Here is a 72,089-nt window from a genome sequence, read left to right as displayed (position 1 = left end):
TGCTTTGGACGTTAGTGGGTTACCATTCCAATTCCCAGGGCCTCAAATATTACCTCAAAGTTTTAATTCTAAGTCTTTGCCCAGTATTGCTATGTGAGGTTGATCTCCCACAGTTGCATCATTTGTTAGACAGTCCAGGAGTTCATTTCCTGGAACGCCTATATGGCCTGGTGTCTAGATGAAGGTCACTGTCTTGACAGACTCGTCAAGGTCAACCAGTGGGTCCTAGATGTTTGCGACTAAGAGAATTTTGTGATAGCACAGGCACATGCCTTTTAAGCCACTCACAAAATCGCTACCGATCAGGAAGTTCCTGGTGTCCATTCATTTCATGTACCGCAGAGTGTGAGATATGGGAACCAACTCTGCAGTGTGTACACCAACAGGCACTCTGCAGGGTGTGGTTCTCGTGTCCCCTTTAACAATACCACCGCTTGCAAAGTAGGTTAGAAATCAGATTAATAATGTTGCCCACGCAGCGTATGTTCAATTTATTGGGCAACAACAAAGTTATTGACTGTGGATGGTATCGTCAGAATGGAAATAAGGAAGTCGCTGTAAAAAGGTCATTAATTTTGGCACATCTTGAATGAATTCCCACGTAGATTTCTTCGAAGTTGTTATGGCTCATCTTGTAGATTCTAGAGTGATTCCACTGTGACTGCTAGAAGGTCCAGATCTGTATTTTAGCAATATTTGAAGACCTAACAAATGTGTTTTTCAGGAAATTCTTAATGATCAAACAATCCCAGATCAGAACAATGGTATGGTGGAAATAATTTGACTTGGTGTTCACAATCCACATTTTTATTAAGCTTCTTGTAAAGTCATATATACTTCTTAATTGTCACATCAAGAAAACAGTTTATCAATCTTCATATATTTAATTTCCATTTTAACCGAACAAGACTTGACTGTCCTTTTACAAAGAGAAATAACTTCTGCAAAGTGAGAAAGACTGCTCTGTGGGCATTCGCGCCAAAACAGTTACAAGTCAGTCAAAGATTATGACAGTCTTACAGAAATGCACACACACAAGAACCATATCACTGTAATATATCGATACATCGGAGTACCTATACATTAATAAAACCAAATGTGAATATTGTCACAAAAATATGTCTGTTACTTCGCAGAAAAGTAGTACGATTTTACTGGTATCGAGAACTGGGGTTGAGTGCCGTAATGGTCACGTAAATAAAGAACCATTACACCTTACATGTACAAAAGCGTAACAAATGCTATATTTGACGTTTAATCCGTCTTTGTAGATGCATATCGAACTAAAATTATCGTGGAGGGCCGAACGAAACAATCGCGGAAGAAGGGTAGGATCAGTGTACTCCTTGGGGGCCACAATAGAGGTCCATCTGTAACACACAACAGGGTACAGACCACAAGGTGTGCGTTCGTCAGTTTCAGTTCTTAAAACTCGTGTACATCACAGTGAGTTATTTAGTGTCCAAATTTGTATTAGAGAGACCACCCTACAAGCCATTGAAATCTCCAAACAATAGTCAAAATCACTCAGTTTAGTTACACCCTTCAAACTTGAATGAATCCTATGTTTGTCTTGTGTTACATTAGAATAAACCATTGTACATAATATATGAAGAAATACTTAATTGATGTCGATAATTGAGAAAGTTGAGTGCTAAAAGTTTTACGTCATTTCGTTTGAAATTATTGTACAATATTTCCAGGTATCATGCTTATTTTTACTAAGTATCCACTCAGCTCAAAATTTCCGAAGAGACGCAACTGCTAGGCCTGTGTTAAGGAACCCATCTTATGAGAGAGAACCTGCTGAATTGAGTAGCTGGACAACTGAAAAACATGAACAAGTGTGGAAAAATTTCTGTTCCTTGAGCTCGCCGTGAAACAGGTTTCACAATCCATGTTTGCACCTCGAAAAAACTGACCTTGTTTAGTTTTAGAATAGCTGTTCGCAGAATTTTCTTTTTGTGAAGTACGAAACAGATTGAGGTATGCAGATACTTTAACTTTCAAAGGATTCATCCGAACCGAACAGTTGCTTGTTTGGTCACCTGAAGTATGTCTGGAATGATTCTTCCAGTCTTAGACACTGCACATGTCTTTCGCCAATCAATATTCATTTTGGTGAAGAACTTTCTCTCAAATACACACCACAATGGAACTGAAAGGCTAACGGAACTATCCTTGCTTCCCCAGTAGTAGTTTGCCCCACTGTTCACCACCATATACTGCTCAGTATGGACAATTGTGGCCTCTCCCCCCTTACTGCATGCAAACCACACCTGCTTTCTATTTTGCACTCTTCATTTCGTGGACTGGTTCGATGCTCTTATCCACACTAGCTTATCCCGTGCAAGTCTTTCAGTTTCTGCATAACTGTTGCCACTTATGTCCATTTTAGTCTTCTTCCTGTACTTAACCTTATGTATCCCTCTACCATTTTTACTCCATACACATACCTCTTATCCCACTGACAGTTCCTAAACGCATCTGGATTGTCATGCCAACTGATCCCTCCTTCAGCGAAATTTTTTATAAATTCCTATTCTACATAGTTTCAGTATCTCATTATGAAGAAAGTCCACCCGTTTAATCTTAAGCATTCTCCTGTAGCACCACATTACAAAAGCTATTTTTTTGTTGTGTGAAATGTTTGTCATTCGCATTTGAATTTCATGCAACGCTACACTCCTGACAATTTTTTTTGAATACGCCCTAACATTTAAGTTTCTAACTGATCAACATGTTCGTCTTTTTCAGAAATACTTTTACGTGCTGTTGCCAGTTGTTACTTTACATCTTCTCTACTTTATCCACACTAAGCTATTTTCCAGAGCAAATGATAAAACTAACTACTTTTAGACTAATTCCCTGAACTAATTCCCTCATGCATTGCATGATCCATTCCCATTGGTTTCCTACACAGGTTGCTGAAGATACAAAGTAATGGGGGATAGGACACAAGCCTGTTTCAGTCGCTTCACAACTACCAATCCTTTCATGTTCCAGGAATCTTTCTTGTGCAGTTTTGGTTTTGTTCAAGTTGTCTGGTTCAGTATTCGTCCGTATCTGACAACGATCTTTCGGAAAGTCTTCTTCGAGAAGCTTTTCCATAAGTCTGCAAATAACTTGTCAGTAGCATGTGACAAGAGTTTTGCAACTGGTGGTGCGTTAATATACGCCCCTTCTTGGAAATTGGAATTAATACATCACTGAAGTCTGAGGGTATTTTGCTTGTTTCCTATACCTTTTATCCCAGGTGGAACAGTGTTATCATGGTACATGCTGCGAAGTATCTCAATAACCCGAGACAATTTCGTCTTCTGCAGTGTCAGTGCTCAACCAAGCTGTTGTCAGAGTATCTCTGTCCACCTCTCCCTTTAAACTTCATCTACTACTTCACCTATTTCCACAACAGTCTTCCTGTTCGATTTCCTTGTATGACAGTTTTACATAATCTTATTTATCAGCCTTTTTCCCGTTAACACACGCTTAATATTCATATTGGTACCCATTTTCACTCCCTAATTTTCCTATACGTGCCATCCATCTTTCCTATAGTCATGCACGCCTTTACAGGTTTCTGTTTTTGCTCTAGCCATTCCTACTTTGTCATTTTGCACTTTATGTCAAACTGATGATTTATACATCTTACTTGTCTTTTCCGTGCTTCATACCTTTCTTTAGTCAATAAAATCCAAAATTTTGTGTATAAAGTAAGCATTTCTACTATATCTTCCAGCTTTCCTTGTGATCCTCTGCTGTCTTCACTATTTCGTCTCAGGAAGCAACTTACCATTCGTTTTCTGTTAAATTCATCTCCCCTGTTTCAGTCATTGACCAATGCTGACTTCGAAACATTGAAAAACCTCTGGTTGGTTCAATTTATAAACGTCTTTTCTTGATTTCCTGATGTTCGCCATTTATTCAGTTTTAATTTCCAGTTCATTACGAATCAGTTACCGTTAAAATCGGTGTCTTACCCTGGAACTGTTTTGTTCTAGGCCAGAGAGACTAAAACTAATTAATGTATGGTTTCGCGGCCATTGGAAGGTTTAAGCGGACACGATGTGTGTATTTTGGAAGTACTATATTACAAAATACTTTATCGGAAGCATCCTAACACACCCATGTAATGCAGTATCGAGAAGCAGATGAGTGGCGAACCCACCAGCGTAGGAGGCACAGAGTATTTTGTTCTCAGTGGAGCAGCGGTTTGTTTTGTTTGTTTGGGTTTTAGGGCGCAAAACTGCTATGGTCATTAGCGCCCAGTCCGTGACTTAGGAAACAGTAAAAAAACCGAAAATGCAAACCAGCAGCAATGGGAACGAAAGTCATAAAATTGGAGAAACTAAAAGCAGAAGGAAGGCTGAAAAATCCACTACGGAAAGGGGTTGGTTGTCCCCAAAAAAAGCTTCAAATGACTGACGACATTTCACTGGCACTAAAAACTCGAGAACGCGATCGGCTGAGCGCGTGTCTTCTGCTAAAATCTACGATATATCAGGCGATAGCTGTAGACGGGAGCGTAACGGATTAAAATAGGGGCACTCAAAAGTGTCTTACCGTCCACAGCTGAGAGCAGTGGGGACAGAGTGGGGGAGGATCGCCGCTTAAAAGATGTCGATGGCTAAAAAGACAGTGTCCTATCCGGAGTCATGTGAAAATTACCTCCTCCCGACGACGCGTTCAGGAGGAAGAGGTCCAAGCACAAGGAAGAGCTTTCACGTCCCGCAATTTATTACACGGAAGCATCGACCAATGTGCGTGCCATAAATGAACAACACGACGACATAAAACGCTCCGTAGATCGGCGAAGGGAATCGATTGGATAGCTGGCCGAAGAGGGGAGACTGCAGCCTTGGCTGCAATATCGGCCGCCTCATTTCCACAGATACCAACGTGTCCCGGGAGCCAGAGGAACACCACCGAGACGCCCCTCAGGTGGAGCAAGCACAGACTGACCTGAATCCGGTGGACCAGAGGGTGCACAGGGTAAAGAGCTTGGAGATTGAGGAGAGAGCTGAGAGAATCTCAGCAGATAACGTACTGTATCCGCTGATGGCGGCGGATGTAGTGGACAGCCTGGAGAACAGCATAAAGCTCAGCAGTATAAACCGAACACTGGTCGGGAAGCCGAAAGTGATTTGGGGTGTCGCCAACAATATAGGCACTCCCTACACCTAACGATGTTTTCGAGCCGTCGGTGTAAATAAATGTGGCGTCCTTCATTTGTGCACATAGAGCAGCAAATGCCCGACGATAAACAAGTGAAGGGGTACCATCCTTGGGAAATCGACAAAGGTCACGGAGCAGGCAGATCCGGGGACGGAGCCAAGGCGATGCTGTACTCCAAGTTGTCAAGAAGGGTTTAGGAAAGCGGAAGGAAAGAGAATGGAGCAGTTGACAGAAGCGGACTCCCAGTGGTAGTAAGGAGGAGGGGCGGCCTGCATACCCTACATCAAAGGAGGGGTCGAAAAAATGTCATGGGCTGGATTAGCAGGCATGGAAGACAGATGGCTAGTATAACGACTTAGAAGGACTGCTCGCCGATTGGACAGCGGAGGTTCAGCAGTCTCAGCATAAAGGCTTTCCACAGGGCTGGTGTAAAAAGCTCCAGACACTAAACGTAATCCACGGTGGTGGATAGAGTCGAGACGCCGAGGAATAGACGGTCGAGCAGAGGAGTAGACTATGCTTCCATAGTCCAATTTCGAGCGCACTAAGGCGTGATAGAGGCGGAGAAGGACCACTCGGTCCGCTCCCTAGGAGGTACCATTCAGGACACGGAGGGTGTTGAGGGATCGCAGACAGCGAGTCGAAAGATAGGAAACGTGGGAGGACCAGCACAGTTTTCTGTCAAACATAAGACCCTAAAATTTAGCGACGTCTGAAAACGGAAGGTTGACAGGTCCTAGATGTAAGGAGGGTGGAAGAAACTTACGTCGCCAAACATTAACACACACGGTCTTACTGGGAGAAAAACGGAAGCCGGTTTCGATGCTCCAAGAGTGGAGGCGATCGAGACATCCTTGAAGACGTCGTTCAAGAAGGCTGGTCCGTTGAGAGCTGTAGTAGATCGCAAAATCGTCCACAAAGAGGAAGCCCGAGACATCAGGAAGGAGACAATCCATAATTGGATTTATGACGATGGCAAACATTACAACACTCAGCATAGAGCCCTGGGGTACCCCGTTTTCTTGGGAGAACGTACGGGAGAGTGTTCACCCGCACCCTAAATGTGCGCTCTGCCATAAATTCGCGAAGAAAAAGGGACAGCTGGCCTCGAAAGCCCCAAGAGAACAGTGTGCGGAGGATGCCTGTCCTCGAACAGGTATCGTATGCTCTCTCCAGATCAAAAACTATTGCTACCGTTTGGCGTTTCCGGAGAAAATTGTTGATATAAGTGGAAAGAGCAACAAGATGGTAAACTGCAGAACGATGCTTTCGGAATCCGCATTGGGCAGGTGTTAAAAGACTGGGGGATTCCAGCCACCAAGCTAAACGTTATTTCACCATACGCTCCAAAACCTTACAGGCACTACTCGTGAGAGAAATGGGGCGATAGCTAGAGGGGAGATGTTTGTCCTTTCCAGGTTTCGGAACAGGAACGACGATAGCTTCCCGCCATCGTCTGGAAAAAGTACTGTCGGTCCAAATTCGATTATAAAGGTGAAGGAGGTAACGAAGACTATGGGTTGATAAATACAGCAACATTTGGATGTGGACACCATCCGGTCCTGGGGCGGAGGAGCGAGAAGAAGAGAGTGCATGTTGGAGTTCCCGCATGGAGAAAACAGTATTGTAGCTTTCGCGATTTAGAGAGGAGAAAGCGAGATGTCGCACTTCCTCTGCACGTTTCTTCGGGAGAAACGCTGGCGGGTAATTTGAAGAGCTCGAAATCTCAGCAAAGTGCTGACCCAATGAGTTAGAAATTGAGACGGGGTCCACTAATGTATCATGCACGACAGTAAGCCCAGAGACCGGGGAGAAACTAGGCGCGTCTGAGAACCGTCGAAGCCGACTCCAAACTTCCGAGGACGGAGTGAAGGTGTTAAACGAGCTAATAAAGAATTTCCAGCTTGCCTTCTTGCCATCGCGATGACGCGACGGCATAGCACACGGAACTGCTTACAGCGGATACAGTTGGCCGAAGTAGGATGGTGGCATGCCTCATTCCACTAAGGAACTGGGGGGCGCCGGGGCAATTCAGAGGTGCGTGGTATTGGAAGTTCCGCAGCTGTAAGAATAACGTCGGTAATATGTGTGACCTCATCGTCGACGCTGGGAAAGCGACGGTCATCGAATGTCTCTAGAGACAAAAAAAGTGTCCAATCGGCTTGAGCAAACTTCCAGCGTCACGGGCGCATATATGGCAGTTGAGGCTGCAGTCTAAGGACACATGGAAAGTGGTCATTCGAGTATGTATCATCAAGGGCGAACCATTCGAAGCGCCGAGCTAGCGGATCAGTACCGACCGCAAGGTCCAAATGAGATAAATTTGTCGTGGAGGCAGACAAAAATGTGGGGACCCCAGTGTTGAGGCAAACTACATCCGCTTGGTGGAAGACGTCTAGCAATAGAGAGCCACGTGGACAATTATGTGGAGATCCCCAAAGCGGGTGGTGGGCATTGAAGTCCCCAACCAGCAAATAGGGGGGTGGAAGCTGACCAAGAAGATGAAGGAGACCAGCTTGTGCCATTGGTGTGGACGATGGAATGTATAGAGTACAAAGAGAGAACGTGTATCCAGAAAGGGAAAGACGGACGGCGACAGCTTGGAAGGAACTGTTTAAGGGGATTGGGTGATAATGGAGAGTATCATGGAGAAGAAACATGAGTCCTCCATGGGCTGGAGTGCCTTCAACAGAGCGGAGGTCATATCGGACGGACTGAAAATGAGGGAGAACAAAGCGGTCATGGGGACTCAGCTTTGTTTCCTGAAGACAGAAGATGACCGGAGAGTAGGATTGTAAGAGGATCGATAATTCTTCCCGATTGGCTCGAATGCCGCGGATATTCCAGTGGATAATGGACATAGGGTGAACAGAAAATGGAGATATGTGACCAAAGTTGCTGTCAACTCAACGACTGCTCAGAGCTTGCGACCGACAGCATGGAGTGGCATTCAGCCGAAGGCAGAAGATCCTGATCCATAGGTTGGTCAGGAGCAGCTCCTGCCACCAGCGATCGGCCGGTTGATCGGCCGCCAGCAGTGCGCCTCGGCAACACAGAAGACGGCCGAGGGCGATTTCTGCCAGGAGGTGCTGTAGATGGGACACGCCTTGGCAGAGAAGGAGAGGAACTGGTTTTCTTTGTAGCCTTGTTGGAATTATGATGTTTAGATGAAGGAGGAACAGATGGTTGTGAAATTGGGGTACGTAAAAAATCTTCACGAGTATGCTCTTTTTTCGAAATCTTTGTGTGACTTTTGGGCTCGATATTTAGCAGAACCCCATGAATGGTGAGCCATACAGTGGGCAGGCGAAAGTGGTGAGGTTGAACGGGCGATCTTTGCACTGGCCGATCTGACGACCGTGGCACTAAAGGTGAGGTCGCAAGTCTGCATGGCCGCCTCCTTTGTTGGCCGAGGAGAAGCAAGGACAGTGCTCTATTTTCCTGTCTGAGGCACGGTGGGCTGTCGACTGGCGAATAATTTTCGAGCAGCAAAGGTCGACACCTTTTCCTTCACTCTTATTTCCTGGATGAGCTTTTCGTCTTTAAAAACGGGACAATCGAGAGGAGGCAGCGTGGTCACCCATACAGTTGATGCAGCGTGGGGATGGAGGTGGACAAGCACTCTCATGGGCATCCTTGCCACATGTAACACATATGGCCGGATTGGAACAGGACTGGCTGGTATGATGGAACCGCTCACACCGATAGCAACGCGTAGGGTTTGGGACGTAAGGGCGAACGGAAATTATTTCATAGCCTGCTTTGATTTTCGATGGGAGTTGAACTTTGTCAAATGTCAAGAAGACAGTGCGTGTTGGAATGATGTTCGTGTCTACCCTTTTCATAACTATGAACAGCCGTTACGCCCTGGTCAGACAGGTAGTGCTGAATTTCTTCGTTAGACAATCCATCGAGGGAGCATGTATAAACGACTCCACGCGAGGAATTTAATGTGCGGTGCGCTTCAACCCAGACAGGGAAGGTGTGGAGCAGTGAAGTACGCAGCAATTTTTGTGCCTGGAGGGTACTGACTGTTTCTAACAACAAGGTGCCATTCCGTAATCTGGAACCATACTTTACAGGACCTGCAATTGCGTTGACACCTTTCTGAATAATGAAAGGGTTGACCGTGGAGAAGTCGTGACCTTCGTCAGACCGAGAAACAACAAGGAACTGTGGCAACGATGGAAGAACTGTCTGTGGCTGAGACTCAGTGAACTTACACTTGTGAGCACACATAGTGGAAGGGGAGGAAACCATTGCGGAAGAATCCCCCATGATTACCGGCATCTCCGATGGCGCGCTCCTCCCTTGTGGGGGCTCTCACTGAGGGCACTCCCGCCTTAGGTGATTGTTCACACCTCAGGTCACACCTCACGATAAACGGACTGAGGGACCAATCGGCACTTTCGGAAGGTATCAGCTCGGGTAATCACCCCTCCCTGGGCCTGGCTTTTACCAGGGGGTACGCACGTGTCCTACCTGTCTACCTGGGGCGGGGAATTACGCGTTACCCCGTCACTGGCTACGCACAGAAATGCGTGGGTCGGCCTTCAGATACGCACAGGGAAGAAGAAAGGGAAAGGGAAAACAAATAAAGGGACAGGAAAGAAGAGAGGTCTCAAACGCCGCAGCGGAGAAAGGGTAATGAAGAGGTAAGGAAAAGAGATGGACAAAGGATGGATGAAGACATACAAGCAGAGAAGGCGAAGAATGCGTTACATTTACAAGCATCCGTCCCCAGACGTAGGCACAAACCATACTCCCAGAGGGGGAGAAAGGGAAGGAAAGAGCAAGAGGTGAGGGGAGGGGGGCGAAGATGGGGGTAGGGAAGGATGCGGAAAAGTAAGGTATGCAGCCCGGAAAGGAAGTAGGGCCACATTAGCTCGGGGTCCCATGCTCGCTACGCACGTATCCACAAAAGAGTTGTGGACCCCCTGGGGGGGGGGGGGGAGCAGCAGTAACAGCATGTTTGTGCGCGTGCGTGTCAGGAGAGTCGAATGACGTCGATCGTCAGCTAGTCATTGAATGTCACCTGTGTAACAAATCGATTCCGAACTTTCACCCCATCTAAGGGTGTCCGTGTCAACTTTCGCTCATGCGATTGTGTAGTGGAGACACAAATTGACAATAGCTAAAAGAATACCAGACAGGCTTCATGTACTGATAGGAACCATCAAGCATTGTAGAGGGTGGTTATAAAAATCGCACGAGATTACTGGAAATGATTAATCTTGAGTTCGGCAGTGCTACCAGTAGTCCAGCTAGCACAGTGTGTTTAAGAAGTTACTAAGATTGGAGTACAATGGCGGAACAGGTGATCATAAGCCACCGACAGTGGATGACCAAAATCGAGTGATTTGGAATGACGAATCACGCTATACCCCGTGTCAACAAGATGGGAATGTTTGAGTGTCGCGAATGCCTGGAGATTATTACTTGTCCCCACTGTGCACTGTGTAACGCCAACAGTGAGGCACAGAAGAGGTAATGTTAGGCCATGGTCATATTTTTCGTGATTAAGGCATGATCCCTTATTGTGCTTGAGAAAAATGACTGCAGGACGATATGAACTTTGCTGACAGAGGAACATGCTGGGAGACTAAATTGTGTGCCGAACCGAGACTAACTCGGGACCTTTGCCTTTCACAGGCAAGTGTACTACGATCTGACGTACCCAAGCACAAATCACGACCCGTCCTCTCAGCTTCAGTTGCGCCAGTACCGCGTCTCCTACCTTCCCAATTTCACAGAAGCTCTCTTGCAGACCTTACAGTACCAGCTCGCCCGGAAGAAAGAACATTGCGGAGACATTGCTTAGCCACAGCCTGGGGGCATGTTTACAAAACGAAATGTTCACTCTGCGGGTAGGAGACGAGATACTGGCGGAATTAGAGCTGTGGGGACTGGTCATGCGTCGTGCTGGGTTAGGTCAGATGGCAGATCACTTGCTTACGAAAGGCAAAGGTCCGGAGTTAGAGTATCGGTGTGGCACACAGTTTTAATCTGTCACGAAGATTCGTATCAGCGCACACTCCGCTGCAGAGTGAAAATTTCTTTCTAGTACAGGAACAAGCCAGAGACTACGCCTGTTTGCATCAGCATGATAATGCATCATGTCAGAGCATTATCTGCGAGGCAGTGGTTTGTTAACACTAACTTTGCTGAAAGGGGTAGGCCAACCCAGAGTCCCAATGTGAACCCTTTGGAATGAGTAACCATCCTCTGACTTTGGCTGTTGAACAGTGGGATGGCATTCCCACCACAGAGATAAGATAGCTCCCTGTCAGTATTCCAAGCAGAGTTCGCTGCCATCATGAATGGGAATGGTACACACTCCGCATAAAGATTTACACAAGTAGATCTACGGATAGTTCTTATCAGAAAGTGTACATAGTGTCGCTAGAGGCGCGTCGTGGGGGCACTGCCTCACTGGAGTGTCAGCATTCTCCCTTGGGGTGGCCGAAGACACGTTCTTCTAAGCCATAGAAATTTCATATCGCTGACGATAGTTTCTGGCGACTATACTGGCTACACGAATTACACCAACATCGTCGGAAACATCAGTGTTTGCTGCAACACTACTGCAGGGCAAGTGTTCACAGGGGGCACACCGTGGCATTGAAACATAGGTGAGACAGTGGGAGTCAGTCTGTCGCTGCTGGAGTTTAGTTCCACTGGGACAAAAGGTAGCATGAAAGACGTTTACACAGCTTACTGTTTGCGTTCGTTTTATGCAAGGGAACTGTTGCAGAGACAACTCCTTAACCGACACTACACAGGCCAACATCACTTCCACAGAACGCTCGAACAGGATTTCTACATACCAATTAACAGTAATTTGTACGAAAACTGCTAAGACCAATAGCAATGTGTGACATTCCGTACCAGCTCCAACCATTCTGGTTGATCGGCTTCTTTTTGCTGCAGCTGTGTCGTACAGAAGCTTAACGGAACTCTACAAGCTGCATCTTCACAGCAGGCATTTGCAACACTTTGGTGGAAGTAGTCAAGATTGATTATAGTAGTTTGAAATAACTTTCAAATGTTTTTGTTGTGTTTGTGTGTTTCATCACTATGGGCATTTAACTATTAATCTCATAAATGGAAGAGTCTACAACCAGACTTCTGGGACGTGATAAGTAATGTACACACACGTTGCAGTTATGTGGAATGGAACTACAGCTCGCTCCTGCTGAGTTTTACTATGTCGATAGCATCTTCATATAAAAGGTGTCCCATTTATCTAGACCACGCTAAATAACTTTGTCCAGATGCCAATTAAAAAATTTCCCAAGAAATTGCCTTCGTTGTAGCTTTGTTTTTTACACAGATATGAAAAGCGGTATGACTAAATGGAACACTGAATTTTTTCTACAGTACTTCATTTCATCACGTAAAGACCTATTAAAAAATGCATCACAGTACCATTCACTGAAACAACGTTATTAATTACATAACAATGACGTTGACGCTCCCAATGCTTAGTGCAGGTACTCAGTAGTGGAGCACATCCACGTGCTGACGTTGACACAGCACAAATGTAAACATAAGTAGAATGCACACCTGTCATTCAGTCAACCATCGTCAGCTGAAGAGTTGTATGAGTAGAATGCACACCAACGAAGAGAAGGTAGAAACGCTATGGGGAATGTAAGTTATCAGAAGAGTAATTGCAATACTTTTTTGTTATTTATGGGTACATTTAGTATAGTAGTTTAGTCCTTTTAAATGCTGCATAGACATAAAGTTTCTTTTATTATTGGTTGGTTGGTTGATGTGGTTGAAGGGACCAAACAGCAAGGTCATCAGTCCCTTGTTTCAAATGTGGTCTATTCCGATAGTGTGACACCTCAGAAAAGTCAGAACGATAAAAGGGAAAAGGCTAAAAAATGTGAAAGGGCAGTCATGTTGTCAGTGGTAAAAACAAAATGAAGCAAGTCAACAGAGAAACGAACGCTATGCTAGAGGCAGGAAATATCCCACCTCAAGCAGCAGAGGCAAGACCACCTGCGACAAAGGCTAGAATGTAGAAGTGGGTATGGGAAAAGCAGACTAACCAATCCTAAAAACATGATAAAAACAGAGTAAAAAGGGAGAAAAGAGGATCTTGGTCAGGGAGGGGAGTCGGGAATCTCCAAACACTGCTTACAGTGGGAGATACCCCAACAATCACTGCCCTGCCTCATCAGCAAAGAGATTAAATACCTTAAAACTGAGAATAAAAACCACTTTCCTGGAGGAAACCGAGAATCAGGTCGACCATCCGGGACTCGTCAGCCAACATCAAAGGTACAGTGCAGGGGAGTCTGTACTTAGCACGCAGAGTCAAAAGAAGGGGGTATTCAACCAAAATGTGGGCTACAGACTGGAAGGCTCCACAACCACAAAGTGGGAGTGGCTCATCACGCAAAAGAAAACCATGGGTCAGCCTGGTATGGCCAATGTGGAGACGACACAGTGTGGTCGAGTCCTTTCAGGAGAGGCAAAAGGAAGAACGCCAAGGGCCTAGTGTCACCTTGATCACACAAAGTTTATTAGACAGGGAAGTAGCCTCCCAAGAGTTGGCCCATGACTGTGTGAAGTGGGATTTGATGTGAAGCCGTAAATCCGCTGTAGGAGGGGTTACAGAAAATGGGGGGGGGGTAAGTGACTGCTCCCCCAGACAAACGATCAGCGAGCTCATTACCCGGGATACCCACATGGCCAGGGACCCAAAGGAAGTCAACAGACCAAGCAGCACAGTGAATCTCAGCGAGATGATCATGGATGGTAGAGACCAAGGGATGGCGCAAAAAACACTAGTCAATAGCCAGAAGGCCACTCATTGAATCCGTACATAACAAAACACCGTTGTGTTGGAACTGTTTAATAAAGGTAACAGCCTGGGAAATGGCCATCAATTCTGCAGTAAACACCCCACATGTAGGTGGCAGCAGATGATTTTCTGTTCCAACAGAGGACGTGAAGGCATATCCCACATGAACAGCAGATTTAGAGCCAGCAGTGTAAAAAACAGCATCCCGAAACTCCCATAAAATTCGGCGGAAAAATGAACAGAACGCTATTGGGGGGATGGAATCTTTCGGACCTCTGCGGAGATCCGTCCGAATTCGAGGACAAGGAACTAACCAATGGGGGCGGAAGGGAGGGAGCGAGGAAGACAGGACAAAGAAGGAAGCTGAAAATCACAGCAAAGAGACGAAAGACGGAGCCCACACGGTAAACCCACCCAAAGGCGGTAATCAGGTGGGCGACGTCCATGGTCTTGGAACAGGAGAGGATAGGAAGGATGAGTGTGAGAGGAACGGATAGCGAGTGCATAAGATACCAGAAGCTGGGACTGCCGAACAGAAAGGGGGGGGGGGAATCCCAGCTTCAACCAGGAGACCATCAACAGGGCTAGTAGGGAAGGCACCAGTGGCCAAACGGATACCACAATGGTGGACTGGACCCAGCACGTACAGTGTGAAGGGAGCAGCCGAACCATAAATTTGACAACCATAGTCCAATCGAGACAGACCTAGAGCACAAAGACAGAAGACAGAATAAAGACAGAAGGAGGGAGCAGTCCACACCCCAAGAGGAGTGGGCAAGGAAGCGAAGGACACTGAGTTTACAGAAACATCCTACCCTCAGAAGTTTGATATGGGGCAGCCAAGTGAGCTTGTTTTTCGAAAAGAAAACCTAGGAAACGAAACTATGGGACCACAGGCAATCGTTGTGCATCGAGATAGAGCTCTGGATCAGGGCGGATCGTAGTACAGCGACAGAAGTGGACCACCCGCGATTTTAGAGGAGAGAATTGGAACCCATGTGAGAGTGTCCATGCAGAGGCACGCCGTATAGCTACCTGGAGCTGCCGCTCTGCAGATGCCATCGAAGAGGAACTAACCCAAATGCAGAAATCATCCACATACAGGGCAGGGGCGACCAAAGGACTGACAGAGGCCACTAGTCCATCGATAGCAACAAGGAAAAGAAGGACACTCAAGACAGAACCCTGTGGGATGCCCATCTCCTGGGTCCATGGAGAACTAAAAACAGTACCAACTCTAACTCTGAATAACGGATGGAACAGGAACTGGCGGATAAAAATCGGGAGTGGTCCCCGAAGACCCCACTGATGAAGGGTAAGTAAGAGGTGATGGCGCCAGGCCGTGTCATAGGCCTTGCAGAGGTCAAAAAACACTGCAACCAAATGGCGGCGCTGGGAAAAAGCCTGCCGAACTGCGGATTCCAAGTGAAGAAAAAAGATCGATTGGACATCGTCCCTCTCGAAAGCCACACTGGTATCCCAAGATTCGAGGACCCAATTGAGCTGATGGGCTACCATCCCTTCAAGTAACTTTCAAACAACATTGGTCAAACTAATTGGCCGATAGCTGTCAACAGATAGGGGGTTCTTACCAGGCTTAAGGACAGGAACCACGATGCTATCCCTCCACTGAGAAGGGAAGTCACCCTGGAGTCAGATCGGTTAAACACCCGAAGATGATGTTGCTGTTGTGGAGCACTGATATGTTGAAGCAGTTTGTTATGAATGGAATCTGGGCCGGGGGCTGTATCATGAGAAGAAGAAAGTGCAGAAAGAAATTCCCATTCAGTAAAAGGTTCGTTGTAAGATTCTGACTCACAAGGGGTAAAACAAAGTGGAAGCTTCAGCCCGCTGTTTCAGGTGAAGGAAAGCAGCTGGATAGGAGGCTGATGCTGAGGCCACTGCAAAATGGGTCGCAGGATGTTCTGCAAGAACTAATGGGTCCGTACAAAGGCCATCTGGGAGGTGAAGGCCTGGGAGAGTGGACAGCCGATGGCAACCTTGGAGAGAGCGAAGTGTAGCCCATACCCGTGACAGAGGGACAGTAGAACCAAGGGAAGGAACGAATCGCTCCCAACGTATCCGCTTCCTTTGATTAAATAACTGGCTTTAGCGTGGAGGCGTTTAAAGGTAGTAAGGCTGGCTATGGATGGGTGCCTCTTAAGGTGTTAAGCTCGGCAGTGATCATGGATGGCAATGGCCGTACTCCATGGGACTTGCCAGCGACGAAATGGTCCAGATGAGCGCGGTACAGCAAGGCTAGCAGCGCGAACAATCTCGTCAGGTGCGTCACGTAGGACGTCATCAATACAACCTGGCAAAGAGGGAGGAAACACGACCTGTGCACTGTACAGAGGCCAATCAGCGCATTGGAAAGACCAACGAGGTAACCTGTCAATCAGGGAGCGGGAAGGGGGGAGAGAGAATCAATGGGAAATGGTCACTATCACAAAGGTCGTCGTGTGGCGACCAGTGTAATGAAGGGAGGAGAGAGGGGGGAGAAAGAAAGATCAATGGCAGAAAAAGTACCATGATTGGCACAGAAATGAGTAGGGGAGCCATCATTAAGAAGGCACTAGTCGTGGTCTGCAATAAACTGGTCTATGAGAAGATGGAAAGGCACTGCCCCACAAGGGATGATTAGCATTAAAATCCCCAAGGAGTAGGAAGGGCAGTTAAGGCAGCAGGTGTAAGAGTCCTGTCAGGAGGGAGATAAAGATTGAAAACAATGACCTCAGGGTCTAGGTGGACCCTAACAGCAACCGCTTCCAATGTAGTTTGAAGAGGAATACACGTGCTAGCAATGTCTGTACGGACCAATGTACAAACGCCACCAGAAGCCCACAGGGGTCCGACGCGATTTCGACAGAAAAAACGGTACCCACAGGGGGTCGGTGAGTGAGCATCAGTAAAATGAGATTCTTATAGAACCACACAAGCTGCAGAGTAAGACGAAATAAGGGATTTCAGTTCCAGAAGGTGACAGTAGTATCTATTAGAACTCCATTGGATAACCAAAGAACGATGATTTGAATGGGGGCTGAACAGGCTAAGGCCAGTCATACCACCGGGTCACCACCCGTCACCAACAAGGAGGGGGCGACATCCATGAATGACAGGTTGGAATCTATTTGTGAAGCCGGGGATGGGACCTCTGGTGACAGCAGAGGCTCTTTGTCCTGGGACATATGTTTCTTTTCTGTTTGAGATCGAGGAGGGCTGTGTGGCATAAAGGAGCCAGCTGCAGCAATGGAAACTGAAAGATCAGGCGACCTGTGGGCCGACAGACCGTGGTTCTCGCGGTCGTCGCGTGGCAGCAGACCTTTGGCCTGGAAAGTGCTAGAAAGGGGCATCTCGGGAGGGGTGCCCTTGACCGGCAGATGCTGAAGGAGTGGGACACTTCTCCAGCTGGGGAGGGGGAGCAGCGCCCAGAGAAGGTATGGGAGCTGCAGGGGAGGAGGGGGTGAGGGGTCTGGGACTGGGGTACGGAAGGGGTGAAGATGTAACTACAGCATAACTAGACGTCATGGACACAGGGTGAAGACATGTATACTTCTTACGAGCCTATGTGTAGGTTAAACGATCAAGGGACGTGGAGAATGACTGCCATGACAATTTACACACACAGGAGGGGGAACACAGGGACTCCCCTCATGGAGTGGATGTCCACAGTCACCACAGAGAGGGGCCTGCGAACAGCGGGAAGACGCGTCCCAGACACAAGCACTTAAACACCTCATAGGAGGTGGGATGTACGGCTTCACATCCCATCAGGCACCAGTATCAATGCGATTGTCCTTAGGACCCTTCTGAACACGCCGAACAAAGTTTACACCTCGCCGTCCGAGATTGTCCTGCAGTTCCTCATCAGTTTGAAGGATGAATTCCCGGTGAAAAATTACACCTTGAAGCATATAGGGACACTGGTGGGGGAAATGGACACAGGAATTGTGCCAAGATGGGTACAGACACCAAGGGCCGCAGACTGGGCAGCTGAAGCAGTTTTGATCAGCAACGAACCTGACTGCATCTTGATCAGGGAGACCACTTCGCCAATCTTGTCTTCAACGTGTTCCACAAAGAATAAAGGTTTGGTATTCGTGAAAGTATCCTCATCAGTCCTGGTGCAAACCAGATAGCAGGGGAAAGGCTTCGCCCCTAGCCGACAGGCCTGAACCTCTTCCCAGGGGGCAGCCAGGTAAGGGAAGGGAAGGGAAGGGAAGGGCGAAGGGGCAGGAGAAGTAGCACTAGAAGAATCAGTTCCATGCAGAGAGACGGTCGCAGGAGAATGGCCAGAGTTCTGAACCCATATGCGTTTCATTTGCATAGCGTCCGCCCTGATACCACCCACTCCGATCAGGGGCTCTTGTCACGGGCACCACCCAGCCACAGCAAGGGCCGCCGGGCACGGCAGCCAATACCGGGAGTTGCGATGCTCCAGGATGACTAGCAACCACTCTGAGGCTTGCATGAGCTGGTCACAGCTCAGGTGTCAGAAGTGTGATCCCTGTATTTTTTTGTGGGGTTTAAGGACGCTCAACTACTGAGGTCATTAGCGCCCCGTCACTGTTGTTAGAGCACATGGAATCTAGTAAAATTCAAGGGGAGGGGGGACACCAGAAAATCCGTACAAATATGCAGATAGAATAAGTAAAAAAGTTAGATGTCTTTGGACAAGCCAGTCAAAGATATAAAATGCAGAACACGAGCAGCTGCTCGAGCGTCATCAGCTAAAATATCCGGTAAAGTAGATGGCAGGAACAGGACAACACGAGATTGACTAAAGCTGGGACACGACAATAAAACATGGCGCACTGTTAATGACTGTCCACAAGGGCACTGCGGGGCTGGGTCACCGGAGAGCAGGTAGCGGTGGTTGGTTGGTTGTTTGAGGTTTAAGGGACCAAACAGCAAGGTCATCAGTCCCTTGTTTCAAATATACTCCATTCTGCTAACGGGACATCTCAGAAAAGGCAGAACAATAAAACGGAAAAAGGGGAAAAACTTAAAAGGGCAGTCACGTGGTCATTGGTAAAAACAAATGAGGGAAGTCGGCAAGAGAACGAACCCAACACTATGCGGAAGCAGCATAGGCAAGACCACCTGTGACTTAAAAGGAACAACTGATAGAATGTAGAAAGTACATATGGGAATAAAAATGACGAACCAAGCCGTAAAAAAAAAAGGGTAAAAACAGAGTAAAAGGGGAAGAAAAGAGGATTCCGGTCAGGGAGGTGAATCAGGAATCTCTGAACACTGCCTACAGTGGGAGACACCCAAACACTCACCGCCCTGCCCCAACACCAGAGAAAGATTAAAAACCTTAAAACTGAGAATAAAAACCACTCTCCCGGAGGAAACCGAGAACCTGAGAGACCATCCGGGAATCGTCAGCCAACATCAAAGGTAAAGTGTGGGGGAGGCTGTACTTAGCACGCAGAGCCAAAAGAAGGGGGAATTCAACCAAAATGTGGGCCACTGACTGGAAGGCTCCACAACCACATAGCGGGGGCGGCTCATCACGCAAAAGAAAACCATGGGTCAGCCTGGTATGGCCAATGCGGAGACGACATAGTGTGGTCGAGTCCTTTCGGGAGAGGCGAAAGGAAGAACGCCATGGGCCTGGTGTCACCTTAATTGCACGAAGTTTCTTAGACAGTGAAGTAGCCTCCCAAGAATTGGCCCATGACTGTGCGAAGTGGAATTTGATGTGAAGCCGTAAATCCGCTGCAGGAGGGGTTACGGAAAAGGGGGGGCAAGTAACTGCTCCCCCAGCCAAACGATCAGCGAGCTCATTACTCGGGATACCCACATGGCCAGGGACCCATAGGAAGGCAATGGAAGAAGCAGCACGGTGAATATCAGCGAGATGGTCATGGATGGCAGAGACCAAGGGATGGCGCGAAAAACACCGGTCAACAGCAAGAAGGCCACTCATCGAGTCCGTACATAACAAAACGCGGTTGTGTTGTGATTCTTTAATAAAGGTGAGGGCCCGGGAAATTGCCATCAATTCCGCAGTAAACACCCCACATGGAGGTGGCAGCAGATGATTTTCCGTTCCAACAGAGGACGTGAAGGCATACCCAACATGATCAGCAGATTTAGAGCCATCAGTGTAAAAAACAACAGCATCCCGAAACTCCCATAAAATTTGGCGGAAAAAGGAACGGAACACCACCGGGGGGATGGAATCTTTCGGACCTCGGCGGAGATCCATCCGAATTCGAGGCCGAGGAACTAACCAAGGAGGGGTGGAGGGGAGGGAGCGAGGAAGACAGGACAAAGAAGGAAGCTGAAAATCACGGATAAGAGACGCAAGGCGCAGCCCAACCGGTAAACCCGCCCGAGGGCGGGAGTCGGGTGGGCGACGTCCTTGGTCTGGGAACAGGATAGAATAGGAAGGATGAGTGGGAGAAGAACGGATAGTGAGGGCATAAGACACCAGCAGCTGGGACCGCCGAACAGAAAGGGGGGGGATCCCAGCTTCAACCAGGAGACTATCAACAGGGCTAGTAGGGAAGGCACCGGTGGCCAAACGGATACCACGATGGTGGACTGGATCCAGCACGTGCAGTGTGGAGGGAGCAGCTGAACCATAAACTTGACAACCATAGTCCAACCGAGACAGAACGAGAGCACGGTAAAGACGGAGGAGGAGGGAACGGTCCGCACCCCAAGAGGAGTGGGCAAGGAAGCGAAGGACATTGAGTTTACGGAAACATCCTACCTTCAGGAGTCTGATATGGGGCAGCCAAGTGAGCTTGTTGTCGAAAAGAAGACCCAGGAAACGAAACTGTGGGACCACAGGCAATTGTTGGGCTGCGAGATAGAGCTCTGGATCAGGGTGGACCGTAGTACGGCGACAGAAGTGGACCACCCGCGATTTTAAAGGAGAGAATTGAAACCCATGTGAGAGGGTCCATGCAGAGGCACGCCGTATAGCCACCTGGAGCTGCCGTTCTGCAGATGCCATCGAGGAGGAACTAACCCAAATGCAGAAATCATCCACATACAGGGCAGGGGCGACCAAGGGACCTACAGAGGCCACAAGTCCATCGATAGCAATGAGGAAAAGAAGGACACTCAAGACAGAACCCTGTGGGATGCCCGTCTCCTGGGTCCGTGGAGAACTAAAAGCAGTACCAACTCTAACTCTGAATAACGGATGGAGCAGGAACTGGCGGATGAAAATCGGGAGTGGTCCCCGAAGACCCCACTGATGAAGGGTTAGTAAGATGTGATGGCGCCAGGCCGTGTCATAGGCCTTGCGAAGGTCAAAAAACACTGCAACCAAATGGCGGCGCTGGGAAAAAGCCTGCCGAACTGCGGATTCCAAGCGGAGTAAATGATCGATTGGAGTTCGTCCCTCTCGAAAGCCACACTGGTAAGGGGACAATAGATCCCGAGATTCGAGGACCCAAGTGAGCCGACGGGCTACCATCCGTTCAAGTAACTTACAAACAACATTGGTCAAACTAATTGGCCGATAGCTGTCAACAGATAGGGGGTTCTTACCAGGCTTAAGGACAGGAACCACAATGCTATCCCTCCACTGAGAAGGGAAGTCACCCTGGAGCCAGATACGGTTAAACACCCGAAGAAGATGTTGCCGTTGTGGAGCACTGAGATGTTGAAGCAGTTGGTTATGAATGGAATCTGGGCCAGGGGCCGTATCATGAGAAGAAGATAGAGCAGAAAGAAATTCCCATTCAGTAAAAGGTTCGTTGTAAGATTCTGACTCACAAGTGGTGAAACATAAGGTGACAGCTTCAGCCTGCTGTTTTTGATGAAGGAAAGCAGCTGGATAGGAGGCTGACGCTGATGCCACTGCAAAATGGGTCGCAAGATGTTCTGCGAGAACTAATGGGTCCGTACAAATGCCATCTGGGAGGTGAAGGCCTGGGAGGGTGGACTGTCGATGGCAACCTTGGAGAGAGCGAAGTGTAGCCCATACCCGTGACAGAGGGACAGTGGAACCAAGGGAAGAAACGAATCGTCCCAACATATCCGCTTGCTCTGTTTGATTAAATAACGGGCTTTAGCGCGAAGGCGTTTAAAGGTAGTAAGGCTGGCTACAGATGGGTGCCTCTTAAAGTGTTGCAAAGCTCGACGGCGATCACGGATGGCAATGGCAATGGCCGTACTCCACCATGGAACTCGCCGGTGACGAAATGGTCCAGATGAGCGCGGGACAGCAAGGTGAGCAGCGCGAACAATCGCGTCAGACACGTCACGTAGGACGTCATCAATACCGCCCGACAAAGAGGGAGAAAACTTGACCTGTGCAGTGTATAGAGGCCAATCGGCGCGGTGGAAAGACCAACGAGGTAACCTGTCCATCGGGGAGCGCGAAGGGAGCGTGATAATCAACGGGAAATGGTCACTATCACAAAGGTCGTCGTGTGGCGACCAGTGTAATGAAGGGAGGAGAGAGGGAGAAGAAAGAGAAAGATCAATGGCAGAAAAGGTACCTTGACCAGCACTGAAATGAGTAGGGGAGCCATCATTAAGAAGGCACAGGTCGTGGTCTGCAATAAATTGGTCTATAAGAAGACCTCGTCTAGATGGAAAGGCACTGCCCCACAAAGGATGATGAGCATTAAAATCCCCAAGGAGGAGGAAGGGAGGAGGAAGTTGCTGAAGAAGGGTGGTTAAGGCAGCAGGTGTAAGAGTCCTGTCAGGAGGGAGATAAAGATTGCAAACTGTGACTGCGGAGTCTAAGTGGACCCTAACAGCAACCGCTTCCAATGTAGTTTGGAGAGGAATCCACGTGCTAGCAATGTCGGTACGGACCAATGTACAAACGCCACCAGAAGCCCGCAAGGGTCCGACCCGATTTCGACAGAAAACACGGTACCCACGGAGGGTCGGTGAGTGAGCATCAGTAAAATGGGATTCCTGGAGAACCACACAAGCTGCAGAGTAGGACGAAAGAAGGGATTTCAATTCCGGAAGGTGTCGATAGTAGCCATTACAATTCCATTGGAGAACCACAGAACGATGGGTTAATTGAGGGCTGAACACGCTAAATCCAGTCATACTGCCGGGTCCCCACCCGTCACAGACAAGGAGGGGGCGACATCCATAAACGACAGGTCAGAATCCGGTTGTGAAGTCGGGGAAGGGACCTCTGGTGACACCACAGGCTCTTTGTCCCGGGACTTATGTTTCTTCTTCTTTTCAGGCTGAGATCGAGGAGGGCTGTGTGGCATAAAGGAGCCAGCTGCAGCAAGATCAGGAACAGAAAAAGACCGGGCGACCTGGGGGCCGACAGACCGCGGCTCTCGCGGTCGCCGCGCGGCAGCAGATCTTTGACCTGGAAGGTGCCGGGAAGGGGCATCCCGGGAGAGGCGCCCTTGACCGGCAGACGCCGAAGGAGTGGGACACTTCTCCGGCTGGGGAGGGGGAGCAGCACCCAGAGGAGAAGGTGTGGGAGCTGCAGGGGAGGGGGGGGGAGGAGTGGGGGCCGGGATGGGGGTAAGGAAGGAGGGGGAAGGGGTGAAGATGTAACCAAGGCGTAACTTGATGTCATGGACACAGGGTGCAGTCGTGCATATTTCTTACGGGCCTCTGTGTAGCTTAAACGATCGATGGACTTATACTCTTGTATCTTTTTTCCTTTCTTATATACTGGGCAATCTGGTGAACGTGGAGAATGACTACCATGACAGTTTACACATACAGGAGGGGGAACACAGGGACTCCCCTCATGGAGTGGACGTCCACAGTCACCACAGAGAGGGTCCTGGGAACAGCGAGAAGACATGTGGCCAAAACGCAAGCACTTAAAACACATCATAGGAGGTGGGATGTACGGCTTCACATCACAGCGATAGACCATAATCTTAACTTTCTCAGGAAGGGTATCCCCTTCAAAGGCCAGGATAAAGGCACCAGTATGAATACGGTTATCTTTAGGACCCTTCTGAACACGCCGAACAAAGTGAACACCCCGCCGTGCGAGATTGTCCCGAAGTTCCTCATCAGTTTGAAGGATGAGGTCCCTGTGGAAAATCACACCTTGTACGATATTTAGAGACTGGTGAGGGGTAATAGACACAGGAATTGTGCCAAGATGGGTACAGGCACGAAGGGCCGCAGATTGGGCAGCTGAAGTAGTTTTAATCAGCAACGAACCCGACCGCATCTTGCTCAGGGAGTCCACTTCGCCTAACTTGTCTTCAATATGTTCCACAAAGAATAAAGGTTTGACACTGGTGAAAGTATCTCCATCAGTCCTAGTGCAAACTAGATAACGGGGGAAAGGTTTTGCCCCTAGACGACGGGCCTGACCCTCTTCCCAGGGGGTAGCCATGGAAGGGAAGGCCGAAGGGGCAAGAGAAGCAGCACTTGAGGAATCAGTACCACGCAGAGAGACGGCCGCAGAACGGCCAGAGTTTTGGACCCGTATGCGTTTCATCTGCATAGCGTCCGCCCTGATACCACCCACTCCGATCAGGGGCTCTTCTCACGGGCGCCACCCAGCCACAGCAAGGGCCGTCTGGCACGGCGGCCATTGCCGGGAGTTCCGATGCTCCAGGAGGACGAGCAACCACTCCAAGGCATGCATGAGGAGGTCACAGCTCAGGTATCAGAAGTGTGATCCCTGTGTGTTCAGGGGGCTCAACCAAAAGGGTACATAGCGACCCCACCACACGGGCTGGCTACCGTGCTGGCTATGCACCCTAGCATCAGACAACGACGTGAAAGAAAAGGTGGAATGTACTAGGAGGGCGCACGTCGGAGACACTAGGTAAGGTGCTCTTCCCCAAATGGCTCACACTACGGAAGAGAAATTTTGGAATGGAGGTCAAACCCCAGAGGGGGACCAAGGAATACCAAAAGGAGGAGATAAGTACGCAACAAAGCCTGAGTGTAAAACCAACAGAACCAGGAGGATAGCGGGGCCAACATAAGCAAGGACACCAAGAGAGGGAGAGGAGAGGGCGAGGGGAAAGGAGCATGGAGGGGAAAGGAGCTTGGAGGGGATAGGAGGGGAAGGGAAAGGTAATGCAGCCCGGGAGAGAAAGAAGGCTGCAATGGCTCGGGGCCCCGTGCTCGCCACGCACGTATCCACAAAAGAGTTGTGGACCCCCTGGGGGGAGGTAGCGGTGGCTAAACCCGCAATGTCCAATCCGCAACCTGGTCAGAAGGACCTCCTCTCGCAGAGATGGTCGGGAGGAGGTTGTCCAAGCAGTTGGGAGCGGTTTTACTGCCCGGAGCTTGTTTCCTTGGAGGGATGACCAAGCATCCCACCACATCGACAAAAGCCTCTTACAAACATCCCCACAAACGTCAGATGACGGGACAATGGGAGGCTGGCCGAGGCAGGAGGACTGCAGCCTTGGCTGCAGCATCCGCAGCCTCATTCCCAGGCAATCCTACATGTCCGGGAACCCACAGAAAGCTGACAGGAGAACCATTATCAGCGAAAGAATGGAGAGACTGCTGTATCCGTTGCACCAAGGCATGGACCGGATAGGGAGCTCCAAGGCTCTGAAGAGCACTGAGTGAGAGCAGAGTACATACGATGAATGGCGGTGGCGGCGGGCATACGGAACGGCCTGATGGAGAGAAAAAAGCTCGGCCGTAAAGCTGGAACATTGGTCGAGGAGCCGGTATTTAAAGATGACAGCCCCGACGACAAAGGCACAGCCGACACCATCGTCAGTTTTGGAGCCATCGGTGTAAATAAATGTGCGACCGGCAAATCGAGCACGAAGTTCGACAAACCCTGAGCAATACACTGCAGCCAGAGTACCCTCCTTCGGGAGTGAGCTGAGGTCGAGATAAATATGAACCGGAGCCTGGAGCCAAGGTGGTGTCGGGCTCTCACCCTCTCTGAAGGTGGTAGGGAGGGCAAAATCCAATTGTCGAAGCAGGCGACAGATGCGGACTCCGGGCGGCAGCAGGGCAGACACATACAACCCATACTGACGGTCGAGAGAATTGGCGAAGAAGGACTGGTAAGAGGGGTGGTCGGGCATAGACAACAGCCGGCAGGCATACCGACACAGCAGTACGTCGCGCCGGTAGGTCAATGGTAATTCGGCAGCTTCAGCATAAAGACTCTCGACAGGACTAGTGTAGAAGGCTCCGGTCGCAAGACGTAACCACCGATGGTGGATGGAGTTGAGACGGCGTAAGAGGGATGGCCGAGCAGACGAGTAGACGAAGCTCCCATAATCCAGCTTCGATCGGACTATCGACCGATACAAGCGAAGCAGGATATGCGATCCGCTCCCCAAGATGAACCACTAAGAACTCTCAGAACATAAAGGGAACATGTACAACGGGCCGCCAAATAAGAGACATGCGGAGACCAACAGTTTCCTGTCCAACGTGAGCCCTAGAAATTTAGTTGTTTCCACGAACGGGAGAACAACGGGACCGAGATGTAAGGATGGCGGAAGGAACGCTTTATATCGCCAAAAGTTGATACAAACCGTCTGCTCTTCAGAGAACCGGAAGCCATTTGCCACGCTCCATGAGTATAGGCTGTCTAGACAACGCTGAAGGCAGCGCTCCAGGAGACATGTTCGCTGGGCACTGCAGTAGATCGCGAAGTCATCGACAAAGAGAGAGCCTGAGACATTAGGTGGAATGCAATCCATAATTGGACTGATCGCGATGGCAAAAAGGGCTACGCTCTAGACGGAGCCCTGAGGCACTCCGTTCTCCTGGAGGAAGACGTCGGTCAATACGGAACCCACACGTACCCTAAACTTTCGATCCGTTGAAAAGGAATCAATAAAAAGGGGCAGGCGACCGCGTAGGCCCCACCTGTGCATAGTGCGGAGGATACCTCCTCTCCAACAGGTATCATAAGCCTTCTCCAAATCGAAGAACACAGCTGCGGTTTGGCACCTTCGCAAAAAGTTGTTCATGATGAATGTCGACAAGGTCACAAGGTGGTCAACAGCGGAGCGGCGGCGACGAAAGCCGCATTGGACATTGGTAAGTAGCCGTAAAGATTCAAGAATCCAAACTAACCGAGCATGATCCATGCGCTCCATCACTTTACAGACGCAGCTTGTAAGAGAAATGGGGTGGTAACTAGAAGGAAGGTGTCTATCCTTCCCGGGTTTGGGTATAGGAACAACGACGGCGTCACGCCAACGCATGGGGACCTGACCTTCGGTCCAGACGCGATTGTAGGTACGAAGAAGGAAGCTTTTGCCCGCTGGAGAAAGGTGTGCCAGCATCTGAACGTGAATGGCATCTGGCCCCGGAGCAGAGGACTGGGACAGTGCAAGCGCACGTTCGAGTTCCCGCATAGTAAAGGGGGCATTATAAGTTTCCAGATTCAGCGAGTGGAAGGAAGGTCGCCGAGCCTCTTTTGCCTCTTTCCTGGGAAGGAAGGCAGGGTGGTAATGGGCGGAGCTTGAAACCTCCGCGAAAACCCGGCCGAAGGCGTTGGAGACAGCCACAGGATCAACGAGGACCTCATTACCTGAGGTTAGGCCAGGTACCGAGCAGTGGGCCTTAATGCCCGACAGCCAGCGCAGGCCACCCCATACGGCAGAAGAGAGTAAAACTGTTAAAGGAGCTGGTGAAGGAGGCCCAACAAGCTTTTTTGCTGTCCTTGATGGCTCTACGGCATTGCGCTCGGTGTCGTTTGTATCTAATACAATTCGCCAACGTAGAATGGCGGCGAAAGGTGCGTAAAGCACGTCGTCGAGCACGGATAGCGTCTCTACAAGCCCCGTTCCACCAGGGGACGGAAACGCGACATGAAGAAGAGGTAGTACGAGGAATGGAACTTTCGGCAGCATTGATGGTAACAGCCATGAGGTATTCGACCTGACTGTCACAACTGAGAAAATCGTGGTCCGGAAAGGTCGCCAGGGAGGAGTAAAGGCCCCAGTCAGCTTTAGGTATGTTCCAGCTCGAAGGACGTGGGGATGGGGTGTGGCGCAGTAGACGAACGACACAGGGGAAGTGGCGCTCGAATAGGTGTCATAAAGGACATACCACTCGAACCGATGGGCAAGAGTGGTAGAACAGATCGACAGGTCCAAGTGGGAGTAGGTATGAGTAGAGTCCGAGAGGAAAGTCGGGGCGCCAGTACTGAGGCAGGCAAGATTGAGATGGTTGAAGACATCCGCCAAGAGTGAGCCTCTTTGACAGGATGCAGGAGAACCCCAAAGGGGATGATGGGCATTGAAGTCGCCAAACAATAAAAACGGCGGGGGAAGCTGAACAATCAAGCGCATCATGTCAGCCCGACTAACAGCGGCTGACGATGGAGTGTAGATGGTACAAACTGAAAAAGTAAAAGCAGAAAGAGTAATACGGACAGCTATTGCTTGGAGTGGGGTGGTCAATGGGATGCGATGGTAATAGACACCGTCCCGAACGAGCAACATGACCCCACCATGAGCTGGGATACTGTCCACAGGGGCGAGGTCATACCACTCCGAGGTATAGTGGGTAAAGGCAATACAGTCAGTCGGGCGCAACTTCCTGGATACCAAGGACAAGCGGACAGTGCAGGCGGAGGAGCAGTTGTAATTCCTCCCAATTAGATCGAATACCTCTTATGTTCCAATGTAACAAGGCCATCGCTAGTCAAAAAAGAGGGGGAACGAGACTGAGGAAGAGCTTGTCACCTCGACAGCCACGGAGGGCCAGGTTTCGAGGGAACAACGCTACAACCGGCGGGAGGCGAATCCTGTTCCATCGAGTCGTCGCCAGCTGCGGCCGCTGTCCCTCGTGGTGTAGAAGGGGCAACATCATTTGCCGACGAGAGGCCAGCTGAGCGCCTGGCAGCAGAGTGTCCTGGCGAAACTGAGGAGGGCCAGGAGCAGTGACGCATGGATGGAGCATCAGACGAAACGTGCCGGGGTGGAGAGGGGGATAGAGACTACTTCTTGGAGACCTTCTTGGAAGTCCGGGGAGTCACGGGGTGGTGGGCTGGACCCGAAGAAGGTCCTTACGCTCAGGGTCCGTTTTGGAACGGCGGACCTCTGGAGCTGGGGTCCGGAACGTTTCCCCGATGGACGCCTGAGAAGGGGATCGCTTCTCAGGCGGCGGGGGGGAGGAGGAGGAGGAGGAGGAGGAGGAGGAGGAGGAGGAGGCGGAGGAGGAATGGTGGCCCCTGGGGCAGAGGGGGTGGGGGCCACAGGGGAGGAGGATTTGGAAGAGAGGGATTTGGAAGGCGGAGGCGGAGACCCCGGATGGGGGTAGGAGGCGGATGGGGGGGACAGGATATGGGTTTTTTTTATTTTATTTTGGTTTTAGGGCGCAAAACTGCTAAGGTCATTAGCGCCCGGTCCGTGACTGAGGGAAGAATAATAACTGAAAATTGAAAACAGCAAAAATGGGAACGAAACTCAAAAAATTGGACACTAAAAGCAGAAACAAGGCTTAAAATTCCACTACAGAGAGGGGTTGATGGTCCCCAATAAAACTTCAAATGACTGGCGTCATTTCACTGTCACTAATAAACTGGAGAACGCGGTCGGCTGAGCGCGTGTCATCTGCTAAAATCGACGATAGATCAGGCGATAGCTGTAGACGGGAGCGTAACGGATTAAAATAGGGGCATTCAATTAAAAGGTGTCGTACCGTCCACAGCTGAGAGCAGTGGGGACAGAGTGGGGGAGGATCGCCGCTTAAAAGATGTCGATGGCTAAAAAGACAGTGCCCTATCCGGAGTCTAGCTAAAATTACCTCCTCCCGACGACGCGTTCGGGAGGAAGAGGTCCAAGCGCAAGGAAGGGCTTTCACTTCCCGCAATTTATTGTGGGGAAGTGTTGACCAATGCGCATGCCATAAATGAGCAACTTTGCGACATAAACCGCTCCGTAGATCGGTGAAGGGAATCGACTGAATAGCTGGCCGAGGAAGAGAAACTGCAGCCTTGGCTGCTATATCAGCCGCCTCATTCCCACAGATACCAGCGTGTCCCGGGAGCCAGAGGAACGCCACCGAGACGCCCCCCAGGTGGAGCAAGCGCAGACAGTCCTGAATCCGGTGGACCAGAGGGTGCACAGGGTAAAGAGCTTGGAGACTGAGGAGAGAGCTGAGAGAATCTGAGCAGATTACGTACTGTACCCGCTGGTGGCGGCGGATGTAGTGGACAGCCTGGAGAACAGCGAAAAGCTCCGCAGTATAAACCGAACACTGGTCGGGAAGCTGAAAGTGATTTGGGGCGTCGCCAACAATATAGGCACTCCCTACACCCAACGATGTTTTCGAGCCGTCGGTGTAAATAAATGTGGCGTCCGTCATTTGTGCACATAGAGCAGCAAATGCCCGACGATAAACAAGTGAAGGTGTACCGTCCTCGGGAAATTGACAAAGATCACGGAGCAGACAGATCCGGGGACGCAGCCAAGGCGGTGCTGTACCCCAAGTTGTCAAGAAGGTTTTAGGAAAGCGGAAGGAAAGAGAATGGAGCAGTTGACGGAAGCGGACTCCCGGGGGTAGTAGGGAGGAGGAGCGGCCTGCATACCCTACATCAAAGGAGGCGTCGAAAAAAGGGTCATGGGCTGGATTAGCAGGCATGGAAGACAGATGGCTAGCATAACGGCTCAGAAGGACCGCTCGCCGATTGGACAGCGGAGGTTCAGCAGTCTCGGCATAAAGGCTTTCCACAGGGCTAGTGTAAAAAGCTCCAGACGCTAAACGCAATCCACGGTGGTGGATAGAGTCGAGACGCCGAAGAATAGACGGCCGAGCAGAGGAGTAGACTATGCTTCCATAGTCCAATTTCGAGCGCACTAAGGCGCGATAGAGGCGGAGAAGGACCACTCGGTCCGCTCCCCAGGAGGTACCATTCAGGACACGGAGGGTGTTGAGCGTTCGCAGACAGCGAGCCGAAAGATAGGAAACGTGGGAGGACCAGCACAGTTTTCTGTCAAACATAAGACCCAAGAATTTAGTGACGTCTGAAAACGGAAGGTTGACAGGACCTAGATGTAAGGAGGGCGGAAGAAACTCCTTACGTCGCCAAAAATTAATACAAACGGTCTTACTGGGAGAAAAACGGAAGCCGGTTTCGATGCTCCAAGAGTGGAGGCGATCGAGACATCCTTGAAGACGTCGTTCAAGAAGGCTGGTCCGTTGAGAGCTGTAGTAGATCGCAAAATCATCCACAAAGAGGGAGCCCGAGACGTCAGGAAGGAGACAATCCATAATTAGATTTATAGCGATGGCAAACAGTACAACACTCAGCACGGAGCCCTGGGGTACCCCGTTTTCTTGAGAGAAAGTACGGGAGAGAGTAGTGTTCACCCGCACCCGAAATGTTCGCTCTGCCATAAATTCGCGAAGAAAAAGTGGCAGCCGGCCTCGAAAGCCCCAAGAGAACAGTGTGCGGAGGATGCCTGTCCTCCAACAGGTATCGTATGCTCTCTCCAGACCAAAAACTATTGCTACCGTTTGGCGTTTCCGGAGAAAATTGTTTATGATATAACTGGAGAGAGCAACAAGATGGTCAACTGCAGAGCGATGCTTTCGGAATCCGCATTGGGCAGGTGTTAAAAGACTGCGTGATTCCAGCCACCAAGCTAAACGGTAATTCACCATACGCTCCAAAATCTTACAGACACTACTCGTGAGAGAAATGGGGCGATAGCTAGAAGAGAGATGTTTGTCCTTTCCTGGTTTCGGAATGGGAACGACGATAGCTTCCCGCCATCGTCTGGGAAAGGTACTGTCAGTCCAAATTCGATTATAAAGGCGAAGGAGGTAACGCAGACAATGGGTTGATAAATGCAGCAACATTTGGACATGGATACCATCCGATCCAGGGGCGGAGGAGCGAGAAGAAGAGAGGGCATGTTGGAGTTCCCGCATGGAGAAAACAGTATTGTAGCTTTCGCGATTTTGAGAGGAGAAAGCAAGAGGTCGCACTTCCGCTGCACGTTTCTTCAGGAGAAACGCTGGCGGGTAATTTGAAGAGCTCGAAATCTCAGCAAAGTGCTGACCCAATGAGTTAGAAATTGCGACAGGGTCCACTAAGGTATCATGCGCGACAGTGAGCCCAGAGACCGGGGAGAAACTAGGCGCGCCTGAGAACCGTCGAAGCCGACTCCAAACTTCCGAGGAGGGAGTTTTTTTTTTTTTTTTGTGATTTTAGGGCGCACAACGTCAACGGTCATTAGCGCCCAGACTACTTTAGGAATGCACCGCGAGTCACAAGTTTAAAACAGCAACAAAACGGAGAACACGATGAAAGACATACTGACAGGCATAGGATTAAAAAAGAAAACAGCATAATCAAATGTCCTTTGAGAGGGTTGTCAAATTGATAAAATGAAGAACGCGAGCAGCTGCTCGTGGGTCATCCGCTAAAATGGCTTCTACAGTACATGGCAGGCCAATATCGAGACGTAGGGTGTTAAAATTCGGACACGACGTTAAAATGTGGCGGACCGTCAGCAATTGCCCACATGGGCAGAACGGCGCCGGCGCAGCCGTCAGCAGATGGCGATGGCTGAACCGGCAGTGGCCAATTCGCAACCGGGCCAAAACTACCTCCTCCCGCCGAGAAGGGCGTGAGGAGGACGCCCAAGCCACGGGTAGAGCTTTCAAGGCCCGAAGCTTGTTGTCTGAAAGTGCAGCCCAATCGGCATGCCACAGCGAGACAATGCGCCGACAAATTACCCTGCTACAATCTGACGAAGGGACACCACAAGAAGCTGTCCGAAGCTGGAGGACCGCAGCCTTGGCCGCGGCATCTGCAGCTTCGTTCCCAGGGATACCGACATGGCCAGGAATCCACATAAAGCTAACCGGAGAACCGACGTCCACCAGCTGCTGAAGAGAGCGTTGGATCCGGTGCACGAAAGGGTGAACCGGGTACGGATCACCGAGGCTCTGGATAGCGCTCAGGGAATCGGAGCAGATGACATATGCAGAATGTCGGTGGCGGCAGATGTGAAAGACAGCCTGGTAGAGGGCAAAGAGCTCAGCTGTGAAGACCGAACAATGGCCATGGAGCCGATATTGGAAACTTTGTGCCCCGACAATAAAAGAACACCCGACCCCGTCATTGGTCTTAGAGCCATCTGTATAAATGAAGGTCGTATTAATGAACTTCGAACGAAGTTCGACAAAACGGGAGTGGTAGACTGAATCTGGGGTAACCTCCTTCGGGAGCGAGCAGAGGTCAAGGTGGACGCGAACCTGAGCCTGGAGCCAAGGTGGCGTGTGGCTCTCGCCGACTCTAAAGGTGGCAGGGAGTGAAAAATGAAGGTGTTGAAGGAGGCGACGAAAGCGAACTCCAGGGGGTAGCAGGGCGGAGACATACAACCCGTATTGACTGTCGAGAGAGTCATCAAAAAAGGAACGATAAGATGGGTGGTCAGGCATTGCCAGTAGCCGACAGGCATACCGACAAAGCAGTATATCGCGCCGGTAGGTGAGTGGCAACTCACCAGCGTCAGCATGAAGACTCTCGACGGGACTAGTATAAAACGCTCCGATCGCAAGTCGTAAACCCCGATGTTGTATGGAGTTGAGGCGGCGTAAGATGGATGGCCGTGCAGAGGAGTATACGAAGCTCCCATAATCCAGCTTGGAGCGGACGATCGACCGATATAGGCGAAGGAGGACGGTTCGATCCGCTCCCCACGACATACCACTGAGAACACGGAGGACATTGAGAGAACGGGTACAACGGGCAGCCAAATAAGACACATGTGGAGACCAACTAAGTTTCCTGTCAAATGTAAGACCTAAAAATTTTGTTGTCTCCACGAATGGGAGAGCAACGGGACCAAGTCGTAAAGACGGTGGGAGAAATTCTTTGTAGCGCCAGAAGTTAATACAGACCGTCTTCTCGGCAGAAAAACGGAAGCCATTGGCGACACTCCACGAGTAAAGACGGTTAAGAGAACGCTGAAGACAGCGCTCCAGGAAACACGTACGCTGCGCGCTGCAATAGATGGTAAAATCGTCCACGAAAAGGGAGCCTGATACATCAGCTGGGAGGCAATCCATTATTGGATTGATCGCTATGGCGAAGAGAGCGACGCTCAAAACTGAGCCCTGTGGTACCCCATTCTCCTGGCGAAAGGTGTCTGACAGGACAGAACCCACACGTACCCTGAACTGTCGATCCATTAAAAAGGAACGAATAAAAAGAGGGAGGCGACCGCGAAGACCCCATGTATGCATGGTGCGGAGAATGCCCGCCCTCCAACAGGTGTCGTAAGCCTTCTCCAAATCAAAGAACACAGCCGCTGTCGGGCGCTTCCGCAAGAAGTTATTCATAATGAAGGTCGACAAGGTAACCAGATGGTCAACAGCAGACCGGCGCCTACGAAATCCACATTGTACATTGGTAAGGAGGCGTCGAGACTCGAGCAGCCAAACCAATCGAGAGTTAACCATTCGCTCCATCACTTTACAGACACAGCTGGTAAGCGAGATGGGTCGATAACTGGAGGGCAAGTGCTTGTCCTTCCCCGGCTTAGGAATCGGGACAACAATAGACTCGCGCCAGCATGCGGGAACATGTCCCTCAATCCAGATGCGATTGTATGTACGAAGAAGAAAACCTTTACCCGCAGGAGAAAGGTTCTTCAGCATCTGAATATGAATAGAATCAGGCCCTGGAGCGGAGGACCGTGATCGGCCAAGTGCGTTTTCGAGTTCCCGCATGGTGAATGGGGCATTATAACTTTCACGATTCGAGGAGCGGAAGTTAGGTGGCCTAGCCTCCTCTGCCTGTTTGCGGGGGAGGAAGGCAGGGTGGTAATGAGCGGAGCTCGAAACCTCTGCGAAAAAGCGGCCGAAGGCATTGGAGACAGCCTCAGGGGCCACAAGGACGTCATTCGCGACCGTCAAGCCAGAAACTGGTGAGTGGACCTTAGTGCCAGATAGCTGGCGCAGGCTACCCCAGACAACAGAAGAAGGAGTAAAACTGTTGAAGGTGTTTGTGAAAGCAGCCCAGCTGGCTTTCTTGCTTTCTTTAATAATACGACGACACTGTGCACGTAATCGTTTATAATTGACACAATTCGCCACTGCAGGGTGGCGGTTAAAGGCACGTAAAGCACGTCGACGAGCACGTAGAGCGTCTCTACATGCTGCGGTCCACCAGGGGACCGGTACGCGACGTGGAGAAGAAGTAGGGTGAGGGATGGAATATTCAGCAGCAGAGAGAATGACTTCCGTGAGGTGTGCGACCTGACTATCGCAGCTTGGGAATGTTTGATCCTGAAAGGTCGCCCTTGAAGAGAAGAGCCCCCAGTCTGCTTTGGAGATGTTCCAACTAGATGAGCACGGAGAGGGGGTATGCTGCAGGAGATGAATAACACACGGGAAGTGGTCGCTCGAATATGTATCAGAAAGGGCATACCACTCAAACCGGCGTGCAAGTTGAGTAGTACATATAGAGAGGTCTAAATGGGAATAGGTGTGAGATGTGTCCGAAAGAAAAGTAGGGGCGCCAGTATTGAGGCAGACAAGATTGAGCTGGTTGAAAAGGTCTGCTAACAGGGAGCCCCTCGGGCAGGATGCTGGAGAGCCCCAAAGGGGATGGTGGGCATTGAAGTCTCCAGTTAACAAAAATGGTGCAGGTAGCTGAGCAATAAGTTGCATCATGTCTGCCCTGGTAACGGCAGACGACGATGGAGTGTAAACGGTACAAATGGAAAATGTAAAAGTGGGGAGAGTAATGCGGATGGCAACTGCCTGCAGGCCGGTGTGCAACGTGATGGGATCGTAGTAAATATCATCCCGGACCAGCAACATAACCCCTCCATGAGCTGGGATACCTACCACAGGGGGTAGGTCAAAACGCACAGAGGTGTAGTGTGCCAAGGCAATTTGATCGCATGGGCGTAGCTTCGTTTCCTGAAGGGCTACGACGAGCGGACGGTGCAAGCGAAGCAGCAACTTCAAGTCCTCTCGGTTGGAGCGAATGCTGCGAATATTCCAGTGAATAAGTGCCATCGTAAGAAAAAAGGAAGATGAAAGAAGGGGTCACCTCGAAGGCCGCTGAGGGCCTGGCTTCGAGCGAGCACTGCCGCCGCTATCAGTAGGCAGACAGTCAGCGTCCATTGGGTCTATAGGTTCATCGGCCATCTTGGGAAGATGGCCGGGAGGGGGAGCTTCCTCCGCCGGTGAACGGCCAGATGTTCGGCTACCAGCGGTGCGGCCAGGCGAAACGGATGACGGCCTGGCGCGGCAACCGCTGGGTGGCGCAGGAGAAGAAATGCGCCGTGGCGGAGAAGGAGAACTGTGCTTCCTATTAGCCTTCTTGGATGGTCGTTTGGTGGAAGTACCGGACGAAGGCTGGGAGGTCGAGGTACGTAGGAAGTCTGCACGGGACGGTTCCCTCTTGAAGGCCCGTGCATCTGACTTCTGGGTCTTCGTCTTAGCAGAAGCTGATGAAGGGGCTGGTGTCTGTGGGGTGATGGGACGAAGAGGAGACGTCGACCGCGCGATCTTAGCACTGGCCGAACGGACGACCGTGGTGCTGAAGGTCAGATCGCAGGTCTGGGTTGCCACCTCCCTGGTAGTCCGAGGAGAGGCGAGGACAGTACTGTATTTCCCCGCTGGGAGCAGCGTGGGCTTCCTACTAGCCAATAGCTTGCGAGCAGCCGAGGTGGACACTTTCTCTTTGACCCGAATTTCCTGGATACAGCGTTCTTCCTTATAGACAGGACAGTCGCGGGAGGATGCAGCATGGTCACCCTGACAGTTCACACAACGAGGAGACGGAGGTGGACAGTCACCCTCATGGGCATCCCTGCCACAAGTGACACATTTAGCCGCATTGGAACAAGACTGGCGAGTGTGATTGAAACGCTGACACTGGTAGCAGCGCGTAGGTGTCGGGACATAGGGGCGAACAGAAATAACCTCGTAGCCCGCTTTGATGCGCGATGGCAGCTGAACACTATCGAAGGTCAAAAAAAGTGTCCGGGTCGGTACAAGGTCATTGTTGACCTTTTTCATGACCCTATGGACAGCCGTCACGCCCTGCTCAGCGAGGAAAGATTGAATCTCCTCGTCAGTCAAACCGTCGAGGGATCTAGTGTAGACCACACCACGAGACGAATTCAAAGTTCGGTGAGCCTCCACCCGGACAGGGAATGTGTACAGGAGTGTGGCCCGAAGCAGTTTTTGTGCCTGAAAGGCGCTCTCAGTTTCGAGTAATAAGGTACCGTTACGCAACCTGGTACAGGATTTGACAGATCCGGCTATGGCATCGACGCCCTTCTGGATAACGAAAGGGTTGACAGAGGAAAAATCCTTTCCGTCCTCAGATCGAGAAACGACGAGGAACTGTGGGGCAGGCGGTAGTACTTTTGTCACTGGTAGCTGGTCACGTTTCCGTTTTTGGGCAGAAGTCGAGAGAGATGGAGTGAAATCCATTGCGGAGAAATCCCCCATGATTGCCAGCGTCTCCGATCGCGCGCTCCTTCCTTGTGGGGACCCTCTCAGAGGGCACTCCCGCCTTAGGTGAATGTTTACACCTCAGGTCACACCTCCCGAGAAACAGACGGAGGGACCAATCGGCATGGTCAGAAGGTATCAGCTCAGGCAATCACCCCTCCCCGGGCCTGGCCTTTACCAGGGGGTACGCGCGTGCCTTACATGTCTACCCAGGGCGGGGAATTACGCGTTACCCCGTCACCGGCTACGCGTGCGAACGCGTGGGTCGGCCTTCAGGCGCGCACAGGGAGGAAGGAAGAAGAGGAAAAAGGAGGGAGAGGGAGAGGGAGAGGGAGAGGGAGAGGGAGAGGGAGAGGGAGAGGGAGAGGGAGAGGGAGAGGGAGAGGGAGAGGGAGAGGGAGAGGGAGAGGGAGAGGGAGAGGGAGAGGGAGAGGGAGAGGGAGAGGGAGAGGGAGAGGGAGAGGGAGAGGGAGAGGGAGAGGGAGAGGGAGAGGGAGAGGGAGAGGGAGAGGGAGAGGGAGAGGGAGAGGGAGAGGGAGAGGGAGAGGGAGAGGGAGAGGGAGAGGGAGAGGGAGAGGGAGAGGGAGAGGGAGAGGGAGAGAGAGAGGGAGAGAGAGAGGGAGAGAGAGAGAGAGAGAGAGAGAGAGAGAGAGAGAGAGAGGACAGTGTCTCAAACGCCGAGGCGGAGACCAGAGAAGGCAAGGAGAAGAAGGCAATGAGAAGGCAAGGAGAAGAAGGCAATGAGAAGAAGGCAATGAGAAGAAGGCAATGAGAAGAAGGCAAGGAGAAGAAGGCAAGGAGAAGAAGGCAAGGAGAAGAAGGCAAGGAGAAGAAGGCAAGGAGAAGAAGGCAAGGAGAAGAAGGCAAGGAGAAGAAGGCAAGGAGAAGAAGGCAAGGAGAAGAAGGCAAGGAGAAGAAGGCAACGAGAAGAAGGCAACGAGAAGAAGGCAACGAGAAGAAGGCAACGAGAAGAAGGCAAGGAGAAGAAGGCAAGGAGAAGAAGGCAAGGAGAAGAAGGCAAGGAGAAGAAGGCAAGGAGAAGAAGGCAAGGAGAAGAAGGCAAGGAGAAGAAGGCAAGGAGAAGAAGGCAATGAGAAGGCAAGGAGAAGAAGGCAATGAGAAGGCAAGGAGATTATGCAGGGGAAAGAGTAAGGAAGACAGTGAGGTGGAGAAGAGCAAAGAAAGGAACCAACCAAAGAAAGGAAGAAACGAGAAGTGAAAAAGCAAAATGACCGCAAATAGAGGTCGTGGAACCGTCCGTCTCCGGACGCAGGCGCTAACTACCCCCTTGAGGGGGAGGGACTCCTTTTAGTCGCCTCTTACGACAGGCAGGAATACCTCGGGCCTATTCTTACCCCGGACCCGCAGGGGGAGAGGAGGGAGTGAAGGTGTTAAATGAGCTAATAAAGAATTGCCAGCTTGCCTTCTTGCTATCGCGGATGACGCGACGGCATCGTGCACGGAGTTGCTTATAGCAGATACAGTTTGCCAAAGTAGGATGGTGACGGAAAATGCGAAGAGCACGTCGCCGCTCACGGATTGCGTCACGGCATGCCTCGTTCCACCAAGGAACTGGGGGGCGCCGGGGCAATTCGGAGGTGCGTGGTATTGAATGTTCCGCAGCGGTAAGAATAACGTCGGTAATGTGTGTGACCTCATCGTCGACGCTGGGAAAGCGACGGTCATCGAATGTCGCTAGAGACGAAAAAAGTGTCCAATCGGCTTGGGCAAACTTCCAGCGTCGCGGGCGCATATATGGCAGTTGAGGCTGCAGCCTAAGGACACATGGAAAGTGGTCACTCGAGTGTGTATCATCAAGGGCGAACCATTCGAAGCGCCGAGCTAGCGGAACAGTACCGATCGCAAGGTCCAAATGAGAGAAATTTGTTGTGGAGGCAGACAAAAACGTGGGGACCCCAGTGTTGAGGCAAACTAGATCCGCTTGGTGGAAGACGTCTAGCAATAGGGAGCCACGTGGACAAGGATGTGGAGATCCCCAAAGCGGGTGGTGGGCATTGAAGTCCCCAACCAGCAAATAGGGGGGTGGAAACTGACCAAGAAGATGAAGGAGATCAGCTCGTGCCATTGGTGTGGACGATGGAATGTATACAGTACAAAGAGAGAACGTGTATCCAGAAAGGGAAAGACGGACGGCGACAGCTTGGAAGGAACTGTCTAAGGGGATTGGATGATAATGGAGAGTATCATGGAGAAGAATCATGAGTCCTCCATGTGCTGGAGTGCCTTCCACATAGGGGAGGTCATATCGGACGGACTGAAAATGAGGGAGAACAAAGCGGTCATTAGGACGCAGCTTTGTTTCCTGAAGACAGAAGATGACCGGCGAGTAGGATCGTAAGAGGATCGACAATTCATCCCGATTGGCTCGAATGCCGCGGATATTCCAGTGGATAATGGACATGGGGTGAACAGAAAATGGAGGAATGTGACCAAGGGTGCTGTCAACGACTGCTCAGAGCTTGCGACCGACAGCATGGAATGGCATTCAGCCGAAGGCAGAAGATCCTGATCCATAGGCTGGTCAGGAGCAGCTCCTGCCACCAGCGATTGGCCGGTTGACCGGCCACCAGCAGTGCGCCTCGGCAACACAGAAGACGGCCGAGGGCGATTTCCGCCAGGTGGCGCTGTGGATGGGACACGCCTTGGCGGAGAAGGAGAGGAACTGGGTTTCTTTGTAGCCTTCTTGGAAGTATGAGGTTTAGAGGAAGGAGGAACCGATGGTGGTGAAGTTGCCGGACGTAAAAACTCTTCACGAGTATGCTCTTTCTTCGAAGACTTGGTGTCGGACTTTTGGGCTCGAGATTTAGTAGAACCCGACGAAGAGTGAGCCATAGAGTGGGCAGGCGAAAGTGGTGAAGTTGAACGGGCGATCTTTGCGCTGGCCGATCTGACGACCGTGGCACTAAAGGTGAGGTCGCAAGTCTGCGTGGCCGCCTCCTTTGTTGGCCAAGGAGTAGCAAGGACAGTGCTGTATTTGCCTGTCTGAGGCACGGTGGGCTGTCGACTGGCGAATAATTTTCGAGCAGCAAAGGTCGACACCTTTTCCTTCACTCTTATTTCCTGGATGAGCTTTTCGTCCTTAAAAACTTGGCAATCTCTAGAGGATGCAGCGGGGTCACCCATACAGTTGATACAGCGAGGGGATGGAGGTGGACAAGCACCCTCATGGGCATCCCTGCCACACGTAACACATTTGGCCGGATTAGAACAGGACTGGCTGGTGTGATTGAAGCGCTGGCACCGATAGCAACGCGTAGGGTTTGGGACGTAAGGACGAACGGAAATTATCTCATAGCCGGCTTTGATTTTCGATGGGAGTTGCACTTTGTCAAATGTCAAAAACACAGTGCGGGTTGGAATGATGTTTGTGTCAACCCTTTTCATAACCCTATGAACAGCCGTTACACCCTGGTCTGACAGGTAGTGCTGAATTTCTTCGTCAGACAGTCCATCGAGGGAGCGTGTATAAACGACTCCACGCGAGGAATTTAAGGTACGGTGCGGTTCCACCCGGACAGGGAAAGTGTGTAGTAGTGAGGTACGCAGCAATTTTTGTGCCTGGAGGGCACTGTGTGTTTCTAGCAACAGGGTGCCATTCCGTAATCTGGAACAAGACTTTACAGGACCTGCAATTGCGTCGACACCTTTCTGAATAATGAAAGGGTTGACCGTGGAGAAGTCGTGACCTTCATCAGTTCGAGAAACAACAAGGAACTGTGGCAACGATGGAAGAACTGACTGTGGTTGAGACTCAGTGAACTTACGTTTGTTTGCAGACATAGCAGAAGATGAGGAAACCATTGCGGAAGAATCCCCCATGATTACCGGCGTCTCCGATGGCGCGCTCCTCCCTTGTGGGGGCCCTCTCTGAGGGCACTCCCGCCTTAGGTGATTGTTCACACCTCAGGTCACACCTCCCGACAAACGGACGGAGGGACCAATCGGCACTTTCGGAAGGTATCAGCTCGGGTAATCACCCCTCCCTGGGCCTGGCCGTTACCAGGGGGTACGTACGTGTCCTACCTGTCTACCCGGGGCGGGGAATTATGTGTTACCCCGTCACCGGCTACGCATGGAAGTGCGTGGGTCGGCCTTCAGACACGCACAGGGAGGAAGAAAGAGAAAGGGAAAGGAAAGAAGAGGTCTCAAACGCCGCAGCGGAGAAAAGGGTAGAGAGAAGAGGTAAGGAAAAGAGAAGGACAAAGGAAAGATGAAGACTTACAAGTAAGGAAGGCGAAGAATGTGGTACATTTACAAGCGTCCGTCTCCGGACGTAGGCACAAACCATTCCCCCAGAGGGGGAGAAAGGGTAGGAAAGAGCCAGAGGTGAGGGGGGGGGGGGCGAAGATGGAGGATGGGGAAGGATGCGGTGAGGGAAGGTATGCAGCCCGGAAAGGAAGGAAGGCCACATCAGCTTGGGGTCCCGTGCTCGCTACGCACGTATCCACAAAAGAGTTGTGGATCCCCTGGGGGGACAGGATATGGGTGAAGATACCGCGGAAGAAGGGGACACAACTGAAGCAAACAAAGTGGTCAAAAGCACGGGATGGAGGCTGTCATATTTCTTCCTGGCCTCAGAATAAGAGAGACGATCCAAAGTTTTGAGTTCTTGTATCTTCGCTCTTTCTGATATGCGGGGCAGTCTGAGGATCTAGGCGAGTGGATGCCAGGACAATTAACGCAACGAAGAGGACGGCCACAATCGCCACAAAGGGGCTCAGCCTCACACTGTGACGACATGTGCCCAAAGCGCAAACACCGAAAACAGCGTAAGGTCGCACGTCGCACTGGTAGCACATCACCTTTACCTTCTCTGGGAGAACGTCCCCCTCGAAGGCGAGGATAAAGGCCCTAGTGTCGATGCGACGGTTTTTGGGGCCGCGCTAGACTCGCCGGACGAAATGCACACCTCGGCGCACCAGATTGGTCCTGAGCTCCTTATCAGATTGCAGCCGGAGGTTCCGATGAAAAATAACCCCCTGCATCCTATTTAGTGCCAGATGCGGGACAATGGACACTGGGATATCCCCTAGGTGGTCGCACGCCTGGAGCGCCGCCGACTGTGTGGCGGAGGTGGTCTTTATAAGAACGGACCCCGAACGCATCTTACTGAGAGCCTCAATTTCCTCGAAGATGTCCTCAATGTGCTGAACAAAGAACATGGGCTTGGAGGTGGCGAACGTCCCCCCATCGGTTCGAGAACAGACCAAATAGCGGGTGAAGTACTTCGCCCCAAGCCGGCGGGCCTGTCCCTCCTCCCAGGGAGTGGCCAAGTGGGAAAGGGCAGGAGAACCAGAACTAGAAACAGTACCTTTCCTTTTGAAAGACTCGGCCGCAGAGCGACCTGATACGTGTTGACGTTTCATCTGCGAAACGTCCGCCCCGATACCACCCACTTCGACCAGGGGCTCTCCCCATGGGCGCCACCCAGCCTCAGCAAGGGCCACCTGGCAGGATGACCATTGCCGGGAGTCCTGATGCCCCAAGGAGCCGGGCATCTACTCCTTGGCCGACGTGGGGAGGGTGCAGCTCAGGTATCGGCAGTACGATCCCTGTGTTGTCAGGGGGCTACAACCTAGAGGGTACATGACGACCCCACCACAACGGGCTGGCTACCGTGCTGGATTTTGGGTGCCATGGAAAGTCCATCATGAACGTAGGTGCAGATGGGGACGCACTATGGGTGTAACTTTTACAACCCATCAGGCGTTTAGGCCCAATTTGAGGAATAGTGGGTATGGTTACAACGCCGGTACAATGCTGAGTGCCAAGGTCTTAGTGCACTGAGGACCAGTGGTAGACCACGTAAGGCGTCCTTCCCCAAAAGGCTCGTACTTCTGTAGAATTTTGAAAAATGGAGGTCAAACCCCAAGGGGGACCATCACATGGTTGAAACTCCTTTTTGTCGCCTCTTACGACAGGCAGGAATACCTCGGGCCTATTCTTACCCCGATGTGATCCTTGTGTGTTCAGGGGGCTCAACCAAAAGGATACATAATGACCCCACCACACGGGCTGGCTTCCATGCTGACTATGCATCCTAGCATCAGACGACGTGAAATAAAAGGTGGAATGAACTAGGAGGGCACTTGTCGGAGACACTAGGTAAGGTGCTCATCCCAAAATGGCTTACACTATGAAAGAGAAATTTATTAGTGGAGTTCAAACCCCAGAGGGGGACCAGGGAGTGTCAAAAGGAGGCGAGTACACAATGAGGCTAAACTGCAAAACCAACATAATAAACGGAGGGGGCGAGGAGAGGGGGCGAGGAGAGGGGGCGAGGGGAGGGGGCGAGGAGAGGGGGCGAGGAGAGGGGGCGAGGAGAGGGGGCGAGGAGAGGGGGCGAGGAGAGGGGGCGAGGAGAGGGGGCGAGGAGAGGGGGCGAGGAGAGGGGGCGAGGAGAGGGGGCGAGGAGAGGGGGCGAGGAGAGGGGGCGAGGAGAGGGGGCGAGGAGAGGGGGCGAGGAGAGGGGGCGAGGAGAGGGGGCGAGGAGAGGGGGCGAGGAGAGGGGGCGAGGAGAGGGGGCGAGGAGAGGGGGCGAGGAGAGGGGGCGAGGAGAGGGGGCGAGGAGAGGGGGCGAGGAGAGGGGGCGAGGAGAGGGGGCGAGGAGAGGGGGCGAGGAGAGGGGGCGAGGAGAGGGGGCGAGGAGAGGGGGCGAGGAGAGGGGGCGAGGAGAGGGGGCGAGGAGAGGGGGCGAGGAGAGGGGGCGAGGAGAGGGGGCGAGGAGAGGGGGCGAGGAGAGGGGGCGAGGAGAGGGGGCGAGGAGAGGGGGCGAGGAGAGGGGGCGAGGAGAGGGGGCGAGGAGAGGGGGCGAGGAGAGGGGGCGAGGAGAGGGGGCGAGGAGAGGGGGCGAGGAGAGGGGGCGAGGAGAGGGGGCGAGGAGAGGGGGCGAGGAGAGGGGGCGAGGAGAGGGGGCGAGGAGAGGGGGCGAGGAGAGGGGGCGAGGAGAGGGGGCGAGGAGAGGGGGCGAGGAGAGGGGGCGAGGAGAGGGGGCGAGGAGAGGGGGCGAGGAGAGGGGGCGAGGAGAGGGGGCGAGGAGAGGGGGCGAGGAGAGGGGGCGAGGAGAGGGGGCGAGGAGAGGGGGCGAGGAGAGGGGGCGAGGAGAGGGGGCGAGGAGAGGGGGCGAGGAGAGGGGGCGAGGAGAGGGGGCGAGGAGAGGGGGCGAGGAGAGGGGGCGAGGAGAGGGGGCGAGGAGAGGGGGCGAGGAGAGGGGGCGAGGAGAGGGGGCGAGGAGAGGGGGCGAGGAGAGGGGGCGAGGAGAGGGGGCGAGGAGAGGGGGCGAGGAGAGGGGGCGAGGAGAGGGGGCGAGGAGAGGGGGCGAGGAGAGGGGGCGAGGAGAGGGGGCGAGGAGAGGGGGCGAGGAGAGGGGGCGAGGAGAGGGGGCGAGGAGAGGGGGCGAGGAGAGGGGGCGAGGAGAGGGGGCGAGGAGAGGGGGCGAGGAGAGGGGGCGAGGAGAGGGGGCGAGGAGAGGGGGCGAGGAGAGGGGGCGAGGAGAGGGGGCGAGGAGAGGGGGCGAGGAGAGGGGGCGAGGAGAGGGGGCGAGGAGAGGGGGCGAGGAGAGGGGGCGAGGAGAGGGGGCGAGGAGAGGGGGCGAGGAGAGGGGGCGAGGAGAGGGGGCGAGGAGAGGGGGCGAGGAGAGGGGGCGAGGAGAGGGGGCGAGGAGAGGGGGCGAGGAGAGGGGGCGAGGAGAGGGGGCGAGGAGAGGGGGCGAGGAGAGGGGGCGAGGAGAGGGGGCGAGGAGAGGGGGCGAGGAGAGGGGGCGAGGAGAGGGGGCGAGGAGAGGGGGCGAGGAGAGGGGCGAGGAGAGGGGGCGAGGAGAGGGGCGAGGAGAGGGGCGAGGAGAGGGGGCGAGGAGAGGGGCGAGGAGAGGGGCGAGGAGAGGGGCGAGGAGAGGGGCGAGGAGAGGGGCGAGGAGAGGGGGCGAGGAGAGGGGGCGAGGAGAGGGGGCGAGGAGAGGGGGCGAGGAGAGGGGCGAGGAGAGGGGCGAGGAGAGGGGCGAGGAGAGGGGCGAGGAGAGGGGCGAGGAGAGGGGCGAGGAGAGGGGGCGAGGAGAGGGGGCGAGGAGAGGGGGCGAGGAGAGGGGGCGAGGAGAGGGGGCGAGGAGAGGGGGCGAGGAGAGGGGGCGAGGAGAGGGGGCGAGGAGAGGGGGCGAGGAGAGGGGGCGAGGAGAGGGGGCGAGGAGAGGGGGCGAGGAGAGGGGGCGAGGAGAGGGGGCGAGGAGAGGGGGCGAGGAGAGGGGGCGAGGAGAGGGGGCGAGGAGAGGGGGCGAGGAGAGGGGGCGAGGAGAGGGGGCGAGGAGAGGGGGCGAGGAGAGGGGGCGAGGAGAGGGGGCGAGGAGAGGGGGCGAGGAGAGGGGGCGAGGAGAGGGGGCGAGGAGAGGGGGCGAGGAGAGGGGGCGAGGAGAGGGGGCGAGGAGAGGGGGCGAGGAGAGGGGGCGAGGAGAGGGGGCGAGGAGAGGGGGCGAGGAGAGGGGGCGAGGAGAGGGGGCGAGGAGAGGGGGCGAGGAGAGGGGGCGAGGAGAGGGGGCGAGGAGAGGGGGCGAGGAGAGGGGGCGAGGAGAGGGGGCGAGGAGAGGGGGCGAGGAGAGGGGGCGAGGAGAGGGGGCGAGGAGAGGGGGCGAGGAGAGGGGGAGGAGCAAGGAGAAGGAAGGAGGGGAAGGACAAGGAAATGCAGCCCTGGAAATGAAGGAAGCCTGCAATACCTCGGGGCCCCGTGCTCCCCATGCACAATTTCACAAAAGAGTTGTGGACCCCCTGGGGGTCTTATAGTGGTGTTGAAGGCAGGCGAAATGCTACGCAGGCAGTGGAACTGTACAGAGAGCGATATCTTGACAAGAACCCATCTTCCTGGTGGATGTTTTCTTGTTTTGGTGCGACGCTTCAGGAAACGGGAAGTTTCAACCCACAACAACGCCATCGTCATAGCACTCGCACAGATGAAGCTGCCGAAGTTACTGTTCCTGCTTCAGTTGCTATGAATCCACATGTGAGCTCACAGCGGCCTGAACACGAGATTGGCGTTCCTAAAACCAGTGTACATCGTGTTCTTACACGTCACCTGTTCGATCCTTACCATGTACACCTACATCAACAATTGCATGGGAATCGTGTACAGTTCTGTCAGTGGGCACAGCAGCAAATCCTCACTAACCCGATCTACTTCTCCAATGTTCTATTTACCGATTATGTTTCTTCTCGATACTCCCTGTTTCTCATTTTTGTGGGAGTGGGAGTTTTCGTGCTTTTTATTTTCTCGGACAAATGTACAAGACCCCTAATTCTTGTATTAGTTAATGGAGTAACTTCTGGGCTGAAAATCAGACAGTCTTACATTGCCATCACGTAACTGACGCTTATTATACTCTTTTTGTTACGTGTTCGCTTGTAGTCAGGGTTATTTGATTTAGTCACTTTTTTAGACAATAGATCGGGTCTGGAATGCTCTAGTTTCTTTCAGGCTACTTTTTGGTGGTAATTTTCGTTTCTGTCTGTGCTTAACAGAGGTTCAACAGAGTTCACGTTGACACTCCACAGGAAAGCCCATTCCTGCAAAGTAGACAACCAACTCCAAATACTAACTGCCGTTTGTGGAAAAGATTAAATTCAAATAGTACTGTCACACAACTAATGCAAATGGGGCGCTGAGAGCCACAAGGGCCAAAAGCACGCCGTCTTCGACTCCCATATTTGAGAATTTCAAAGAAACCAATGAGACAACTTTTCTTTAATGTTCAGATACACATAGAATGTGGGCCTACCGACCAACATGACATGTCAGAAGCATGGACACATGCTACAGTCTCCCAATCGACCATTATGTGCTTTATGGCTCTAAGCGCCTCGAATGGATTCCTGTATGATAAAATCCAGAACTTTATGTGGTATACTTCAGAATCCCATGAAATATGTTTTTTCTATCAGTATAACTATAGCACACACTGATTCCTATCTGAGTTTATTTTACAGTGAGTGAATTCGAGATCTGTGTAGTGCGCTGTCACCTTGTGTGGTTTCTGGCGAACGTAGATGGACTGCTGCAGTGCACTAGCACCTCGTGGCACTGGTATATACAGGGTGTTTCAAAATGAATACATGGGTTTTAAGACTTTGTACTACATATTATATTCACCTTATGATTATAAATAATATATCAAATGATAGAGAAACACGAACAGTTTTTCTTACAATTATTCAGTGTAAACACCGACCACACATCGAGTCGATAGGCGAATTGTTCTGAAACCATCAATGTGTCAGGAGTAACTGTTGCAGTAACACTGTTTGTAAAGTCGGTTAGATCAGATGGTTTCAGAGGGACATACACATGCTCACGTCAGATGGTGTGTGAATGTGGTCACGCTTGAAATGCCAGGTCAATCGGCCCCTTGCGCCCAATTGACTGCTCGGATACAAATAGAAATAACTTCCATAATAAAATCTTTAAAAATAAAGCATTCTAGTGGTTACAATGAAATATCAAACTTAATTACGGCATCTTCTTGTGAGTTTAATACAATTCAAAGTTACTTGTGTAACCAATCAATTGTAACTGTTACATTTCCTGACTGGCTAAAACACGTAGATGTTAAGCCTCTAATCAAGAAAGGGGATAAAGAGATACCATCAAACTACAGACCGATTTCACTTTTGCCAGCATTCTCAAAAAATTTGGAAAAAGTAATGTACAGGCAGCTTGTCAACCATCTGACCACAAATAACATTATCAAGAACACCGTTTAGATTTCTGGAGGGTTCTGATATCAAGGTTACTTACACCTACAGTGAAAATTTACTTAATTCATTAAATAACCAGTTACAAGCAGCCGGTATTTTCTGTGATTTGTCAAAGGCATTCGATTGTGTGACCCAGAAAATCCTTTTAAATGAATTAGAATTCTATGGTGTCATATGCAGTGCTGCAAAATGGTTGAAGTCATACAGTGTGTTTCAAAAATGACCGGTATATTTGAAACGGCAATAAAAACTAAACGAGCAGCGATAGAAATACACCGTTTGTTGCAATATGCTTGGGACAACAGTACATTTTCAGGCAGACAAACTTTCGAAATTACAGTAGTTACAATTTTCAACAACAGATGGCGCTGCAAGTGATGTGAAAGATATAGAAGACAACGCCGTCTGTGGGTGCGCCATTCTGTACGTCGTCGTTCTGCTGTAAGTGTGTGCTGTTCACAACGTGCAAGTGTGCTGTAGACAACATGGTTTATTCCTTAGAACAGAGGATTTTTCTGGAGTTGGAATTCCACCGCCTAGAACACAGTGTTGTTGCAACAAGACGAAGTTTTCAACGGAGGTTTAATGTAACCAAAGGACCGAAAAGCAATACAATAAAGGATCTGTTTGAAAAATTTCAACGGACTGGGAACGTGACGGATGAACGTGCTGGAAAGGTAGGGCGACCGCGTACGGCAACCACAGAGGGCAACGCGCAGCTAGTGCAGCAGGTGATCCAACAGCGGCCTCGGGTTTCCGTTCGCCGTGTTGCAGCTGCGGTCCAAATGACGCCAACGTCCACGTATCGTCTCATGCGCCAGAGTTTACACCTCTATCCATACAAAATTCAAACGCGGCAACCCCTCAGCGCCGCTACCATTGCTGCACGAGACACATTCGCTAACGATATAGTGCACAGGATTGATGACGGCGATATGTATGTGGGCAGCATTTGGTTTACTGACGAAGCTTATTTTTACCTGGACGGCTTCGTCAATAAACAGAACTGGCGCATATGGGGAACCGAAAAGCCCCATGTTGCAGTCCCATCGTCCCTGCATCCTCAAAAAGTACTGGTCTGGGCCGCCATGTCTTCCAAAGGAATCATTGGCCCATTTTTCAGATCCGAAACGATTACTGCATCACGCTATCTGGACATTCTTCGTGAATTTGTGGCGGTACAAACTGCCTTAGACGACACTGCGAACACCTCGTGGTTTATGCAAGATGGTGCCCGGCCACATCGCACGGCCAACGTCTTTAATTTCCTGAATGAATATTTCGATGATCGTGTGATTGCTTTGGGCTATCCGAAACATACAGGAGGCGGCGTGGATTGGCCTCCCTATTCGCCAGACATGAACCCCTGTGACTTCTTTCTGTGGGGACACTTGAAAGACCAGGTGTACCGCCAGAATCCAGAAACAGCTGAAGCAGTACATCTCATCTGCATGTGAAGCCATTCCGCCAGACACGTTGTCAAAGGTTTCGGGTAATTTCATTCAGAGACTACGCCATATTGCTACGCATGGTGGATATGTGGAAAATATCGTACTATAGAGTTTCCCAGACCGCAGCGCCATCTGTTGTTGACAATTGTAACTACTGTAATTTCGAAAGTTTGTCTGCCTGAAAACTTACTGTTGTCCCAAGCATATTGCAACAAACGGTGTATTTCTATCGCTGCTCGTTTAGTTTTTATTGCCGTTTCAAATATACCGGTCATTTTTGAAACACCCTGTACCTTGCTAAGAGGAAACAAAGGGTCAGTGCAAGGGACTAGTGAATTAAGTCCTCAGAATGGGAAGAAATTACATGTGGTGTCCCACAAGGATCCATCTTAGGGCCATTGCTTTTTCTTGTGTAAATTAATGATCTCGCATCAGTTACACTGCCAGAAGCAGAGTTCGTTTTGTTTGCAGATGACAAGTATTGCAATAAATAGTATGTTGAGTGTAGTTCTGGAAAGATCTGTTAATGATATTTTCATGGATATTAATAAATGGTTTAAAGCCAACTCACTGACAAACTTCGAAAAGACTCACTATATGCAATTCAGAACCTTTTTTTTGTTTTGGATTTTTTTTGGGGCGCAAAACTTCTATGGTCTTTAGCGCCTGGTCCGTGACTTAGGAAACAGTAAAAAACCGAAATATAAAACCAGCAGCAATGAGAACGAATGTCACAAAATTGGAGAAACTAAAAGCAGAAGGAAGGCTTAAAAATCCACTACAGAAAGGGGTTGATTGTCCCCAAAAAAAGCTTCAGATGACTGACGTCATTTCACTGGCACTAATAAACTTGAGAACGCGGTCGGCGGAGCGCGTGTCATCTGCTAAAATCAACGATATATCAGGCGATAGCTGTAGACGGGAGCGTAACGGATTAAAATAGGGGCACTCAATTAAAAGGTGTCTTACCGTCCACAGCTGAGAGCAGTGGGGACAGAGTGGGCGAGGATCACCGCTTAAAAGATGTTGATGGCTAAAAAGACAGTGCCCTATCCGGAGTCTAGTTAAAATTACCTCCTCCCGACGACGCGTTCGGGAGGAAGAGGTCCAAGCACAAGCAAGAGCTTTCACGTCACGCAATTTATTATGGGTACGTGTCGACCAATGCGTGTCCCATAAATGAACAACACGACGACATAAAACGTTCCGTAGCTCGGCGAAGGGAAGCGATTGAATAGCTGGCCGAGGAAGTGAGACTGCAGCCTTGGCTGCAATATCGGCCGCCTCATTTCCACAGATACCAACGTGTCCCGGGAGCCAGAGGAACGCCACCGAGACGCCCCCAGGTGGAGCAAGCGCAGACAGTCCTGAATCCGGTGGACCAGAGGGTGCACAGGATAAAGAGCGTGGAGACTGAGGAGAGAGCTGAGAGAATCCGAGCAGATTACGTACTGTATCCGCTGATGGCGGCGGATGTAGTGGACAGCCTGGAGAACAGCGTAAAGCTCAGCAGTATAAAGCGACCACTGGTCGGGAAGCCGAAAGTGATTTGGGGTGTCGCCAACAATATAGGCACTCCCTACACCTAACGATGTTTTGGAGCCATGGGTGTAAATAAATGTGGCGTCCTTCATTTGTGCACATAGAGCAGCAAATGCCCGACGATAAACAAGTGAAGGGGTACCATCCTTGGGAAATCGACAAAGGTCACGGAGCAGGCAGATCCGGGGACGGAGCCAAGGCGGTGCTGTACTCCAAGTTGTCAAGAAGGCTTTAGGAAAGCGGAAGGAAAGAGAAGGGAGTAGTTGACGGAAGCGGACTCCCGGTGGTAGTAGGGAGGAGGGGCGGCCTGCATACCCTACATCAAAGGAGGCGTCGAAAAAAAGGTCATGGGCTGGATTAGCAGGCATGGAAGACAGATGGCTAGCATAACGACTCAGAAGGACTGCTCGCCGATTGGATAGCGGAGGTTCAGCACTCTCAGCATAAAGGCTTTCCACAGGGCTAGTGTAAAAAGCTCCAGGAACTAAACGTAATCCACGGTGGTGGATAGAGTCGAGACGTCGAAGAATAGACGGCCGAGAAGAGGAGTAGACTATGCTTCCACAGTCCAATTTCGAGCGCACTAAGGAGCGATAGAGGTGGAGAAGGACCACTCGGTCTGCTCCCCAGGAGGTACCATTCAGGACATGGAGGGTGTTGAGGGATCGCAGACAGCGAGCCGAAAGATAGGAAACGTGGGAGGACCAGCACAGTTTTCTGTCAAACATAAGACCCAAGAATTTAGCGACGTTGGAAAACGGAAGGTAGACAGGACCTAGATGTAAGGAGGGCGGAAGAAACTCCTTACGTCGCCAAACATTAACACACACGGTCTTACTGGGAGAAAAACGGAAGCCGGTTTCGATGCTCCAAGAGTGGAGGCGATCGAGACATCCTTGAAGACGTCGTTCAAGAAGGCTGGTCCGTTGAGAGCTGTAGTAGATCGCAAAATCGTCCACAAAGAGGGAGCCCGAGACATCAGGAAGGAGACATTCCATAATTGGATTGATGGCAATGGCAAACAGTACAACACTCAGCACGGAGCCCTGGGGTACCCCGTTTTCTTGGGAGAATGTACGGGAGAGAATAGTGTTCACCCGCACCCTAAATGTGCGCTCTGCCATAAATTCGCGAAGAAAAAGGGGCAGCCGTCCTCGAAAGCCCCAAGAGAACAGTGTGCGGAGGATGCCTGTCCTCCAACAGGTATCGTACGCTCTCTCCAGACCAAAAAATATTGCTACCGTTTGGCGTTTCCAGAGAAAATTGTTCATGATGTAAGTGGAGAGAGCAACAAGATGGTCAACTGCAGAGCGATGCTTTCGGAAACCGCATTGGGTAGGTGTCAAAAGACTGCGGGATTCCAGCCACCACGCTAAACAGTAATTCACCATACGCTCCAAAACCTTACAGACACTACTCGTGAGAGAAATGGGGCGATAGCTAGAGGGGAGATGTTTGTCCTTTCCAGGTTTCGGAATGGGAACGACAATAGCTTCCCGCCATCGTCTGGGAAAAGTACTGTCGTTCCAAATTCGATTATAAAGGTGAAGGAGGTAACGCAGACTATGGGTTGATAAATGCAGCAACATTTGGACGTGGATACCATCCGGTCCTGGGGCGGAGGAGCGAGAAGAAGAGAGTGCATGTTGGAGTTCCCGCATGCAGAAAACAGTATTGTAGCTTTCGCGATTTTGAGAGGAGAAAGCAAGAGGTCGCACTTCCGCTGCACGTTTCGTCGGAAGAAACGCTGGCGGGTAATTTGAAGAGCTCGAAATCTCAGCAAAGTGCTGACCCAACGAGTTAGAAATTGCGACAGGGTCCACTAATGTGTCACGCGCGACAGTGAGCCCAGAGACCGGGGAGAAACTAGGCGCGCCTGAGAACCGTCGAAGCCGACTCCAAACTTCCGAGGAGGGAGTGAAGGTGTTAAATGAGCTAATAAAGAATTTCCAGCTTGCCTTCTTGCTATCGCGGATGACACGACGGCATCGCGCTCGGAGCTGCTTATAGCGGATACATTTGGCCGAAGTAGGATGGTGGCGGAAAACGCGGAGAGCACGTCCCCGCTCACGTAGTGCATCACGGCATGCGTCGTTCCACCAAGGAACTGGGGGGTGCCGGGGCAATTCGGAGGTGCGTGGTATTGAATGTTCCGCAGCTGTAAGAATAACGTCGGTAATATGTGTGACCTCATCGTCGACGCTGGGAAAGTGACTGTCATCGAATGTCGCTAGAGACGAAAAGTGTCCAATCGGGCAAACTTCCAGCGTCGCGGGCGCATATATGGCAGTTGATGCTGCAGTCTAAGGACACATGGAAAGTGGTCATTCGAGTGTGTATAATTAAGGGCGAGCCATTCTAAGCGCCGAGCTAGCGGAACAGTACCGACTGCAAGGTCCAAATGAGATAAATTTGTCGTGGAGGCAGACAAAAATGTAGGGACCCCAGTGTTGAGGCAAACTAGATCTGCTTGGTGGAAGACGTCTAGCAATAGTGAGCCACGTGGACAAGGATGTGGAGATCCCCAAAGCGGGTGGTGGGCATTGAAGTCCCCAAGCTGACCAAGAAGATGAAGGAGATCAGCTCGTGCCATTGGTGTGGACGATTGAATGTATACAGTACAAAGAGAGAACGTGTATCCGGAAAGGGAAAGAAGGACGGCGACAGCTTGGAAGGAAGTGTTTAAGGGGATTGGGTGATAATGGAGAGTATCATGGAGAAGAATCATGAGTCCTCCATGTGCTGGAGTGCCTTCAACAGAGGGGAGATCATATCGGACGCACTGAAAATGAGGGAGAACAAAGCGGTCATGGGGACGCAGCTTTGTTTCCTGAAGACAGAAGATGACCGGCGAGTAGGATCGTAAGAGGATCGACAATTCATCCCGATTGGCTCGATTACCGCGGATATTCCAGTGGATAATGGACATAGGGTGAACAGAAAATGGAGGAATTAGACCAAGGTCGCTGTCAACTCAACGACTGCTCTGAGCTTGCGACCGACAGCATGGAATGGCATTCAGCCGAAGGCAGAAGATCCTGATCCATAGGTTGGTCAGGAGCAGCTCCTGCCACCAGCGACGGGCCGGTTGATCGGCCGCCAGCGGTGCGCCTCGGCGACACAGAAGACGGCCGAGGGCGATTTCCGCCAGGTGGTGCTGTAGATGGGACACGCCTTGGCGGAGAAGGAGAGGAACTGGGTTTCTTTGTAGCCTTCTTGGAAGTATGATGGTTAGAGGAAGGAGGAACCGATGGTTGGGAAGTTGCCGTACGTAAAAACTCTTCACGAGTACGCTCTTTTTTCGAAGTCTTGGTGTCTGACTTTTGGGCTCGAGATTTAGCAGAACTCGACGAAGGGTGAGCCAGAGAGTGGGCTGGCGAAAGTGGTGAGGTTGAACGTGCGATCTTTGCGCTGGCCGATCTGACGACCGTGGCACTAAAGGTGAGGTCGCAAGTCTGCGTGGCCGCCTCCTTTGTTGGCCGAGAAGCAAGGACAGTGCTGTATTTTCCTTTCTGAGGCACGGTGGGCTGCCGACTGGCGAATAATTTTCGAGCAGCAAAGGTCGACACCTTTTCCTTTACTCTAATTTCCTGGATGAGCTATTCGTCCTTAAAAACGGGGCAATCTCGAGAGGAAGCAGCGTGGTCACCCATACAGTTGATGCAGCGAGGGGATGGAGGTGGACAAGCACCCTCATGGGCATCCTTGCCACACGTAACACATTTGGCCAAATTGGAACAGGACTGGCTGGTGTGATTGAACCGCTGACACCGATAGCAACGCGGTGGGTTTGGGACGTAAGGGCGAACGGAAATTATTTCATAGCCTGCTTTGATTTTCGATGGGAGTTGAACTTTGTCAAATGTCAAGAAGACAGTGCGTGTTGGAATGATGTTCGTGTCTACCCTTTTCATAACTATGAACAGCCGTTACGCCCTGGTCAGACAGGCAGTGCTGAATTTCTTCGTTAGACAATCCATCGAGGGAGCATGTATAAACGACTCCACACGAGGAATTTAATGTGCGGTGCGCTTCAACCCAGACAGGGAAGGTGTGGAGCAGTGAAGTACGCAGCAATTTTTGTGCCTGGAGGGCACTGACTGTTTCTAACAACAAGGTGCCATTCCGTAATCTGGAACCATACTTTACAGGACCTGCAATTGCGTTGACACCTTTCTGAATAATTAAAGGGGTGACCGTGGAGAAGTCGTGACCTTCGTCAGACCGAGAAACAACAAGGAACTGTGGCAACGATGGAAGAACTGTCTGTGGCTGAGACTCAGTGAACTTACACTTGTGAGCACACATAGTGGAAGGTGAGGAAACCATTGCGGAAGAATCTCCCATGATTACCGGCATCTCCGATGGCACGCTCCTCCCTTGTGGGGGCCCTCACTGAGGGCACTCCCGCCTTAGGTGATTGTTCACACCTCAGGTCACACCTCACGACAAACGGACTGAGGGACCAATCGGCACTTTCGGAAGGTATCAGCTCGGGTAATCACCCCTCCCTGGGCCTGGCTTTTACCAGGGGGTACGCACGTGTCCTACCTGTCTACCTGGGGCGGGGAATTACGCGTTACCCCGTCACTGGCTACGCATGGAAGTGCGTGGGTCGGCCTTGAGACACGCACAGGGAGGAAGAAAGAGAAAGGGAAGAAAAGAAGAGGGGTCTCAAACGCCGCAGCGGAGAAAAGGGTAGAGAGAAGAGGTAAGGAAAAGAGAAGGACACAGGAAAGATGAAGACTTACAAGCAAGGAAGGCGAAGAATGTGGTATATTTACAAGCGTCCGTCTCCGGACGTAGGCACTAACCATAACCCCAGAGGGGGAGAAAGAGAACGAAAGAGCCAGAGGTGAGGGGGGGGGGCGAAGATGGGGGATGGGGAAGGAAGCGGAAAGGGAAGGTATGCAGCCCGGAAAGGAAGGAAGGCCACATCAGCTCGGGGTCCCGTGCTCGCTACGCACGTATCCACAAAAGAGTTGTGGATCTCCTGGGGGGGATATAGAACCTGTACAAGGTTTTCACCCAGCATATGCATAAAGTATGAAGAAGAGCAGATAGCAAATCTGTATTTGTAATTCGAGTGTTAGCAGACATAGGCGACATAAAAATGAAAAAGCTTGCATACTTTTCCTACTTCCATTCCATGTCATGGATAATATTTTGTGGTGACTCAGTTGAACAAAAGTTTTCAGAATCCAAAATCATGTAATACGTATTATTTGTGGAGTACATTCACAGACGTCTTGTAGATACCTCTCCAAAGAACTGGGTATAATAACTACTGTCTCAGTATATTTACTCCTTAATGAAATTTGTCCTAAATAATCTCTTTTTCCAACAAACAGCTCAGTTCATACATACAATACCAGGAACAAAAATGATCTGCACAATGACTTAAAAGCACTAGTTCAAAAAGGGGTCCACTACTCAGGAACACTCTTCTTCAATAATTTGCCAGCTAACATAAAAAATTTATGTTAGAAATAAAGATCAGTTTAAAAGGAGCCTGAAAGACTAGTGGCCAATTCCTACTCCATTGACGAATTTAATAGAAACAAATCATGTATATATTCATACTATTAGTATTGTTATTTCAGCTTAAAAAATGACATGTTCCACATCCACGAGGATCTTCTCAGCATGGATCTGTGGAACGAAAAACTAATCTAATCTGATCTAACGTCGTTTGACCAGTCGCGTACTGATTTATGCCAGTGGGGCAGTGCACCACCTTGCTCCCAAATAAAGATGTGTTTTTCAGCTTCTTCCCATTAAGGCATGGGCCACAGCTGTAGCACATCAAGGTAAGATATATCAGTTACAGTTGATTCACCGAAAAAGAAATGCCCATAAACTTTCCACGGAGATATTTCTTGGGGCTAAACGTGAATGACTTGCACTCGTTGAACACCTTTTTGAGTCACATTGTCGTTTAACACTCTTCCCATTGCGGACAGGTATACGAAGAAAAGTGAGTTGCTCCATTTGGTGTATCACTTACAACTGTAAGATGAACATAATAAATACTACAACACCTTAAAACCGGATTGTTCATTTTGAAACACCCTGTACTTCTTGAGTGGTAAGGTGCACATTGAACAGTGTACATTGCTTATCAACTCTCTATGCATTTGGTCCGCAAGGCAATTACGTCACGGCAGTTGCGCAAGTGAAGGTGTGCTCCTTACCCTGAAGGTAAGGGCAATATGTAGTATAGCGAGGCAGATTTAGTGCCGTGCGTTTCAGTTTACCATATGTACATTACGTTTGACAGCATTCAAGAGAAACTAACTAACAGATCAGCAAGGTGCCAAAATGGTGTTCACATGCTCTTGTGCTCTTACACAGCAGCCGCCACTGATTACTTTTTATATTCCGTAGCTCCGGCCGTAAATTCACGGTACTGGCGAAAAATAAGATATTAAATACTTTGTTTTCATTTCAAACGGTATTAGTGAATTACTGAGTCATTGTGGTATAACGAAGTATCAAAGCTGTCACACCACTTTTCTGAGCGCCTCAGCGACAAGAGGAGGGAACTAGGATTAGCGCGTGTCAAGATAAGTTGACTTTATATGCTTAATTTCTATACTAATGGAACTTTTATTGAATGAGTTTGTCGTCTTGTTTCGCTTCGCCGACTGCAGACCCTTTGCCGCTGCGGCCTGCAGCAACTGAAGACCGGTTCTGGCCAGAGGGCGGCCGCCAGCGCCTCCCGCGGCAGCTCGCGGAATTTGCGTTCCCACCCAGAAGTGGCAGTCGCCAGCGGTAGCCAATGACGGACCGCCTCTGAGGTGTGAATCAGGACTCGCTGAATTTGTGGTGCATTTGATTCACATGACCATGAGTATATACGAAACGAAGACAAAGTTGTTTGAAGACATGCCAAAATTTTTACTTTCTCACATATTTCATTATTCACGTTTTTGTTATTTCTGCTTTGATGAGTTACCATTCGCTATTTTCCCCTACCTCATTATACAATCGACAACATTTGTAAAACCTGTTGGTCCAAAAGAAAAACTGTGATTCCTAATAGCTCTAGTATTAGGATTTGCTGTAGCCTACCTAAATGCAGTTACTAAAGTGATAGTACGTTTTTCATGCGGTAGACATTGGTTTATAAATGTCAATGCCTGACAGTTAATCCTCAGCATTTGCTTTATTTTGATCACATATTTTAACCACACTGTGTTAGTGAAACAATCAAGTAGTGTAACAATACTCAACCTTACCCCTAAACTGCTATTAACATTTTCATAGCCAGGATAGAAAGCCAACCCCCATCAACCACATTGCTACAAGTCAACATCCCTGCCAATATCACAATGAACCCCTTCAAAAAATATTTCATAAAATAAAACTAGTTATCCAGACAGTTTAGGGAGACAAATTTTTTAAATCGAGCTGCAGGAATAGGAAGAGAAAATATAACGGGCTCTGAGGAAGGTATGAAAGGGGAAGCCACCTAGTAGAATTCTGCACAAGGTATAACTTAATCATGGCTAACACTTTGCTTAAGAATCGTGGAAGAATGATGCATATGTGGAATAGGATTTTCGAAACCAGATTTTGAATTTTAAGACGTGTCCACATGGAGACTGACAATTTGTTGGTTATTAACTGCAGATTACAACTAAAGAAGCGGGACGAGGTAGCCAATTAAAGAGATGAAACCTAAGTTACGACCCACAGTCTGTGGGAAATCTTAAAGGGATCATTAGGCAATACAAGAAGGAATCCACTACACGACGAACGGGTACCTTTGAGAGAAGTAGCGAAGGCAGCAAAAGATACAACAGTAAAAATCCTTGGGTAAAACACCATATATTGAATTTAACTCAAAACTGGAGAAAATCTAAAGAGATGACATTGGCACGAAGTCCGAAATCGCAAATAAAGAACTGCCAGGAGAAAATTCTTCCTTTGCGATTTTCCATATGGAAAGAGATAGCATATGTGCAAAAATTAAGCAAAGAAGTGAAGGCTGGAAAGTGGAAGGAATATGTAAGAAGGGGAGGGTGTGGGCACTGTACCAACTAATATGAGCAAAATTTTACATTTCTGTGAAATGGCTGAACTCGCAAGGTACTCTGTTACTTTTGTACATTAAGACAAACTTTTTTGACTCTTTACTGAAATATTCTCTTTGAAGCTCTGGAGGTATCAGGGATCTACAACTTGCACAGAAAACAGACTGCAATTGCAATTCTTCAAGGACTTTGAAGGGAAGCAGTAGATTACAATGCAGACGTGAGTTTTCTGAGGAAGAAATAATTGCCTCCGAATATAAATTTCAATGTGTGGCAGTATTTTTTGTCGGTATTCATGTGGGGTGTAGCCTTGTATGTATGTGAAACGTGGAAAATAAACATTTGTCAAGAAGACAATCGATGCTTTCGAAATGTGGTGCTAAAGAAGAATGCTGATAAGTGGATATGTAGATCATGAAAATAAGGAAGAGCTGAGCACAATTGGGGAGAACAAGGCAATTACGGTGCAACATGTCAAACAAGCGATTGGTAGACATGACATACTGAGGCATTATGCAAGCATATGTTTAGTTGTTGAGGCAAAATTGCAGAGGGAGAGACCAAGTTTTAATAACTGTAAGCAGATTCGAATGGATGTAAGATGCATTAGCTGTGCAGAGATGGAGATGCTTGCACAGGATAGACGAGTGTGGAGCACTGTGACCACACCATCTTCAGGCTGAAGACTACAAGTTGCGAGACGAATTGCATTTCCTGTTAATGTAGGCCAGCAAAAGTAGCAAAATCTTATTACATAGGTCAGTTGTGTACTTATTGCTAGAACTTTTATTTAACATAGCCTCTAGTGCATATAACTTCTGATGTATTTGTGTATACATGTGTCACTCACTGCAAACAGTCATATTAAGGAAAGCTACAACCTGTAATTCAATTTTCTTATGGCGACTGTCTAATAACAACGTCGATTTATTGTATTTGCCACTTTAATCACAAAGTGCGGCATTTTGGCAACAAATGTCGAATCGACCATTTTACCATAACAGCGCATCTAGCATTATGTATTGTCATCGAGCACTTGAGTACTGAACACGATGCATATAATATTATACTTGGTACTTTGTGCCAAAGTGTTTCACAATGCTGCGATCAGGGACAGTCTTTTGGTTCAAGTCTGCTCCCCATCTATGAAGACTATTTTAGCGGTGCTGGAAAGAATTGGCAGGCTGGTGTTATTACGTGTAGTTTTAAGATATTCTGAACATTTCAAATAAACAGTGTCTTAAGGCAGAATGAAACAATACTTCAGGTACATGGCAGTTACATCTTTTGTCATACTAGCAAATCTGTTTCGGTTTAAGCTCATAGGTGTATGTAGAATACTAAAGTTTCCAATGTCTCTGTGCTTCTCATTTCAGTGCTGTTAAATGCTGTTTAAGAACCACATCGATCCATTGTAAAAACTATACTTCCATATCTCAAAAAATAAGGGTAACATTTATCACGTGACAAAATGTGAGATCTTAGCGAGATACCACTTCCAGAAACCCAAGATTCGATATCTTTAAACGTTTACGGTGTTTGACGAGTTTATGACTACATGACTGCCGACAAACGGGAAGGAACAGATAACATTGCATGTGATCTAGCAGCCCGTTCCCCGACGTACGATTCAGTATCTTGTGAAACAGTGATAGCTACGGTTTTGCTCGCAACGTTAAATACAATGTCGGCATCTTGGCTACACTTTATATGCGATAATGTACAGGGATAGGCAAAATAATGTAAACACCTGTACTTCCTTGGCAATGTCATCAATAGGGGTTGGAGCCCCATTTACCTGTAATACAGCTGCGATTATTCTGGCGATACTGGCATACAATAATTGGATAGTCTCCACTGGAATGTTATGCCACTTTTCGATCAGAACCACTTCTAACTACTGTAGTGACTAAGGAGGCAGAAATATGCTCCAGACTGTACACTCCAATACCACCCACGAGGGTAGGATAATTTTCAAATCTGGGGACTATGCTGGCCAGGGACGAGGCTGCAGCTCAGTTGCATGCTCCTAACAACCCTACCACAACAAAGGTCAGCATTTAATAACGATTGTGGTGTTGCTCACGCTGCTAAATACTGCATTTTCGGGCAACAACAGTCATTATGTGGCAGGTGTCATTAGAGCACAGTTAAGTCATTTCATGTAATAATGAAAAAACTAGGCACTCAGCTTTTTGTGTTTTCCACGCTGGTCTCGTCTTAAGATTATGGCTCAATCGTTGAAAATGTAGGTGGTTATGAATCCAAGCTCGGATGCAAAGAGGCCTAGGTTTTATTCTGCCATATTCAAAAGTTTTGTAGATGCGCTTCTCAAACCATTCTTCGAGATTAAACCTTTCAAAGTTAGCACAATGGTGATGTAAAAGAATAATCAGCACTCAGAATTTAAGTTACAGTTCCTTTTAACTGCTTTTATTGCAATATCACGTATCACACAAAACATCACTTCGCAATACAAAACTTACTTGAAAACATCTTCCTCACAGTCACTGTTAAAGTTCACATTTTGTAAGCTGACTACGTTAGGAGTCTTTCCAACATGACGTCCAACATTTTACCTTCTCAACGTTCGACTCACTAACAACTCAACACCTAACTAATAATCGCTTACGCGCCCCAAAATCAGAGTTACAAGTACGTCAAAGATCATAGTGACAAAAGAAAGAATACACATAAGAATAATATCATTGCAATATAAACATATCGATGTATCACAAATGAAATCAAATCTGTTGTCTCAGAAATATGTAAACTACTTTGCAGAAACACAGTAGAATATTACTGGTATCTAGAGGTTCAGATGAGGTGTCGTGATGGTTACGTAATTGAAGTACCATTACATCCTCATACCACGACTGTACTGTCCTGGCTGTGTGAATGGGTGCATTATCGTCCTGAAATATGGCATCATTGTTGGGGAATAATATTTAAAATATGGGGTGCACCTGATCACCTAAAATGGTCACAATCGTTCGCTGTAACACGGCCTTTGAGAGTAATGATGGGATGAGCGGAATGCCATGATATGGCAGGCGATACCATCACACTTCCCCGTCCGTGCTTAACCGTTGGAATCAAGCAGTCAGGATTGTAAGCTCCTTTTGGCGTTCTCCAAACAAACCAGGCGCGATGTTGGAAATAAGTGAAACGTCCCCTTAGGAAAATTATACATCACTGTGTAAACTGACACATAATATTTTTAGCGCAACGCAATCTGACTTTCAAAAATCCCTACAAAAGAATGGCCCTGACTAACATTAACCTATACGTTTCACAAATCACTTACCTCACAAAAATCTTCGTTACTCTAACTACTGCAATACAGCGAGCGCCACTACTGCCAGCTAAATAAAAGATTCTAGCTACGGAAAGTACTAACTACTAATAGGCATAGTTAGCAAATGAAAGATATTGATAGAGAAGAAACAATGTATTTACCTTAATAGTGTTCAAAAGTCAACATATATATAGCAGTTCATGACATCCATTCTTACAAATGTCAAAATTCAGCCATTTCTCTACCCACATCCACCACTGCTGGCGACTCACTTCCAACTGCGCAACGCTACGCGCTGTTCACATCCAGCTGCCGAACACTACAATGGCAGACAACAATGCAAACTAGCCACAGCCTGCACACAGCACAGCCAGTGATTTTCATACAGAGCGCTACGTGGCGTTACCATTATAAAAACCTAAACAGTCTACTTACATAAGGAAGACGTTGACTCGTCAGACCATATTGCATGTTTCCACTGTAGCAGCCGTCCAGGATTTATGCTCCTGGCACCATACGTTGTCGCCACTAATGCTTTCGGTATAGCAACTCGTCCATTAATATTCGCTTTATGGAGTTATCGGCGGACAGTATCGATAGATTCAGGGTCTCGCAGATGGCTATTGGGCTCTGAAGCCACCTTAGCCACCCTACTTTTGTAAAATATGGTATTTCAGTCTTTCATCGCTATTTTTTATTTTCAGTGTCCGGTTTCAGGCTAGCTGCCCATCTTTAGATCATGTTTGGCAGTAACTTGTCAGTACAGAACTATCAGTTCGCTGTTAGTTATGACAAACAGCGAGCAAAGACAAGCCATATTTATTTGATGAATGATCGCGGAAATCCCATTAAGACAATCATGTCTAGTTTTGATAAACCCTAGTGTTGTGTTTTGACGTAATTCGTGTTACCATACGACGATCTCAGCAATTTAGTTTTCCTTTGCGCCTACTATTACGTTTTCACGATGATGTCTTCCCATGTTTTGTGTGGGCTGTCATGATTGTTGGAACATTCGCTCTTAAAACATTCAGTAAGTTGGCTGTCTTTGTTACCGATGCTCCAGCTAATCGAGGCCGCACAGTCTGCCCTCTTTGGAACTGTTGGGTCTTTCATTGCACGTCGAGCTCTGCCTCTGAATGCAAATATGAAGTGTGCCCTTGTTGTTGTGGTCTTCAGTCCTGAGACTGGTTTGATGCAGCTCTCCATGCTACTCTATCCTGTGCAAGCTTCTTCATCTCCCAGTACCTACTGCAACCTACATCCTTCTGAATCTGCTTAGTGTATTGATCTCTTGGTCTCCCTCTACGATTTTTACCCTCCACGCTGCCCTCCAATACTAAATTGGTGATGCCTTGATGCCTCAAAACATGTCCTACCAACCGATCCCTTCTTCTAGTCAAGTTGCGCCACAAACTTCTCTTCTCCCCAATCATATTCAATACCTCCTCATTAGTTACGTGATCTACCCACCTTATCTTCAGCATTCTTCTGCAGCACCACATTTCGAAAGCCTCTATTCTCTTCTTGTCCAAACTGGTTATCGTCCATGTTTCACTTCCATACATGGCTACACTCCATACAAATACATTCAGAAACGACTTCCTGACACTTAAATCTATACTCGATGTTAACAAATTTCTCTTCTTCAGAAACGCTTTCCTTGCCATTGCCAGTCTACATTTTATATCCTCTCTACTTCGACCATCATCAGTTATTTTACTCCCTAAATAGCAAAACTCCTTTACTACTTTAAGTGTCCCATTTCCTAATCTAATCCCCTCAGCATCACCCGATTTAATTTGACTACATTCCATTATCCTCGTTTTGTTTTTGTTGATGTTCATCTTATATCCTCCTTTCAAGACACTGTCAATTCCGTTCAACTGCTCTTCCAAGTCCTTTGCTGTCTCTGACAGAATTACAATGCCATCGGCGAACCTCAAAGTTTTTACTTCTTCTCCATGAATTTTAATACCTACTCCGAATTTTTCTTTTGTTTCCTTTACTGCTTGCTCAATATACAGATTGAATAACATCGGGGAGAGGCTACAACCCTGTCTCACTCCTTTCCCAACCACTGCTTCCCTTTCATGCCCCTCGACTCTTATAACTGCCATCTGGTTTCTGTACAAATTGTAAATAGCCTTTCGCTCCCTGTATTTTACCCCTGCCACCTTCAGAATTTGAAAGAGAGTCTACTCGAAAACAACCTGCACTAGTCCGTACCGAACACGCACAGTCCAGCGTCACACGTCTTACCTACGTTCTTGACCGTCAAACAACCATCCCACTATTACCACAGCTCACATATTGCCTATCCTCTGGATGAGCTGGACTATACACGAGTTTACACAACGCGTTGTTACCTCTGCAAACTCAAAATTTTCTGTAATGGTTTACTTGAAACATATACACCTAATAACTATAACAAAGATATTCAATACCTTATTGAGCGAACGTCTCAAGCTGTACGATGCAGGTGAAGATTTTCTCCGAATAGTTTCCTGGTAATCAAATATGTATTTCATAGTGGCCACCACATCCACACCTGTACATTGGCGAAAGCTCACGTGGTCGGAGTTTTTATACCCGACGCCACGCTCAGTGCGTTCTGTCACTGGCGGCGTGAGTCTGCAGTAAAGCACGCGTATGTGGTTAGAGGGGTACAGACCACGTTTCTGAGCGTGTTATGACAAGCCGCTGAGAGTTGGAGTTGCTCGGAAAGTAAAATAGTTTATAATAATATGGGAGTGGATATTTATGTCGTTGTCTCATGCAAAACGAAGGCAATAAAAGTGTTCCGAGCAGAAATTTAATTCCAGATATAAACTTCTGAAGTGATAATATGCTTTGTATATGCAGTACGTATTTCCATTCAACTAGCAGAAGAATTTATAACTTTTCATATAATTTGAGATTGATAACTAGCACTTTTTTTAATCCAACCCAAAGAGTGAAGTTTTCAAAGAAACATTTGAAAAAGCAATAAAACCCCACTATAACTACGAAAATTTAACATATAAAACATTACACATTTAGCGTTACAAAAATTAAAGAGCCGTAAGGTTCATTGAAGGCAGCTTTTCTGTCAGAAGACTACTTGATTAAAAATATATTTCAACTGTTTTTCAATATAAGGAACAGTTAAGTAAAATTTAACCCACTGAGGAAACTAACTTTATGTAGTATCAATGACTAACTTACAGTTTAGTGATTTTTGGAAGTACGCAGTAACGTAATTTCTCAGCTCTTTTGTAGATGATTTCTTAATCTTCACCAAACAAGCCTGTGGGCTGAGAAGATTCTCTCTGTGTATGCAGTGCTGGCAGGGCAGGAAAAGAAACTTTCCACGGACGTAATATAATCTGTTGCGAAGCTTCCTGTTTGGATGGAACAGTGTTGCAACTGCATCAGGAAACAACGGCAGAATCAGCACCCTTAAATAACCCGACACTTTCAATCCACCCTAGATGAATTTCTACGAGCGAGCTTTCTCTACTTCTCGTTCAGCAGTTGATCTCCTGTCTCTGAATATTGGATTTAACGCATTAGCAAGATAGTGAAAGGACGCTACTGCTAGTTCTTTATTTTTTTCTTGTGTTACAGTGTTCTATATCAGGGCTTTCTGAAAGATCGATCCATATTTCGAAGCTTGTGCGATGTATGTGCTGTCTACTTAAAGTCCTGGACTGCATAGGCCTCTGACAGCTGTCAAGATTAGTGGCATCTTCGTAAACTGTAAAATTATCCGAGGTTTAATTGTCCATTGTGCCCTGCTACAATTTATACATATAGAGTAGTAGTAAGAATGGGTTAGTGCTCTGATTCAATTAGGCACATGAATTTAGAGTGAACTCTGTCAAAGCAAAAAATATCGCAAAAACTCAAAATAAAACTTTTTATAAAACACCCTGGTTTTTATCTACCCTGTCGCTAACACAATGTAAGACAAAACGTGCTTCAAATTTCATCAGTATGCAGCCTCTTTGAATATTGTAGGAACTGCCATTTTCTAGACAACAGTTGCATGGATTTTGTCCAATCAAGTACATTTCTGACAAGGATCTGCAGTTTATCCAAGAAATAATTCACCAATCTGATGAGGCTTACGCTCTAGTTACATGAAATGCGAACGCAGTCAGAAAATTAAAAATCAAACCTTGGTAATTGAGTTCTTCAGTCCTGAAGCGTAGATGCACATCCCTGGGCCAGGACGTGGCAAATTCCTGGTACCAAAAGACATTGAGAACTGAGCCTAAGAGATGTACATCAGAATTGCGTGAATCTTCCATAGCTAAGAGCTGAAGGGTTATAGCCAGTAAACTTGTGAACTAGTATACAGTCTTTCATATTGGTATTAGTTCAACGAACTGCTTTCGTGCTATATTCAGAATCCTCTTTTAATATTCTGCAGCAGGTAACACGGACGACGACGACGACGACGACGACGACAAAGTGCAAAACAACACAGATGACCCTTAGCGTTGTGTTTGATTTTCCCTAATCAAGTTTCAAGGTATTCACTTTTTTGAAGATACTTATGTTTCAGTTACTCACACAGCACAAACTTACAGAACACATTTAGCCATTGCAGACGTCTGTTTTACTGTCAATCTTTTCGAGGTTTAAAACAAAACACCTATAAAAATCAAATATCTTGTCATTTTAAAAATGTTTAATGAGATTTAGTTTCGATGTTTCATTATCCATGCTGTGTCTTACTGAATTCCGTGTCCATCCACAAATTTTTAATGGCGTTTTATTTTAGTGTCGTGAACAGTTTTGTACCGTTATGCCCACCTTTAGGGGGCTATACTTAAGAACAGTTTATAAGGTTTTGAACAAGAATAGGTGTAAAACACACCCTACAGTTTAACTGAAGCCTGTTACAAAATAGTCTTGTTGCAAAGTTGAGTATTTAGTGAGTGCGTCCTGTTTATCCTTAAAAATTTTGTGCTGCTGTTGAAAACTGAACAGGGAGAAAATAGGTAAACATCGCTCACTGGAAAAATTACAGTAGCGGTCTACATGGTGCTTACTGTTCTGACACCTCACAGCGAGCGGTTCTAGGCGCTTCAGTCCGGAACCGCGCGACTGCTATGGTCGCAGGTTCGAATCCTGCCTCGGGTATGGATGTGTGTTATGTCCTTAGGTTAGTTAGGTTTATGTAGTTCTAAGTTCTAGGGGACTGATGACCTCAGATGTTAAGTCGCATAGTGCTCAGAGCCATTTGAACACCGCACTGAACAGGTGAAAGCTTCTAGCGGGATGCGGTCTCCTTCAAAATCTAACATGAATTGCGTTCAAAAGTTCAGTAATATGCTGAATTCGACTTTTGGTGTAACAGCTGGTGGCTGATGGCCTTCAGGGGTAGTGATGACAGAACAGGGAAACTGGTTCCACACACGTGGAACGTGTGTGTGAACGGACCGGGTGAGCTGGCGCAGTGGTTGGCACACAGAACTCGCATTCAGGAGGACGGCGGTTCAAACCCGCGTCCGGCCATCCTGATTTAGATTTCCCTGAAGCGATCCAGGCGACTGCCAGAATTGTTCCTCTGAAAGGGCACCACCGATTTCCTTCCTCATCCTTTGTTAATCCGAGCGTGTGCTGTGTCTAGTGACCCCTATGTCTACGGCAGTTTAAATCCAAACTGTCCTTTATCCACAATGAAATTTTCACTCTACAGGGGAGTGTGCGCTGATATGAAACTTCCTAACAGATTAAAAGTGTGTGCCGGACCGAGACTCGAACTAGGGACCTTTGCCTTTCGCGGGCATGTGCTCTACCGACCGACCTACCCAAGCACGACTCACGCCCCGTCCTCACAGCTTTACTTCTGCCAATACCTCGTCTCCTACCTTCCAAACTTTACAGAAGCTCTCTTGCGAACCTTGCAGAACTAGCACTCCTGAAAGAAAGGATATTGCGGAGACATGGCTTAGCCACAGCCTGTGGAGGAGAGCTTCTGGAAAGTTTGGAAGGTAGGAGACGAGGTACTGGCAGAAGTAAAGCTGTGAGGACGGGGCGTGAGTCGTGCTTGGGTAGGTCAGTCGGTAGAGCACTTGCCCGCGAAAGGCAAAGGCAAGGACGCGCGCAAGGACGCGCGCGCGCTCAAGGACGCGTTTTATTTCAGAAAATTTTTCTGTTTCAGTAACAGTGAAGTCTAAGCTCGTGCTTATCCACTCCGATCCTGGCGGATACAAGCCTCGAATGAATTTAGTGTCTTTCTCACATCCCCGCTTGCACCTTTGAGTACTCTGACAATCTTCCGTGAATCATTTCTTCGCATCGTCATTTGCCCTGTGGACCTCTGGAAACCCTAAAGCATCTACAGCGAAGAACCAAAGAAAACTGGTACACTTGCCTAGTATCGTGCAGGGCCCCCGCGATCTCACACAACATGGCGTGGACTCTACAAATGTCTGGAGTAGTGCTGACACCATGAATCCTGCTGGGCTGGTCATAAATCCGTAAGATTACGAGGCGCTGGGGATCTCAACAGTACGTTGCAAGGCTAGTTGACTTCTGAAAAGCGTTTGACTCGGTGCCCCACTGCAGACTCCTACCTAAGGTACGAGTATATGGGATTGGTTCCCAAGTATGTGAGCGGCTCTAAGACTTCTTAAGTAATAGAACCCAGTAAGTTGTCCTCGATGGTGAGTTCGTCGGAGGTTAGGGTATCATCTGGAGTGCCCCAGGGAAGTGTGGTAGATCCGCTGTTTTGTATCTACATAAATGATCTTTTGGATAGTGTGGATAGCAATGTGCGGTTGTTTGCTGATGATGCTGTGGTGTACGGGAAGGCGTCGTCGAGTGACTGTAGGATACAAGATGACTGACAGGATTTGTGATCGGTTTAAACAATGGCAGCTAACTAAATATAGATAGAGGTAAATTGATGCAGAAGAATACGAAAAAGAATCCCATAATATTTGGATACTCCATTGGTAGTTTAGCGCTTGACACAGTCACGTCGATTAAATATTTGGCCGTAACATTGCAGAGCGATATGAAGTGGGACAAGCATGTAACGGCAGTTGTGGGGAAGGCGGATAGTCGTCTTCGGTTCATTGGTAGACTTTTGGGAAGATGTGGTTCATCTGTAAAGGAGACCGCTTATAAAACACTAATACGACCTATTCTTGATTACTGCTCGAGCGTTTGGGATCCCTATCATGTCGGATTGAGGGAGGACATAGAAGCAATTCAGAGGCGGGGCTGCTAGATTTGTTACTGGTAGGTTTGATCACCACGCGAGTGTTACGGAAATGCTTCAGGAACTCGGGTGGGAGTCTCTGGAGGAAAGGAGGCGTTCTTTTCGTGAATCGCTACTGAGGAAATTTAGAGAACCGGTATTTGAGGCTTACTGCAGTACAATTTCACTGCCGCCAACTTATATTTCGCGGAAAGACCACAAAGATAAGATAAGAGAGATCAGGGCTCGTACAGAGGCATATAGGCAGTTATTTTTCCCTCGTTCTGTTTGGGAGTGGAACAGGGAGGCAAGATTACAGAGCCTCCACCAGCTTGAAAAGTCTCCTGCAAAAAAAAAAAAAAAAAAAGGTTCGTGAGGTTGTCTCCATATCCGTACACGTCCATTCGCTCGATACAATTTGAAACGCGAGTTATCAGACCAGGCAACATGCTTCCACTCATTAACAGTCCACTGCCGGTGTGACGGGCCCAAGTGAGGTGTAAAGCTTTGTGTCGTACAGCCATCAAGGTTGCACGAGTGGGACTACGGCTCTGAGAGAACGAATTGATGTTTCGTTTCATGACATTTGTTGACGGTCCAGCATTGAAATCTGCAGCAGTTTGCGGAAGGGTTGCACTTTTGTCACGCAGAACGATTCTATCGTCGTTGGTCCCGTTGTTAAAGGATCCTTTTCCGGCCGCAGCGATGTCGGAGGTTTGATGTTTTACCGGATTCCTCATATTCACGGTACACTCGTGAAATTGTCGTACAGGAAAATCCTTATTTCACCACTATCTCTGAGATGCTGTGTCCCATGGCTCGCGCGCCAACTATAACGCCACGTTCAAACACAAATCTCGATAACCTGCCATTGTAGCAGCAGTAATCGATCTAACAGCACCAAACAGTTTGTCTTATACAGGCGTAGCCGATCGCAGCGCCGTATTCTGCCTGTTTACATTGTAGTCTAATACGCATCTCTATACCAGTTTCTCTGGCGCTCCTGTGTGACACATTCCGTCACTCAACTCACGTCGACAACAGAAGTAAACAGACTAAGGTTTCGCTCTAACTTCCTCTGATGGTTCGCTGAAGCGCAGGCAACCAGAGAACGCGAGCGAGTGCGAACCGAACACGAACGTACGCTATTCCCTTGCGCTCGCCTGCTTTTGACGCAAAATATTCCTCGTCCGCCGACACTAACGCACTTCTGTTCTCTCCCGTGTCAGCCAGTCTTCAAGTTACAACAGCGTACCCACTGTAAGTCCCTGGTCGTTGTACAGTCATTTTATCGGCAGCATTGCAACTTAGCGTCCGTAATGCCTACTGAGTAATACCAAACATCTTGAACGGGAACATTCATCACTTAGATGTGTGACAAATGTCCCCGCTCCTCACCGCCCCCCCCCCCCACTCATGTTTCGGTCGTGACGTATTTATCTGTCGCGTTTTGGTCGTAAGTTGGACAAACCAGTGAATGGGCGACGAATGCAGTAAAGGTTGAGGTGAAAGACTGAGCCGAAAGTATGTATTCGCTTCATACATGACGCACTTTCCATTATAAGTACAGGAACAAACAAATTGCGAAAATACAGACTACCAACAGACAAATCCCAACGAACATTTCGCATGTTATGAGCACGTGGCAGAAGGCACTACGCAACTCACGTATTTGCTGGTAGTGCATTTCCCAGTATTTCCGTACATTAAAGGCTGCTATGGTATTTCACACTTCCACAGTACACAATTTAAAGGACGATAACTACCGAATACAACTCAAAGTTTCGCATAGAACGAATATTATCTGTCATCTACACGGGCAGTTTGTTTCAGCCATTCACAGCACAGGAAAGCCGATGTCACGTGAAAACTTTCGTCACACGTATATGAACGCGATCCTTTTTACCCGTCTCCTTTTAATGTAGGTTAAAGTAACTTATCGTCTGGATAACTAACACTTTACATTTCACTCATTAACCCTATATTTACAACGAAACTAATGACCGCTTCAGCTGTATTATAAATCTTTCTGTTGCGACAAGATTCGCGGCCTTAGAGCCACATCTTCAATGATACGGATTTAAATAATTTATTCCCAACGACAAGCAGTAGATGACCCAACATTTTTTCTCCAATTGTAATAACACTGTTGAGCCGTAGAGAGGACAGTAGTCTAATTTAACATGAGCAGGATGCAAGGAACCGACCTTCTGACGGTTAAACAGTTTTACCGCAATCGGACATACAACGTTGTGTCATCTACAGATTATCGTTTGGAGTAAATTATGATATCCGTATCCCTGAAGACTTACTAACGCAGCGAAACTAGTTGGGTCAGAAAACACTATGGTACAGCTAAAGCGGTCTAATGGATCAATTTTACAGCTGTGGATGCGCACAGCACAAAATTTGCTGTAATCACTGCATTGTGACTATCAACTCTGAAC

General features: G+C 49.2%; 1 protein-coding gene across 1 annotated transcript; it reads left to right on the top strand.

The window, feature by feature from the left end:
* Positions 1–38,125: 38,125 nt before the first annotated feature.
* Positions 38,126–66,926, top strand: LOC126212592 (spidroin-1-like). The gene is made up of 3 exons (XM_049940021.1): positions 38,126–38,455; positions 43,690–45,955; positions 66,859–66,926. Exons 1-3 carry the CDS (start codon positions 38,126–38,128, stop codon positions 66,924–66,926), a joined length of 2,664 nt encoding a protein of 887 aa, XP_049795978.1.
* Positions 66,927–72,089: the final 5,163 nt, after the last annotated feature.

Source organism: Schistocerca nitens, chromosome 11 (genome assembly GCF_023898315.1).
Source record: "Schistocerca nitens isolate TAMUIC-IGC-003100 chromosome 11, iqSchNite1.1, whole genome shotgun sequence".
In the NCBI taxonomy this organism is placed as follows: domain Eukaryota; kingdom Metazoa; phylum Arthropoda; class Insecta; order Orthoptera; family Acrididae; genus Schistocerca; species Schistocerca nitens.
The sequence above is the reverse complement of the archived record's forward strand: the minus strand, read 5'-3'. Positions and strand labels throughout refer to the sequence as shown.

Bases quoted from the DNA above. Each gene is read 5' to 3' on its own strand.
- LOC126212592 (XM_049940021.1), top strand. From the start codon at position 38,126: ATGAGAAGAAGGCAAGGAGAAGAAGGCAAGGAGAAGAAGGCAAGGAGA. The intron at 38,456-43,689 runs GCAAGGAGAAGA...GGGGGCGAGGAG, and splicing joins GAGAAGAAGGCAATGAGAAG to AGGGGGCGAGGAGAGGGGGC. The intron at 45,956-66,858 runs GCGAGGAGAGGG...AATATTCTGCAG, and splicing joins AGAGGGGGCGAGGAGAGGGG to CAGGTAACACGGACGACGAC.